General features: G+C 36.4%; 4 protein-coding genes and 1 pseudogene across 11 annotated transcripts; 4 read left to right on the top strand and 1 right to left on the bottom strand.

Annotated features, from left to right (window-relative positions):
• Window positions 1-21,074: 21,074 nt before the first annotated feature.
• On the bottom strand, window positions 21,075-22,553 carry LOC147292600 (uncharacterized). The gene is made up of 2 exons (XM_086230892.1): window positions 21,624-22,553; window positions 21,075-21,254 (listed from the first exon to the last, which is right to left on the bottom strand). Exons 1-2 carry the CDS (start codon window positions 22,551-22,553, stop codon window positions 21,075-21,077), a joined length of 1,110 nt encoding a protein of 369 aa, XP_086087018.1.
• A 13,588-nt stretch (window positions 22,554-36,141) lies between these two features.
• LOC147292599 (F-box/kelch-repeat protein At3g23880-like) lies at window positions 36,142-38,528 on the top strand (annotated as a pseudogene). Its single transcript, XR_015120604.1, has 2 exons — window positions 36,142-37,369; window positions 37,997-38,528. The product of XR_015120604.1 is annotated as an F-box/kelch-repeat protein At3g23880-like (transcript).
• Window positions 38,529-47,925: 9,397 nt separating this feature from the next.
• Window positions 47,926-51,166, top strand: LOC147292598 (F-box protein At3g07870-like). The gene is made up of 2 exons (XM_086233686.1): window positions 47,926-49,294; window positions 51,066-51,166. The coding sequence occupies exon 1, from the start codon at window positions 47,981-47,983 to the stop codon at window positions 49,283-49,285; it is 1,305 nt and encodes a 434-aa protein (XP_086089812.1). The 5' UTR covers window positions 47,926-47,980; the 3' UTR covers window positions 49,286-49,294; window positions 51,066-51,166.
• A 12,477-nt stretch (window positions 51,167-63,643) lies between these two features.
• On the top strand, window positions 63,644-66,170 carry LOC147292597 (xyloglucan endotransglucosylase/hydrolase 2-like). Its single transcript, XM_086234243.1, has 3 exons — window positions 63,644-64,064; window positions 64,712-64,905; window positions 65,510-66,170. Exons 1-3 carry the CDS (start codon window positions 63,780-63,782, stop codon window positions 65,880-65,882), a joined length of 852 nt encoding a protein of 283 aa, XP_086090369.1. The 5' UTR covers window positions 63,644-63,779; the 3' UTR covers window positions 65,883-66,170.
• A 798-nt stretch (window positions 66,171-66,968) lies between these two features.
• On the top strand, window positions 66,969-71,137 carry LOC147292596 (F-box protein At3g07870-like). Of its 7 annotated transcripts, none has more exons than XR_015120516.1 (2): window positions 66,969-67,538; window positions 70,920-71,137. XR_015120516.1 is itself a non-coding variant. In XM_086233005.1 (2 exons), the coding sequence occupies exon 1, from the start codon at window positions 67,079-67,081 to the stop codon at window positions 68,264-68,266; it is 1,188 nt and encodes a 395-aa protein (XP_086089131.1). In that variant the 5' UTR covers window positions 66,969-67,078; the 3' UTR covers window positions 68,267-68,279; window positions 70,920-71,117. The 7 variants fall into 7 exon arrangements, 6 of the variants coding, with proteins under 6 accessions (XP_086089131.1, XP_086089130.1, XP_086089133.1 ...); XM_086233005.1 differs by having other exon boundaries at window positions 66,969-68,279; window positions 70,920-71,117; XM_086233004.1 differs by having other exon boundaries at window positions 66,969-68,299; window positions 70,920-71,117.
• Window positions 71,138-72,089: the final 952 nt, after the last annotated feature.

The following is a 72,089-nucleotide window of genomic DNA, read 5'->3' as shown; positions in this document are numbered from 1 at the left end:
CACTAAACATCTACCAAACTTCCTATGGATTATGTTAAATTGCAAAACAACTAGCAAACACATTAAAACAATTACTTACCCAGAGTTATAAGGGACCAAGTAAAGCTGATCTACAACAGAACTTTTGAACCTATCTGCTAATACTCATGATCTCTCATTAACGGTTCCACAGCCAACCGCCCCAATTCGAGCATGGTCAATAAAACCAATCATGTCATTCATTTTAAATTTTTTAACCACATCAAATAAAAACCTATAAGAAATATACATAATTTAACACATCATAGTGGAAGAAAGCTTGCCAAACTTATTACTTAATTCACATGGAAAGACATAATTAAGCTACCTCATATACACAACAATGCAAGTGGTTGATATCTCCTCCATACGGCTAAATTGCTCTATATCTTCACTCAGTACGTGGGTTTTCCGAAGCTGACCAAAAACTTCAGGTACAATTACAAAGTGGATTGTCGCATCCTTCTTCATGCCAGTTTGTGCATACATGCATAACACCTTCAATGTAGGGGGCAATACTTTCAGGTCCAAAGGTTGTGGCTTGTTTACGCTCTTTTGATGCTTATCAGCTTTGGCCTTCAAGGGTTCCTAGGTTCAAAATTAAAAATATGTTAAATGTAGGATTTCATAAATAATAGAAAAAATTGCCAAAATCGACACGGTTGACCACAGTACCTTAATACATTTTTTTCTTCTCTTCCATAGACAGAACAAACTGTTTTAGCTAAGCTACAACACTACCTTTGGCTTGGCCCACAGTTTTAAGTTCGTCTGTCACAAGGATGGGAAGCAGTGCATCATTATTAAATGAAGCATAGATTGAAACCCTGTGGTTGTCCTCTCCCAAAGGAATGCCATGGACAGTCGAGTTGTCAACCTCTACCTCAATTAGTGTTGCATGTGCAACAATTTTTTGATCCTCACCTTCCACACTTGCATTGTTTCCCCTGTACACAAGACACAATTTTAAATTAACTGAAGACATTTTAACTAAGCATAACTGAAGGCATTTTAACTAAGCATAACTGAAGGCATTTTCACTAAGCATTTTAACTAAGTGTAACTGAAAGCATTGTTTAGATGCATATGAAATTTTATTGAATCACCTTAAATATTGATTCCCTCATAACTTCAGAATCCCAACACTTTCTTCGTAGCATTACAGCTGGCTTTGGGGAGTGGGAGAAGCAGGCTTTTGTACCGGGACTGGGATATTTGCAGCCGGACCTTGACATTAGCTAGTATTTCATCCAATGTAGTCATCTTGGCCTGCCAATCAGGGGCCCCTGCTGCTATTAACTTATCTCGCTCATCCATCACAAGTTTGGCCACAATATTTGCTTGCTCCTCCTCCAAAATTTGAGCCGAGATTTTTCTTTTCTCCTCTGCCATTATCTGTGCCTTGATTTTCTTTCACTCCTCTGCCACTATCTGCGCCACAATCTTCTCTCGCTTCTTCTCTACAATCGCTCTAATTGACTCTCTCACAATCTCTTTCACATTTCTCTTCCTTCGCTTAGGGAAGTGGAAGTATGAATTTGGTGTCATATAACTTCCAACTGCTCTAATCCTACCACTATGCTCAGGGGTCTCCAAGGCAAGTGTCAAAACATCATTGCTACCAGATGTACTTAATTTCCCCTCCTTCTCTTGTTGCTTCAACTCTTCCTAAAAATGCAATTAAAAAATTTAGTTACAAAAAACTTCGAAACAAGAAATGATGTGGCTGTTATAAACTGCAGGGTGCCATGAACTAAGTATAAAAATTTAACATGCAGACTCACAATCCAATTTGCTTTCTCAGCTGCCTTGGCATCTGTGATTTTACTCTCTTTATTTGCACGTGCTTTCATCCAGAGAGTAGCACGATCAACCTCTTCTTGGTCAGAATTCATGTCATTCAACTACCAAAAGCCATATGGTTTTAGAACTTATAGATGGTGTTGCATACCTAAACATCATAACACAAAATCAGCGAATTTAAAAACACATCACTAACCAGTTCGTTCTGACTCCAATCCAGCATACCCTTTACGCGACATTCGATGTTGGTACTCAGACTTTGCACGTCTCTCCTGCTGAACTTCATGAAGTTTCTACAATCCAAACAAGTAACAAATTACTTGCATTAAATAGGAAGCTGTGACAGTAATTTAAGGGGATATAATACGTAACAGTCATGAAATTACCAAAAAATTAGGTTCTAGTCTTGACTGCACAAACTGGTCCCAGTCAGCTTTCTCAAGGAAATTATACTTTGCAGGGGGTTTCTTAAGTTTCTCAGGATCATCTTTAAATGATAGTACAAAAGCGGTCGTGAGACAGTTCTTGAATTCCCTCCATTTAGCACCCGCTGATTTCATTACCAGATTTTTGCTTTCCAGTGCTATCTCAAATGCCAACTACATCCATAGATGTACAATATATTAGTTTGCTACATTATAAGAAGGGTTACAAAAATAGGTTGCTATAAGTATTTATATGAAAACAAAAAAAAGAGCATAATTAAATGTATGCTCACCTCTATTTCTTCCCAAATCTTGTTTTTGTATTAATCATCCACCTTCTTCCATTTAGCGATGGTAATAGGGATCTTTGTACGTGCTAACACCTCAATGTAAGATTGCATTTCCGTTGCCACCTTCCCACGAGGCTGACCCTTCTTATTATACTCAACCACCTTCTTAACGTTTAGGATCTTTCGCCTCACAATGTGAGGCATTGTAACGGGTCCTCGTTTGCTCTTCACGCTGCTTTCTGATGTAAGTGTCTCCTTAGCACCAGAACTTCATTCCTCAACAGCCTTAGATTGTGTTTGCTTAAAGGTCTTTGCTTTTGTAGGTGTCCTATTAGCTTTGGCTTTACACCTTTTCTTTTTACCAGCTGGAGATGCCCTCTGTGGAACCATGGTCTACAAAAATAAAAGCAATCAACTAAGTATAAACAAGGTTTGACAGATAAGCATAATAACCAATCAACTAAGTATAAACACAAGCAACACTCAGAAAAAGGTATAAACACAAACAACACATATAAAGGTATCAATACAAGTATAAACACTCATATAATACCTTTGGTGTAGATCAATACCTTTGACAGCAACCAAAGAAAAAGGCCTAAATACAACTAGCAAACACTTTATTACATATTAATATTTTAATCCAAATTGAAATAAGTATTAATTTACAATCTCAAATATGGTAAATATAAACTAATCAATCCATATGCCCTCGCCTCCAGGTCGCACATATCATGTTCCAGTTTCACCCACTATATCATCAAACGTCTCTACGGCCGGAAGACTAGTGGTGAATGGTTGAAGGTCAAATGTGGTATCTCCCAACTCATCTTCCCATCTAATGTCATCTCTATCTGGGGTTGATAGTACAACAGACCACCTAGCATCTGTAGGATCTTCCACATAAATTAAACACTTGTTTTACTTGTCTTCTCAAAACAAACTTGTCCGGCTTATGACTCAACCTACTCAAATTGACCAACGTAAATCCAAGTTCATCTATCTTAATGCCATTCTAATTCTCAACCCAATCACACTTGAAAATGAGTAGCCTAAACTTGTAATAGTCTAGTTCCCATATTTCTTGAATCACTCCTTAGAAGACCATATATGTGATGACGGGGTTTTTGTCCCTCGAACTAGCAACTTGCATCGCATCTGCCAGTAGGTAAACACCATTATTCTGAACATTTCTTACGTCATCACGACACTTGGTACTAAAATGAACCCCATTAATCTTGTAACCGTTAAATTTCGATACTTCAATACACGATCCATCAGCTATCCACCTCAAAGTTTCAGGTATGTTATTAGGTGTGACATATAGTGCATGATTCACCTGCAAAGATAACTGTCTATATCAAATAAGGTGGACTATGTATACAAAGAGTTTGCTTCATTTTTTTAAAATATGAACTAGTAAAAAAAGTCGAATATATCACCCGTTTTTTTATCCAAGGGATAAGGTTCAATTGTGCTTTTCTTGCAACCACCTCTTCTTTTTCTTATTTTTGGGATATTTCTCTTTCAAATATCTCATATGTTCACTATAATAAGAGACATGTATCAATGAACCAGCATGGAGAAAACAACGATTGAACAATTATAAAATTAATTTTAAAGGAAGAGGATTGCTCTTACTCAATAAAAGGTTCAACTTCAACTGTATTTTCTAGTACGTAAAGATGGGCCTGCTCTAATTGGTCACGATCAACTTGATGTACAGAAGCACCTGATAGGGGCTTAGTTTCATTGTTAGAGCCAGACTTTTGAGATGATGGGATACCAACTGTACTAACTTCATGCATATGCTTAGAGCAAACTCTACAGCTTCTTTTGCAATATAACCCTTCGCTATGCAACTCTCGGGACAATTACGATTTCGTACATACCCCTTTAACACCTTCATATATCTTTCGAAGGGGTACATCCATCTAAAGTAAACTGGTCCACATAACCTAACTTCTCTAACAAGGTGCACTGTTAAATGAACCGTAACATCAAAGAATGATGGTGGATACTTCTCAAGCAAACACAGCGTGACTACTTGATCTTCTTCAAGTTTATATATCTAGCATTGATACATCAACAACTTTGCTGCATATAGCATTAAAGAAAAAACAGAATCTCGTGATAGCATATCTCACAGACTTTTCGCGATTCCAATACAGAACGTATGGTCACATGAAGCAATTGTTGCATGAGGGTATGACAGTCATGAGACTTAAGGCTAAGAATCTTTAAATCCTCCATTGATACAAGACTTATAATATTTGAACAATAGCCTTCAGGGACCTTCATACCCATAAATGATTTGCACACAAATTGTTTCTCCTCTCTAGACAAATTCTAACTTGCAGCCGACAAGTGAGTTCGTTTTCCACAAGTGTTAGGTGCCAATTCAGTTCTAACCCCCATGTCCAACAAATCCAAATCAGCTGCAACCCCGTCTTTTGTTTTTCCAGGGATGTTCAATAGTGTGCCAATAATACTATCGCACACATTCTTCTCAACATGCATAACATCGAGAATATGCTAAACATGAAGAGATTTCCAATACTCAAGCTGAAAGAAAATTGACTTCTTCTTCCAACTAATTCTAGCTTCACCCTCAACCCCTTTACTCTTGACTTTCCTCTTGCCAAAAGGTGTGAAATTTTCCTTTTCAACCTTTTCAAGTACTTTCTCTCCTGTTAATGGTACAAGAGGTGGTGTTAATTCTTGCAAGTTATTGAAAGCTGCTCTTTTCCTTCGATAAGGATGATGGCGTGACAAGAATCTTCGATGCCCTATGTACGATAGTTTATTACCATGTACCAACCTATGAGGTCTTGTCTGTGATCCACATATTGGACAAGCATTATAACCTTTCACAGCCAGATAAGTTTCCATAGGCTGGAAAATCATTGATGGTCCATAGAAGTACAGCTTTAAGGGTGAAGTATTCACAGCTGAACGCATCATACACTCCTGGAACTCTTGCCCATAGATATTTTAAATCATCAACCAAATGTGTTAGTTACACATCTATATCATTTCCAGGTTGTTTAGGACCAGAAATTAATAAAGTCAGCATCATGAACTTCCTTTTCATACACAGCCATGGAGGAAGATTATACATAACTAGTATAACTGGCCAACAGCTGTATTTGCTACTTAAAGAACTGTGGGGATTGAAGCCATCAGCTGATATTGCTAGTCTAAGGTTTTTTGGATCTTTTGAGAAGCTTGGCCACTTAAAATCAACTAACTTCCATGATGGGGAATCAGCGGGATGCCGCATCTGTCCATCATTCAGTTTTTTATTAGCATGTCAAGTTAAACTCTTAGCTATTTCACTGCATTCGAACATCCTTTTAAAGCTTGGGAGAATGGGAAAATACCACAAGACCTTGGCAGGCACCCCCTCCTTTACCTTTGAATCCTTACCAATATTCCACCTTGGCACACTGCAAGTAGGACAACTGGTTTCATTCTCATGTTCATTTCTATACAGAATGCAATCATTAGGACATGCATGTATTTTCTCATAATCCATTCCCAATGCACACAGATCCTTCTTTGCTTCATACATGGATATGGGTAGCTTATTACCTTTTGGAAGCAAATCCCAAAAAGCAATAAGGTAATCAGAGAAACTTGCATCACTCAATCCATGCTTTGCCTTCAAATTATACAACCTCACTAGTGTAGATAGCTTAGTGTGTTTTGTACAACCAGGATACAAAGGTGTATCTCCATCCCCAATAACATTAAAAAAATCCTTAGCTGCGTCATCGAAAAGTAGTATGCCTTATCACCTTCCATCTCCATTGTTTCAGAGAGAAATGAACGTTCTACTTCAGTTTGCTCTTTCTTTCTAATTGTATTTGTAGCTGACCTAGAAGGTTCCCCATGCCATATCTATTGTTGGTAACTTTTATCAACACCATTATAATATAAATGATTCCTTACAACTCCAACACCAAACTGCTTCACATTGCCACACTTAGTGCAAGGACAATGAATGAGGTTTGGGTTTCTCGTATTTTTTAATGCAAACTTGAAGAATGCTTCCATTCCTAATTCATATGCCCTCGACCTTCTATCAGCAAACATCCATGACTTATCCATCTAACAATTTCAAATTTCACAAAAAATTAATGCAAACTTGTCATTCATTGCAAGTAAAATTCAATATATTCAGTTACCCTAATATTATCCAAACAATTTCAGTTAAAACAAGATCACAAGATCACACAAGGACAAGTGAGAATGTAGGCATGCAAGAGGAGTGTTGCTGTCAGATTTTCAGGTCTGACTTTAGTATTTCACCAAAACTACATTCGAGGTCGGAATATGGTGATTTTTGTCTTCAAATGACCATTAGGTTGTCAACTTGTGACTCACAAAAAATCAACTTATGACTCCTTATCAAATGATACAGTTTTCCAAATGATACATCCATGACTTATCCATCTAACAATTTCAAATTTCACAAAAAATTAAAGCAAACTTGTCATTCATTACAAGTAAAATTCAATATATTCAGTTACCCTAATATTATCCAAACAATTTTAGTTAAAACAAGATCACAAGATCACACAAGGACAAGTGAGAATGTTGGCATGCAAGAGGAGTGTTGATGTCTGATTTTCAGATTTTCAGGTCTGACTTGGGTATTTCACCAAAACTACATTCGAGGTCAGAATATGGTGATCTTTGTCTTCAAATGACCATTAGGATGTCAACTTGTGAGTCACAAAAAATCAGCTTATGACTCCTTACCAAATGATACAGTTTTCTAAAAAGGTCAAAGACTATCAAAATCAAACAAAAGTACATAGTAAGGTTAGAACCTTTAACATTCTTGCCAATGCCAAACATTCAAACATACTCAAATGCATTACCACAAGAGTTTCACAGGGTTCACAAATAAGTTCAAGTCCTCTTACATTGTTGTCAGCCTTGGTTTTGAAAGATAGTCAGTAGCGCTTTCCACGTACACTTGTAATGGATAAAAAACTAGATGATTTCTCACATCTACAAACACAAATGACTTAATGTTAGAAACAATAAACAAGAGAACTACTTCAAAATAAATACAAACTAAATTTAAAAATTAAATGAACTATGATATTAGTCCTATTAGTCTATTACCAGTCAAGATTTTCAGTATGCTTGGGAATTATCCAAACTAAGTGAATAGCATTCAGTCACATATACAAAGGAAACTAGAACAGTTCCAGCTAACCAATTAGAATTCCATTTTCTTTCATACCTAACGATCTAAGTTCAGTAAATAACCCATATTATAACCAATTTTTATATCTCAAATAAAAACGAAACTACAATCAGAAACTCACACCAAGAGACTCTATCACTCAAACTGCATCAACCCTATCGATGGAAACTTGATTTCAACCCAAAAATGCAAAATAAATATAAGCAATCTAGTGAGAAAATAAAGCATGCATTCAGTAAAATCCAAATTCTGACTTTTCCCCCTCCAATTCCGCAGCAACCAAACAACCTTTTACAGCCCATGAAAACTTATTTCTGAGCCTCATAAAAATATATGATGGACGCAACAGAGCAACTCATTTTCAAAAAGAAAACAAAAATAGTACATTATTAGTAAGCAACAATGACATACAAATAACTATGTTGAAAGTATAAAAGGATATGCTCTTTCTCTTATAAGGATGTCCTACCCACCCTTTAAGAAATGTATATCCTACCCACCCCAATAAAAGAAAGAAAGAAAGAAACTTTTTCTCAAATTATCCACTAGTTCAGAAGTCCAAGTTAAAAAACTGGCCTCATCTTATTGGAGTATGCATAAATCTCATGGGAAAGACTCCTTATTTGATCACATCAATGCCTAATTGATTTTTTATACTGATAAGCATTACATGATTACAACCATCTATCATAAAGTAACTTCGTAAAACTTGTCAACATGATTTTTCTATGGGGTCTCTTAAATTCTTCATGTGTCTCAGGCTTGCATGCTTCTTTATATTTTTTAATAACTTCTACTGTTTATTAAGAAAAAAATTAAAGTCAACAAATTTCTAATCCAAGTAGCAAAAAATGACAGTAAATATCAATAGACTCCTAAAACTAAAAAACAATTATAATGCATCAAGAACCAATATAGCTGATAACTTGCAAGCCAAAATATGTGTGCATGTGTTTAATGGGTACTAATTTATGAATGTAAATAGGGACACCCCAAATATATCAGCTGCAAAGATGCAAAAGCCAACAAGAACATTGATCAACTAATTATAAGCTTTTACAAAAGAATAATTCTAAAACCAAAAGAGTAATTATAAAACCAAAAGTAAAAGATATTGCTTAGAACATTCAGATAATTATAAGCTTTTACACTAAAAAGAAAAAAACATATCTATATATTTGTATTTGTGTGTTAGTTCCAGTGAGAGAGGAATGAGGCTGGCTCCATTTTCTAAAAGGGATGAATTAATCAAACAACTCTGTGAGTGTATGGTTATGAGTCTGACTGCATTCATTTATATTAGACACATCAAGAATATAATAAAGAACAACATATGTTGGAGCTTTATAGATTTAACTGGTATCATTTGACCCCTGCCTTATTCATTTGGCACTGTTATGGCTTTAAATTTAAAACCAATTGATTGTTTACTATGTTGGAAACTAAACAAATTTAAAACCTAAATACAGTGGACAAGAGCAGAATTCTCATCACTTGGATTAAGCCTTCCACGGTAGAAATAGTTCTTGCCATTTTCAAGCTTAGTAACTCTATTTGTCAAATGTTGGGATGAGAATAAATTAAGGTTGGCAAATAGGGTTTGAACCCTTAAAGAAAACATCTTCAATATGCAGAATCATTGACTTAGCTTCATTACTTTTAAGGTTTCTTGCAAAAACAATTTACTAGCAATGAATAGAAGTAGAAAAGGAAAACCAAAATGAAGATAACTATGGCTATAACCTAAGGTAAGAGAATATGAAAAACCTGTTGTGTAGCACTCTATGTAGGCCCTTTAAGAGCACCCTGATAACCACTGGCCGAGCTACCCTTGCACCCAGCCTAAACTTTCTACTCTGAATCCAGCTTGAGTTGGCGATGGTGAACTCGATATCTCCAATTGTGGCATACCTATCTCTCAGAGTGACATTCACATCCCCAGTGAGCAAGGGTCGCTTCCTAGTTCTCTCCTTCAAGACGGTGACACAAAGAAAGGGATGCGACAGTGAGACAGAGCGATTGGCGAGAGAGAGAGAGAGAGATAGTGGTTGGATCTAGATGAGGGACTGAGGGTTAGGTTTAGTGTCCCCATGCGACGGTGACTCGGTGGCGCGAAGGAAAGGATGCGACGAGAGAGATAGGGCAGCGAGAAAGAGAGAGTAAGAATTGAGGGTGAGGGTCGAGCTTCAATAATAAGGAAAGAAGAAGAAAGAGCAGATCGATGAGTGGCTTATCTTTCAGAGGGTCGGGCTTGTGAGGTTGCTTGGAGGTCAGGTGGGTGCGCTTAGAGCAGATGATGGCTTATCTCTCAGATCTCTTTTGGTTTTGGTAATAAACATTGCTGGGTTTATGACTTAAGGGTGAGAACAATGAACATTAAGAGGGAAAGTGAAAATATCGAAGGAGGGCAACAAGAGTGCACAATAAACTTTTTTAATGAAATTACTGTAGACTGGTTTTTTCTTTTGTTTCGCTTACACAATGGTCGCAACTTAAAACCATTGTGTAGGCAAAACCAAAAAATCTACCTCTCTCAAAACCATTGGATTTCATTCATAAATACAACAGTTTTTTTAAAACCGTTATCTATAAAAACTACACAACAGTTTAAAAACAACTGTTGTGTAGGTGGTGTCGTCTATTAGCATTATGGTAGTAGTGCTTGTTCCCAATTTCACCCACAAATCGTCGTAGGCAGTATCCATTCTTAAGACCCATTTCTTCCAGTTAGTCTTGACTGTAGGCCATAGTGATTGTGGTCGAGAAGTGTTCCATGCAGACCAGTTTGCATACTTGAAGAAGCAGGAATCATTCGGCCAGTGCCTAGCAAGAACGTCCTTCACACTTTCAGGGAGGCTCGCGGTGAAAATTGGGCCGAGACAACGTGTACGTTTTGCCTTTGCTGCCATCCTTCTAGCCATTATAGTGCTTGGTCAGAATGTTGTGGGTTTCACTTTCAGGCAAGGCGTCCACGGCGCGAGCAAGGGCTTCCTCAAACTTAATAGAACGAGCAGCGATGGTTTTCTGCAAATTCTAAGCATGTTGTCCATCACCACCATAGATCCTATCATTAGAGGGATAGGTGCATGCTGAGGAGCGGCAGTTCCAGTAAACGAAGGAGCATTGAGAGGGTTGTCAGCAACGGTGGCTTCCCGGACTCTCCGGTTTTTTGGCATAGGAATGGGTATTCCAGTACCAACGGCGATGGTGACATTGGTGGTAGCGGTGGCGATCGAGGATGAAGAAGCAGAGGTAGATGAAGAAGCCAATTGAAGGATTAGAGATGCGAAGTTTCTGGTTTCTGGAAATTTCAAAGAACACAAAGGAAAATTGCAGAGTTGCAGAGAGAGGAAGTTTGTAGGTTCTTGAAGATCTGAGAATTTGAAAGCGTAAATGAGTTATGCAAAGGAAATTGGTTTTTATATATTTCCAGAATGGGAAGAGTTGCGAGTGGGGTTTGGTGGGAGTTTTGAAATGTATGATTAATAAAAAATTTGTGATGATGAAATCGTGAAAATTAAGGCGTTTTTGGGGGCTGAAATGAGTTTGATGATTGAGACTGGCCTTGGACTTCGCAAAACGTGCGTCGTTATGTCATTTTTGTGATAGGGGTGGTTGAGAGCATTAAATGCTCAGATTCTAGTGCCATTGAAGATCTTATCCCATACGAAATTCTCAGCGTGGAAGTTTTAAAAAGGAAAAGGAAGATTCAGGCAAGTTATTACAAGTATTAGTTGGCCAATGGCGTCCCGCCGTAATTTATGAATGACTGAAGTGCAGATATACATTTCCTTAACCAACTCGGCAAAATGTTGCCGAAGATCAAGAAAATTGAGGGGCATATGTTTACACCATAAATTGGGAATAGGACGAAAGTCCGGCTAGCTCCATGTTTTGTTGAATAAAAACCCAATTTTTGATTAAATCCATGACTTTATAAGCCCGTGGCCCAAATCAAAATTAAAGAAAGGAAAGTTCAGCTGCTGCCGAGTCTTTGGCAGACTAGGATTTTAGACCAAATCAAGTAAAGATAGGTTGCTTTGACGTGAAGAAAGGAGGAGGAAGAGTCTGAAATCAATAAGGAAAGGGTTTCCTGTCACCCTAGGAGGTTGATCACTATATAAATAAGGCATTGGAGGCATAAAATCTCTCTCAACATATTTCACAAAATTAAGCACAAGCTTTTTAACAACTTTTCTCTAGAATTTTCAAAGATCTTTCACTTGTTCTTTGGTTTCTTTATTTCTCAAGACCTAGTTCTTTGTTTCGGCTCTGCTAAGACCACTTCTTAGTATCGATTTCTTTTAGTTGTTATTTCCTTTTGTTGATTATTTTTCTTCATGAGATTTGTCTTAAGAACTCGTATTGTCACTCAATTTAGAGATAATCAGATTATTCACACATTTTTCATTAAAATCCATTGTTTTTCAATTAATCCGATTACTTAAGCTACAATTTTATGTACTTACGAATTCGAGCACCAAGTCATTGAAACCAGTGATTAAAGTCCTTGAGAATCAAGGCGAATAGAACCTCGACGAGCTATTGTTCCTTGCTCATTTGCAACTATTTTAATTAGAAGTTAGTAGGCTCGCCGCGAATAACAATTCACATCTAGTTTTCTATTACGGTTTTTTAGCAGAGAATAGTGGCACGCCCAAAAATTAAAGTAGGACTGCAGTGTTTCAAGTTAGGGATCTGGCCAGGCTTGCCGTGATTTTTAGAGGTAACATAATGCTCATCACCTTTTTCTGGTGAGCAAAAATTGACTCTTAATATTTTAGTAAATTAGAACAATCCCCTTCAAACTTATATTTTCTACATTAAAACCCATGTCATTATTTTTTCATGTGTTAACCCCTTTTACCACATCTCAACTCATACTTCTTTTTATTTCCAGATTTTTAATCAATATTTCTTAAATTTTAAACTTTGTAAATTTCTCATATGCCCTCAATCCTATTTAAGATGTTTTTTCTTAGTTGACTTTTTAATTTATTTACTATTTACTTTTTTTGTGCTTTAAATGCTAACGATTCATTGTTGGACATATTTTCAAATGTCAATCATGAATGCCCATATAAGATTTTTTTTTTTTGAATTATATTAATAATTATAAACAAATAAAGGACCTATAAATAATTCTCATAAATATATAATGAACCTACAAAAACATTTCTACATAAATATAATGAACTTACACATAATTCTAATGAACTAAATCATTAACAAATAAATAACCTACAACAACTAAGGAACCTACATAAACTAAATCATCTACACTGACAAATAAATATAATGAACCTAAAGACATTTTTTAGGTGTAGGTTCCTTATTCGACTTTATTTGTTAACATTCTTTGATAGAGATTACATTGTCCACATATGAATTTACCTATTGAATTATAGTCTAGAGAAAATAACACAAAAAAAGTGTCATATATTAATTGTTTTAATGAATTCCTTAAGTTTTGGGAATTTTTTGATGGGAGAACTAATGTTATTAAATAATGGCATACTTGTAAATAAACTAATATAATATGGATTATAAAATATTCTATTTAACTTAAAATTTTAAATTGGGCCTTAGCTATTAATAAAACAGACGAGGTAGGGTTATACTCAATAAAAAATTAATATGAGGGGCTAATATCCCATTAATCCTTAATTTTTATATGAACTCTATGAACGTGTTGTATTCTTCTTATTTTTTTTAGGTTTTTAACAAATCACCCACCCGGACTATATCTTAATTTTCAAGTCACCACCTAAATAAAAGATTGAAGTAATCAGCCATTTGAATTTAAACAAAATTTGCAATCTCACGTCTCCATTCAATTCTGTCTCATTTTCCGTAAAAAATGACCACGTGCAAAGCACGTGCCCCCTTTTTCAGGGGTGCCCAAAACCCCATTGACCCAGCACGGGTGCCAACTCCCACCCTTAACCCCATTGACTTATTTCCCTCTAAACCCAACCATCCTCCTTCTATAAATCCACAGACTTAGATCTAAAAAACCCAGACTTGTGTAAATCATTTTCTACTAGCAAATTGTTAAGCATTAAGCCATGAGTATGAATGCAACAGAGGATGAATCTGTCGAGCGTCGCTGCTTCTGTGGGAAGGCTGCTGTTCGGCTAACATCATGGACAAATTCAAACCCAAAAATAAGGTTTGATAGATGTTATGTAACCAGAGTAAGTTGTACGTGGGTTATTTCATTATTCGGTTTCTAGTTAATTTGGCAAGATTATTTGTGGGCTTTTGCTTAATTAATTTTGGGATTCTGTCTTGCAGAAAAATAGAGGCTGCAATTTTTTCCTATGGTATGATCCTAAAATTTGCATTTGTGGGAAGCAAATAATCCCTGGATTATTGAAAAAGGTTAACAATTTGGAAAGAAAAAAAAAAAAAAAAAAAAAGGAGAGTGGGAAGCCTCACACCAGGGAGCTATTGTAAACTTGTAATGGGTTGGGTAGGTTTTTGGAATTTAACTAGAATTTATGGTTTGGGTAGGTGGGTTTGTGGAATTTTTGGTTTTGGCGAATTTAAATTTCATGTAATTGACCAAAAGATGTATTTTGATGGTTTTGAGAAATTTAAATTCCACAAACTTTGCCTTTGTAATTTGGATGTAATATGATATGAAATGGAATGAAGAGGTTGCTTTTGGAAACTTGTAAAATGAGAATTGAATTATTATTGTATTTGGATAGCATGGGAATTGATTTGCATGTTATTGTAAAATGACAAAATTGGCTTGTAATGGCAATCTCATGCCTAAAGTGTCCTGAAAAATTGTATTGTAACTAAATCAACAATCATGCAAGTCTTATGGCATGTCCTATAAAATGCACCTCAATTTGGACAAAAAATTGGCAGAAATGAGAAGACAAATATTGCATACAATAATGGTACTCTCAAATATCTCAAAATGTAATGCTATTTCATAAAAAATACATCCACAACATCAAAGCTATAAAACGAATCAGCATTTGGGTGTGATATGCTTCAAAGGCTACAACAATAACATAAAAACCAGGCAACAAAAAACATCAAAAAATCTTCTTTCCATGTCTTCAACTTCAAAACATCAAAACGTGGCAACAAAAACATCAAATTAAATATCTGCCTTCCATGTCTTCAACTTCAAAACATGAAAACCAGCCAACAAAAACATCAAAATATCTGCCTTCCATGTGTTCAACTTCAAAACATCAAAACCAGCCAATAAAAACATCAAAATATCCTACTCTCATGTCTTCAACATCAAAACAGCCAACAACCAAACATAATCAATGGGACTGTTCAAGACAAGTGGTGGGCCTTTTCTGAGTTGTCTGCCTTGTTCTTTTTGGCACTTGCCTATGTGCAGGAGATTTGTACCTTTTGTTATGGCTCAATGGGACTTCAAACTGAGCTTGAACAAGTTGAGACTGAGCTTTTGCAGGTTAAGACCCAACTTCAACAGGTTGAGACTGAGCTTCTGCAAGTTGAGACTGAAATTGTGCAGGTTGAGACTGAGCTTATGCAGTTTGAGACCCAACAGGTTGAGATGCACTTTGAGCTGAGTTATGAACCTGTGATGAGCTTGCAGTTTGTTGAGGCAGAGGTTGGCTTGAGCTATATTGAACCTGCCATGAGCAAATGCAAACCACTTAGATAAGTCAATTGATTAATGAGATCAATTCAGTTTTTTAATAAAACTAAAACCACAAAACTTTACCTGTGATGCAGATGAAGAGGCTTGTCCCTTGTTCTTGCCACAACTCCTGACATTGTGGCATTCTTGTCCACATTTCTTACATTTCTCTCTATCTCATCCTGGATTCTCTCTTTTTCTCTGTCCTCTTCTCTCTTTACTGAAATTAGGGTTTTCTTCAAATTAGGGATTTCTTAGGTTTGTATGCTTCATGAAATTAGGAATATGGTGCATTTGTTTCTTCAAATTAGGGTTTTCATGAAATTAGGGGTTAATTTTCTATGAATTTAATGCTTCATTTGCTTCTTTAAATTGCTTCTTTAATTCTTTGTCCTCATTCCCACAAGGCCACCCGATCCTCTTTCTACAAGCTCACCATTTTTAGCGACCTCACAAGCTGCCCAGGTATGTATTTTTAGTTTATTCAAGTTTTTGTTTCAAATATTTCTTCTATTTTCCTTATTATTGAAGTTTTTGTTTCAAATTATGCGTACAAAACATTATTTTGTCTTGGTGTTATTTTCCCCAGGTGTTTGAAAGTTTGAAACTAATGTATTGGCCGGTCTTAATTTTTATTTTCTTTGCCATTTTCTGAAGATTGATAATTAGGTAGCTACACCTTTAATTCCTTGATCTGACTCATGGATCCTTATTTTCAATCTATCATGATAAAAAATTGTTGTTGAGTCGTTGGTCTGTTACATCGTAATGTTTACTTACAGATTAGGTAACTTTATAATAGGTTTAGTTGGGGTCATTGAATTTGTAGACCATGCGATGACAGGACCGCCCCCGGATTCCACCCTGAAACCCGGATAGGTCCTGCGGGAATCCAAATTCAAGGAAAATCCTACCGAAAATTCGGCAGAACCTCCCCTGAAAATGGACTAACCCAGAAATTTCAAACCTGTTAAAAAAAAACTTCTAAACAGCAACCACCTCTATCACAACCAAATAGGGTCTCAGACCCAACAATTTCACAGAGAATCCAACTTAAAATTGTAGATGATTATCAGAGCTGCTATCCTAATACAAGGAATTTTTACAAGAATATTAACTGGCGCCTACACGGTCTAACTTGAGAGATGGATGTAACTGCCTCAACGTGTTTGGCTCGACCTCCACCAAAGCTACTACCTGGGGGGGACAATTTAAGACCAAACAAGAAAACGGTGAGACAAACTCAGTGAGTGGACAATTTAATAGAAACGAAAATAAAAATACTTTCTGTTTCAGAAAATCCTTCAAAACCACATTTAACACCAAGACCTCGCGTCACTCTCTGAAATCCCCCAGTTTTAAAATCCTTTCCAAACTTTAAGAGAGTTATAAAACTAATGAGACTCAAAGCAAAAATAAATCAAAACTCATTTCTCAAAAGCCACCCATCTAAATAACAAAGTCATAGTAATAATAAAATCGAAATCATTCTAAAACTCAAAAAGTAGTTCTCACTTAAAATCCATATTTAAACTCTTGAAAATACCAATTTCATTTTCCACCATGCTATATACCCTGCATAATCCTGGCCATACACCTGTGCGGAATTGCTGCATCGCACAGGCAGGCAATATCCTGGCCATACACACGCGTGGAGTAAATCCAACACGTGCAGGCAATATCCTGGCCATACGCACGTGTGAATAAAATCAGCACGTGCAGGCAATCCTGGTCATACGTGCACGCAGAGTAGCCCCCAAAGGGCGAAGCATCCCGACACACGGCCCAAAGCCTATATGTGTGCCGTGATGGGTCCCAAAGACCTATTTATCTGATAACCTGGAGGGTACTGCAAAGGGTGGTTTTGAAAACCATTTTTTTCCATAACCCAAATAAATCCTTTTTCCACCAAGAATAAAATAATCGTACTTTTCCAAGAAAAACTTTAAATCCATAAACGTAAATTCATAGCTCAATTTAAATTCAATAGGCATAAATCTAATCCATTCTTTTCGAACAAAACCCAAAGTAATAAATGAGCCATATTGGTTTAGTAGGAAGCTAAAGTTCTTTCCAAAAAGGTCCATAAATTTAAACAAACCATCAAATAAAATTATGTTTTAAAACTTATATGCGAGAGCATTTGAAAACCCGAAATTCAACTCCGTCCACCAAACCCCACATCAAAATCAAGATTTATCAACAACAGTTAATTCAAAGGAAAATTCATAAATACATTTAAAAACCAAGAATTCACCCACATTCATTATATCTCAATCAAAACTCAAATAATCAATAAATAAATTCACAGATTTTATAAAATGCTTCTAAAAACAAATGTCCACTCACAGTGATAGCCCTAGCTTCGATCCTCCGCCAGTTCGTCACGAACCACGGTCGTCTCGCCTAAATTCGAGTTGATTAGTGCAGAGGATTGATCGAAATTGATGGAGGAAGGTGCGGCAATTTCTGGGTGTTTCTCCAAACCGGACTTGCGTGCAGAGGCTAGGCTAGGCTGGCTGGAGGAGGCGTCGGGGAAGGTGGCCGGCGCCGGGGGAATGGGTCAGTGCCTGAGACGTTGGCTGGTGGCCTTGGGCCGCCGAGAAGCTGGTCGGGAAAGCAGCACGGCCTGCTGGAGTCGCGCGCAGAGAAGAGAGAAGAGGGTCGAGGAGAAGGAGAAAACTGAGGGGGGGGTCTGTGGGGTCAGCGACGACGAGAGGGACTCGTCGCCGACCTCTGGTCGCCGGGGAGTAGGCCGGAGCTGGCCGCGCCGGTGAGAGCAGAGAGGGGGAGGTGAGTGAGCTCGGGGAGAGAGAGGGAGAAATAAAAAGGGATAGAGAAAGTTCTAGAGAGAGAGAGAAGGTTCTAAAAAAATCAGATTTTTAAACCAAATTTGTCCATTTTACGAAATTGCCCCTCGCTTCAAACACCCATATCTTTCAAACCATAACTCGGATCAACGCGTGCTACGTGTCTATGAAATCGTGGGCTCGAAACCTTTCCAACGGACCCGAAGTCAAAATCGAAATCGCATTTATTTTAAAAGTCAATTTTGGGTCAAACCTCAAATTAAAACAAAAAGGAAAATTTTAAATCCAAGCCCTTTTTATTTTCCAAATAAACCTCAAAATCTTTGAAATGCAATTCCACACCTAAAAAAGATCTCTTAAAAAAAAAACATAGTTAAATAAAAATTTAAATTTCTAGTGAAAATTTGGGTCGGGTCGTTACATGCGAGTATGGCATTGTAGAATTAATATTGTTCTCTGTTCAACTAAGCTTGATGAAAACGTACTCTTGGAAAAAAAAAAAAAAAGCTTGAGGAAAACTAATTGTGTTTGTTGTTCAACTAAGTTTATAAATGGAATATGCTGAGTCTTTATTTTCTCATTTATGTCTTTTATGATGATATATGTTATATTTAAGTCTGTTTTAAGATAAGTAAAGGGTATTAAAAAGATGTCAATATTGTAACTTGTATATTTGTTTATTAATTTGTTTATTGTAACTTGTATATTTCAAAGTTTTATATATTTGTTTATTAATTAGTTCATGCTTGAAAACAAAAGTTTCATCTGGGAAAAACAAATTGGAGTATTACACTACAAATCAATAAACCTTAAAATTTGTTTATTCATTGAGTTTCTGCCATGTAAATAAGTAAAAACAGTCGAAGGAAGTATTACACTACAAATTCTTCCAGGTACCCAAGCTGGCACATTCTTGTCCTGGCAAAAAAAGGAGTACCAAACCTGAACTATCAATACTTGGTGATCATGTATTGACAATTAAAGTAACCATACCAAATCTAATCAGGTACACAATTATCTCTTTTTCTTTTTAATAGTCATTGTAATTGGGTAACTGATAGTGTCAGTAATCCATTTTTCTCTCCCTGTCTTGTTGTGACTTTGGTGCACTGTTACAAACCTCAGATATGTTAATGTTTGGTGTATGCTTTGAAGCATAAGCAAGTAAAAACACACTTACGTGACTAAACCTTAGGTTTTAAAAGAAATAGAATTGTAGATGCAAATTCATGTAGACAATTTAAACAAGTATTTTTCATAATGTGTGGACACCTCACAAATAATGTACATTGAAGAGGTCTCTAAGTTTCTCGTTTCTTGGAAAGTTGTAATCTGCAAATAGTGGACATTAGGTTTTCGCTTGTATGTTCTCTCCGTTTTGCTGGATCTGAAGTAAGGCCTTTGGCTAGCTTCACAATGGTTTTCTGTTGCAAGTCTTGCTTTGAGGATTGTCGTTTCAAGCTTTTATAGTATATGATAGAGTATTCTTTACATGGAGCTGAATGTTTTATGGTAGAAATGTGGATGCTTGTTATTTTTGTTCGGTGCTCATGTGCTTATTGGGTTTTATATGCTGTTACACATGTGGAAGCGGCGGCTCAACGACACTGCTATTAAGGATTTTCGGCTGCAAGGGTCACAGCTGTGGTTTTGTTTGGTCATTTCTTGGGTGTTATTTGTGTTGGTCTTATTGAAAGGCAAGGTTGGGGGTTATTTTTGTTTGGTCCAGCAATGTAGGTTGCGGGTTCTTAATGTATTGGGGTTGGTTCTTTAAGGCTTAGAATAAAATAGACAAAGGCTAGTCCTGTTTTGGCTTTTTGTTAGTGTCTAGAATGACATGGAAGGCTCGATCTCTTATATTGTAATTGCAATATTGTTGGTTATTTTGGAATTTTGGTTTAATGAATGGTTATTTTGGCATTTTGGTTCAATGAATTCTGGATTGTTTCGAATTGTCAATTGTGGCAGTGGCATTTTTCTCTACTTGCACATGCATAATTAATAATTTCCAGTTGCACTAGTTTATATCTCATCTCCAATTGCAGTTTAATATGGGAAAATTGACCATTTATTTTGGACAAGTTGTATTTTTAGGCCAAATTACAATTTTTAACCAAATTGCATTCCCTTGTATTTTTATACCAAATTCAGTTTTATGGACATGTTCATCATGTAAATAGGGATTTTACATAGAAAATATACCAAGAGACTCATTTGCATAGAAAATATTACATTTCAAATTTCCCTTTAACATACTTTGGATTCAAAGAGAACAAACTTTTCTGTCATTTAATTTATAAACTTCAATATTTAACTATAAAGGGTACAGTCGAAAGAACAAAAGTCAGTCACTTGGCACTACTACTCTACAAAACACTGCAAGACAAAACTGCAAAGATTGAAAGAAATGAGTTTTCTTTCATTGTCAACAATCAATTTTAAAAAAGTCACAATTTCCTGCCAAATCACCAAAACATGATTACAAAAATAGTTAAAGGCACTACTAATTTCCCTATCTCCAAAACATAGTCATATTTCTTTATCTCCCAAAAATAGTCACATTTCACCATAACCTACACAAAAACATTAACATGCATTGCACCATCACCATAAGCTGCACAAAAACAATAACCTGCACATTTTCACCATAACCTGCACAAAATTAGTCACATTTCCTTCTCTCCCAACTACATTTCATGGATGCAACAAAACAAAGCAGTCTTCACATCAAGGGAACCTCCGAGGGACTCTCTTCTTGGCAGGTGACTTGAATCTTGTATTTGGGACCTTAGTGTCAGTCACATTTGATGGAGAAGGCTGTGATAAGGATTGGGGTCTTACTTGTGGATATATGAATGTTGGCTAGGATAATGAGGATGGTCCCACATAAACTGGAGGCTGAGATGACACATCTCTCACTGGTGGGTTGGATGAAGATGAAGGTTGAGAAGACCCTATAACAATTGCTTGTCTCAGTGAAGCCTTTCTTGATTGACATGAATGTCTAGACTTCAATCTGCTCACTTGGGGCTTCCTTTTGACCTGCAATTAAATTAGGAGATGTTAATGTTGTGCCATGAACTGCAATCAAATAAGGAACACAATAAACTGCCCTTGAAAAATAGTCACCTTCTTAGCTGGTTCATTGTGGGTTTGGTTTTATCCCTCTTCTTGCATCTGTCCATTTCTCTACAATTAGAAAGACAAATCACACTAAATTATTTGAATCTCATATCAACTAGTACATACATTTCCAGATAGTTAGTCTTACATTTTTTTTGTTTTTTTTTTCCATCCCCTTGCATTGTGCCCCTCCTTCCCACATGTCTTGCACGTAATGGTAATATTATACCTTCTCAATTTTGTTGGGTTTGATGGGGGTCGAGGTTCACTTGAATCTCTAGCCCTTACCTTTTTGGGCCTTCCAGGTTGCTTTTTATAGCCTGGGGGCTTTAGTCCTGCCTTCCTTGTTTTAACCCACTGATCTTGGCCAGGTAGTGGGTTAATTATGTGGGCATATGTTATCATATAGGCAGAAACTTTGTACTTATCATCCACATACTCTTCAATTGCAACCCCACCAAGCTTCCGAATGCAGGAGATTGCATGACAACATGGTATTCCACTTACATCCCATTGCCTACAAGAGCAGGTCTTACCATCCAAATCAACTGAAAATTGATAACCATCTGCTGTCATTACTTGATACTTCTTTGCACCAGACCAATATGCCCTGCACACATTGTATTCCTTCATTCTTTTGTCAATTATCCCCCTGATCCTTGGCCCTAGCTCATACTTCCATTTTTGAGCTTGCTCTCTTCTTCTTGCAAACAATAACATAATATACATTCTCAACCTCTCAAGCAATGTCAAAATTGGTTGGTCCCTAGCCTTTAGAATTGCAGCATTAAAAGACTCACATAAATTATTCAAAATCAAATCACACTTGAAGTCAGTCCTAAAAAAAGCTTTGCACCAATGATGAGGAGGCTTATCATTAAACCACTTGTAGGCCTCACCATCTATTGCCTTCATCTTGTCCATTTGTGCCTCCCATTGTGCTTCATAAGTACACTTTGCAGCATTCTGAAATATCTGCTTCAACAATAGACTAGGAAACTTCTTTCTAAAATTATCTCTCAAATGCTTGACACAATGCCTATGTTCAGCATTGGGAAGCAAATCCTTAACTGCATCAGCTAGTCCTTTTTGCTTGTCACTAATTATTACATATCCATGTGAATTCTCCATCTGCAAGTCGTGCATCAATAGCTCTATAAACCAGCCCAATGTGTCCCTATTTTCAATTTCTACTACTGCATATGCTATTGGCACCATGCCATTGTTGGCATCCACCCCTATGGCACTCAAAAGTTGTCCCTTATGTGGGCCTTTAAGGAAACACCCATATCCATACCTATCACAGGTCTGCATCCTTCTAAAAAAGCCTTCTTGCATGCACCAAAGCATGTATAAATTCTTTGAAACTGGCATTGATCTCCAGGAAGAAGGTTTGATTTAATCTTCACAGTGGTATTTTCATTTCTTCTCTGTAACTCCTTAGCGTAGTCCCATAGCTTCCCATATTGCTCATCAATCTGACCATGGATCTCCTTTATAGCAAGCCTTCTAGCTGTATAGCAAACTGTTCTGGTTATCTCTGTATTCCATTGTTTCATGATCTGTTCTTGGAAAGCACCAACATCCCACTTTGGGTTGGTCCTAAAATCATCTCCATATCTATTAGCCAACCATTTGGCATTGATATGGATATTGTAGGGAGGAGCTGTACAAGTGTGCTCATCCAAGAATTTCCTAACAATCACATTGTTAGTCTTCCTATCCTTGGTTGCATGGATATGCCAGGGACAAAATGGTGCACACACTACTCTGCACCATTGAGCATGATTCTTCTTAAAGCATATCTCTTTTCCATTCAAAATGGAATATTCCTTCACAGCTTCCTTAAAGACTTCCATGGATGGAAAAAATTGTCCCAATACGAACTTGGGGTCTCATATCAACATCCCTCCTAAAAATTGTAAGCTTAGGAGGCTTGAACCTGGGTTTCTTCCTTGGCTCCTCAGCTTCTTCATCATCCTCTGATTCACTCTGTACACTCCCAATCTCATCAGAATCAGCCATATCCTCAGAGTCAAACTCACCAAAACCCCCACCATCTTCATCACTGTAAACTTCAGGGTCCACATACACATCCCAATTAGATTCATCTGCACTCTGCTCATAATCACTATCCATATAATCAAAGTCATCATCATCTGTGTCACCATCACCTGCATCTATGTCAACTTCACCACCATCTGTAGCTGGTACCTCTCCAGCTTCGCCACCACCTGTGTCATCCTCATTATGCTCTTCTCCAGCTGGTACCTCTCCAAAATCTGTAGCTAGTACCTCTACATTATGTCCTTCATTAGCAGGTTGCTCATTAGCATTCACCTCTGGTTCATCATCTTTAATCTCTATTGGTTCTTCATTAACAGGCTAGATTTCAATTTGTGGATGCGATAAATACACTACAGCTACCCTCTGAGGTGTTTGAAATCCACAGTCTCAATATACATGCATCACTAAAGGCAGCTACCCACCCCCTGTGCTCTGGATGTCCAGGCTCCTTATAATAATATACTATATTCTCATTGTATCCTAATAGCTTAGCAAGCCCATCCATCTCCAGTAAAGACATAAAATCAATGTTGGCATAATCCCCCCAAGTGACCTTCCCTCCCACATAGGTCTTTTCACTGCCATGATCATTTAAGTCCACCAACTTACCACCATGGTGAAATTCCAAAGTGAAGTGGTCTAGATTAACTGCCCAAAAAAACAAAGAAAACTACTTTAATAACAGTACAATGCTATTAAGGAAAATTAGATTATGAGGTTAATAGTTGAGTATCCTTTAATAAATATCCCCCACTCATGACAATTAGCATGATCAAAATAATGGTACTTAAAAAAACAAAGCATATATATTTCCAAAACAAAAGGGAAAAGATAAATGAACATTAGCACTCCTAAAAATTACTATTTTTCTGTACATTCTAATTCACATAGCCAACAACAATTTCATGTACACTCTATTATTGTAATTCCCATCACCCTTAATTATTATTTATTTATACATTGTATTGTTCTATTATTCTATACACTCCAAAAAGTCAAAAACCCACCAGTATTGGTTCTTTTTGTATAATCTATTTTCCAATTTCACTCATCGGCCTAAAAGTCACCACAACTCCAAGATTCTCATTTACTCTACACCTTCCAATTCCCAACTGCACACAACACCATCAATAATTTATTCAACTTCTTTGGTCTCATCTACCCATCAAAGCACTAGTAAAGCAGAAAAGGCCAAAAGCTTTTGAGCATATGGGTCACACGACAAAACAATTCTAATAAAAAATGGGACACAAAACACATATTGTACAGCCGACAATGACAAAAAATTTCATATACAGACAACCAATTTCAAACTGTATAGAACACAACACCTACACTCATCCAACAAAAAAGTAAAAAGAAAACCACACAGAGAATCTTCAAGCAGTCTAGGGGACCACTTACTGTATTCGGGTGGATCTCCTTCTTCTCTCAGAAACTCCATGTCGAATCTCAATCTCAATTGCAGCAGAGAATCTCACTTTTGGAAAGCCAAATCCCCTTTACACCTTTACTAGAAGATCAGATCGATCTCCAAAAAGACGAAAAACCTAATAAGATATTCAGTTTGTAAATTGTAAAAATAAAATATCTTTCCTTAAAGTATAATAGTCATCGGGTTCACTGATTCCATATAGGAGAATGACTATTATACCCCTGAAAATAGATCATGTGCATGGCACATGGTTTATTTTAGACGGTTATGTTGACGGAAGTAACAAATTGTCCTTCATTGGCACAAACTGTAAGTATGTGTCCTTCATTAACACGAATCAAAATTAATGTCTTAAAATGAAACAACTATCAAAGTATATGTCCTGTTTGTAAATTTTTCCCTTATATTTATGTGCATTTGTCATATTCCATTAGGTTACACTACATGGAAGACTACGAAGCGATGGTCCCATTTCAAGCATTGCAGGCTTATGGAGTCTTCGTCGATGCCGCCTGTCCTGGAAAGAAGTATGGTGAGATCTGCCGCACTGCCATTCATCAGTTTTCTCCTTCTCACCAGGTGAGCTCACCTTTGCTTCTTTTGGTAATAATTTATTTATTTTTTCCTATACTTCGTAATTGATTTGTTTATTCAATTCACAAGTTCACAACCAAAAAGATTGGGTGCTACTTCACTTGAATTTGGTGAATTCCTGACAAGAAATTTCGTCCAAAATAATGAAATGCTTACAAATTCTCATATATGGGTTTGCGTCAATTTTTGTAAAATTTATGATCTATTAAGACTGAAAATAAGTTTTTCAATAAACATTATGCTGTTCAAATTTAGCTTTGACTTTAGAGATTGCATCAGTCATTATAGTTGCTAATGCATGATTTGAACTTATAGACGGAGATGAATAATTTTTATTAAATAGAGACTATATGTTAGATTGGAAAAATTTCAATATTTAGTGTTTATATTAGCTTTGCGCAAGTTGATATAGTTGTAATATATTATATGTGCATAATTTGAAAGTATTTGAAGGTGCTTGTAGGAAACCACACTTAATTAGTGGGTGTATCTATTAGATACCATTAACCCATGATCTCATGACCCTAAGTGGTGCTTCATGCAAGCTTCAGGAACTCCCTAGTGACCAACTCATTATGGAATATGGATACAATGTAACAGGGAAAAACAAAGGGAGACCTCTTCATTTGATTTGAGTACAATACTTCTATCCTTCATATAGTACATATGGTTTTAATTTTGGAACGGCTATAAAGATATATTTTAATGAAAATCAACAACATAATTGTCACTTTCTGTAAAAGAAAAATGAAATCGCAAAGTAATATAGAAACCTTGAGTGAAAATAATGATAATACATATTTATGAGCTTCTTCATCTCACCTCGACCCCAAAGATAGATTCTTGGCAATGCCACTGCCTACACACATGTATCCGTACCATTAAAAAGAGAACCCTCTTTGTTAATTGACATATGAGTATTAGTTTGTCAATTATGAGCATTTCTCCACTTTATGTTGCAAGATGTGGCTAGTTATAATATACAGTCTATTTTTTTTTTCTTTTTAATTTTTAGTATGGGATCCTATGGTGAGGTATATATATATATATAAAGAAAAAAAACCAATGAATTAGGACCATTCATGTGGGTTTGAGGAAATGTCATTACTATTTTATTGGTTTGCTTCCTGTACAATTGTGACTGAAAGCATAGTGTACCAGTAATTAATACTAAATATCCCACATAACAAAATGACTGAAATGTCATTTTTTTCTTTCACTTTCCCTTAGTGGTTGGATGTAGATTTGTTTCAAAACTAAAACAAGTGGCTGGATTTCTCTTGTTGTGTTTGGCTCACCGAAATTTTTCTGGAAAGTGGACAAAACAGGTAAGTTGCAGCTAGTTCCAGGAAAAGGGTACAGACCTAGGAAGACTAAGATGACCTGCACAAGGTTTTCCTAGTTTAGAAAGGTAGTTCTAAGGGTTTCCTAAGTGTACAAGGTTTAAAATTAGCTAGGTAATTAGGCTGATTCCCTAATTCTAGTAGGAATAGGTTTTCTAGTTGTATTTTTACTTGTAAGCTGGAGCCTATACCTTATAAATAGGTTGCAGCAAGCCTTGTTAAGGGTGTATAGAAAAAACACTAAAGGGTAACAAGAAGGGAAAAGCCAAGGGTAGAAAGAGAAGTTTCTCAAGTCTTCATAAGTTCTAAAGAAAGGCAGAAAATCAAGAGTGATAGGGAGAGAAACAAGAAGCTGCGGGTAGAGGGTTAGTTTTAGGGTTTCAATAAGTTCTTGTAATCTATTTCTAATCTTCATAGTGTAGCTGTGATTCTCTAAGGATCACACGGGGACGTAGGCAAAGTTAGCCGAACCTCGATAACAAATCTTGGTGTTCTTGTGTGTGTTTGCTTTTGCTGGTATTTATGTGTAGTTTGCTAAATCTATCTAATTCTAGAATACATCAAAGATCACTACATCTCTCTCATTTTGGCTATTATAAATCATTATGGCATGCACAAGCTGTGTAATGTTCAAGGAAAGCAACTCAAGTCAATAGCTCTGTTTTGAAAGTTTATAGTATGACTTGGAAGCGTTCTACATTTGGCAATATGCAATCTCATTGTTGGCTGCAATATATCCCTCCATGGATGCTATACAATGTTTTTCTATTTAATTATATGTTTATTTTTATATCAAATTGGATACCTTATGTTCTTTATATCAATTCAGTTTTTCATTGTTTTGGATAGTCCTAATAAGTTAGCAAAACACATTGTGTTTATTTAATCATTTTATCTTGATTTCTCTTTTTGATTTCTTTTAGTTGCTATATGCTAATGATTATACAGCTTAATTTATAGGAAACTTGGATATGGTTGTGTCAATCTTTAAATTTGAAACTGGTTTTGGATTGATAAGAAACTAGGATATGGTTTTGGTTGTTGTATGGTAAATTGGACTTTAAAGCTTGCTGGACCATCACATGCAACTTTGCCTTTTGGATTTTGGGATTGCTATTAGCTGTCTTCTTTATTTGAATAATTGCATGTCTAGGCTTTGATAGCATGCAGCTAGCCATTTAATATTTGCACTCTGCCATGTCTAGGTTAAGAGATCACTACAACAAAACAGTCAATAGATATCGACCTTTTTATATCAGATTTGAAATCAACTAATATTGTAAAAATTATAATATCAGATAATTTTTTAGCTGATTTCTAAACTCCATTAGAAATCACATGATTTTTATCAACTGATATATAATATTTTCTTTTTCTTTTTTTTCTAAGAATTTATAAAGACATCAGTCTAAACTGTCAACTGATATCTTAACACACCATTTATAATTTTTTTGTCCTAACACCCAAACACACCTAATATGTAATGTTTTTTTTTCCCACTTAAATTTTTTCTCTCTCCTAACTCTCACATTTCTCTCTTCTCAATCTAGCTTTCTTCGTGATCTCTCTCTCCTTCTCCCTACGCCGATCATCTTCTCTAGTGAGAACTCTCTCATTCGGCGGCTGATGGCGATGGGACCACTCCCAAAAGCTTCCTATCTCCCTCCTCTCTCTCTCCTCATCACAGCATATATGAGTTTATATGCAAATGTCCATTAAGGGAACAATGAAAGCTGTGTTGGCTATTTAAAAAAATAACCACTAACACTGGATATTTCCATATCCAAGTCTTGATACTAGGTGCTGCAGCACGTGGCACACTAGGTGTTGCAACACCTTGCACACTTCGTGCAACAACACGAAATAGTTGGAAAAGTCCCACCATGAATTACATTGTGTTATAGCACATTCTTTTGTAAACACAGCTTCAACTGGGGGGGAGGTTCATCGCATCTGCTCTCCACAATATCGTCATCAATAGCCCCAAAATTCCAAACATTAAATCTTATCCTAGGTTATGTACGTCAACAATCAAGATTACTCTACCCACTCCTAATTAATTTCTAAATAAGGGGAGGTTAGGGTTATTCAATTCTGAACAAAATTCTCCCATAAACCCAAAAAATTCCAAATAATTAATTTATAATCAGGGACGTTATTTATGAACAAACCAGTGAACGCAAACCTAATTCATTTCCAGAAAATTTCCCTCATTCATTTCCAGACGAGTTTGTACCTTGGTCACCAAATGATTTAAGCTCTAACACCCAACGACGAGAATACCTCTGTCGATGACCACCATGATCGGCTGCTCTGCGAATCCTAGGGCTTGGATATTGCAACTTCAATGATATACATATGCGACACTTAGGGATGCCTGTGTGCAGGGTTTTTGGCTGATAAGAGACTTATGGACTCCTCCACAATATGGTGATGGCCGAAATTTCAATGCCGGAACCAAGGGGAGTGTTAGGTGGATGTTGATTGGAGATTGGGATGCTTTTAGGAGCAAAAGGTTGATTTTTTTGTCGCCACATCGACACACTGTGTAGATAGGATTAATATTTCAGGGGCATTTTTGTCCGAAAATAAGCAAAAGAGTATATATAAAAAAAAAAAAAAAAAAAAGATAAATTACATTTTAATACCTCAGTTATACTTCATTTTTTAAGTTGATACCTCATGTTCAAAACGTGACCGGTTGGCAAAAAAGACATGGGAAAGCACTTTCTCATGTTAGGATTAGCGTTCCAGACCTATTGAACCACATTTGGTATTAAGAACGCACAAAAAATGATTTTTTTTGTGCTTACATGGTCAAATTTCGTCCAAATTGCACCAAACCATTCCTGACTGACATGAAAGACATGTGGAAGCACTTTCTCATGTTAGGATTATCGTGCTAGACCTATTGAACCACATTTGGTGTTGAAAACTCACAAAAACGTCATTTCGGTGCATACTTGGTCTAATTTTGTCCAAATTGCACCAAAAGTGACCGGCTGGCAAGAAAGACTTGTATAAACACTTTCTCATGTTAGGATTAGCGTTCTAAACCTTTCTTTGTCTCTCTCTCTCTTTCTCCTCTTTTTTCTGAAAATTCACCAAATTCAAAAGTATATAGCAGGCGTCTCAAATAGAAAAAGATGTTCCTTAATGAGTGGTGACGCTAATGACAACGACGACGACGAAGTGATTCGCGAATCGATCGATCAGGCAAGGTTTGGGGTTTTTGTAACTTTAAGGTTTCAGGGTCATCTTTCTTTCTTCCTCTGTCTCCTATTTGCTAAAAGGATCGCAAGATTGGACTGGTTGGCATCAAATTCCTTTTTCAAGATCTGTGAGTCGTGGTTTCAAATCTTTGATTTGGTGAATTTGGTTGAGGGATAAGGGGGATGCTTAGGGTTGGGTGGGTTGCTAGGTTGCTTTATATATAATTATTTTCATTTTATTGTTCATTGGGTTGTGACCTGAATCTTAAATTTATGTCTCATGGTCTGTTATGTGTAAATTTTGCAATGAATTAATGACATTTGTTCATATGAGAGAAGATATGCAGGGGTGGTGGCAGTGTGTGTGGTGAAGAAGAAGAAGGAGCTGCTAGGTTTCTACAAATGGGGAAGATATGTATAGGAAGAAGAAGAAAGAGGGTGGGTCAAGAAGAAGAAAAGACGAAAGAGAGTGCTTTTGTAAATTATATGATTTTTATTAAACAAATATTTGGTTTACATCAGGTATTTATAGAGTACAAAGGTAAGGGATTGACTTAATTTCCAAGTAATACAAAGGCAGTAATAGTAAGTATAACAAGACTAGGAACCTAGTGCTACAAGACTACGTTCATTAACATTCCCCCACAAACTTGGCAGATGTCGGCATACAATTAAGTTTGGAACGTAGCAGTAGGTGCCGAGATTTGAACAAGCCTTTGGTGAGCAGGTCAGCCGTTTGATCAACAGAGGGCACAAAGAGAACCTTATGACTGCCGAGCGCAACGCGCTCACGAACAAAGTGATAGTCGAGTTCAATATGACGAGTGCGAGCATGAAATACTGAATTAGTAGCCATATAAGTGGTGCTAATATTGTCACAAAATAAGTGAATTGGAAAAGAGATGGAATAACTGAGCTCATGAAGAAGATAGGAAATCCAGACCGTCTCAGCACAGGCATGAGAAAGAGAGCGGTACTCAGATTCAGCACTGGAGAGCGAGACCGTGGGTTGTTTCTTAGAACACCAAGAGACCAAATTAGACCCCAAAAAAATAAGATAACCTGTTGTGTAACGCTGAGAGGCAGGGCAACTTGCCCAGTCGGCATCAGAATAGGCACTAAGAGTGAGGGTGCCAGGAAGCCGAGAGATGGGCAAGCCAAAATCAAGAGAGCCCTTGAGATACCGTAAGATCCATTTTCCTGCAACAAGATGAGGAGACCGTGGAGCACTCATAAACTGAGCAACATTGTTTACCACGAAGGCAATATCTGAACGAGTAAGAGTGAGATACTGCAACCAACCCACTAGTTGCCGAAATTCAGTCGGATAGAAGAGAGCACAAGTTTTGCAACAATAGGAGTGGAGCATGGCTTGCATTCCAACATGTTATAGCGCTTGAGAAGATCAAGAGTATATTTAAGTTGAGAAACATGTATACCTATTGATGAGGATGTGACCTCAAGACCAAGAAAGTAGCTCAAATTGCCCAAGTCAGTGATATCAAATTCTTTGCTCAAGCGATCAATGAAACTGAACAATAGAGAATCAGTTCTCCCAGTGAGCACAATATCGTCCACGTACAATAGAAGGATAAGAGCCTGGTAGTGATACCGAAAAATAAAGAGAGAAGTGTCAGCCTTGGACTGAACAAACCCAAAACAAAGCAAGAAAGAGCTAAAACGATGAAACCATGCTCATGGTGCCTGTTTAAGACCATAGAGAGCCTTATGCAACTTGCAAAGATAATGAGGTCAGTGAGAATCAAGAAACCCCAGGGGTTGGACCATATACACATCCTCATGAAGATAACCTTAGAGAAAGCATTTTTGACATCGAGTTGACGCATGGACCATCCCATAGAGACAGCAAAAGAGAGAATCGTACAGATGGTGGCCGGTTTAACAACCGGGCTGAAAGTGTCATCAAAATCAATGACGGGCTGTTGATGAAAGCCTTTAGCAACAAGCCGAGCCTTATACCGCTCGATAGAACCATCCGACTTACGCTTAATACGAAAAACCCACTTGCAACGAACAACATTATGGGAACGAGAGGGAGGAACTAAAGACGAAGTGTTGTTTTTGATAAGAGCATTAAATTCGTCACTCATTGCACGACGCCATTCTGGGAATTTGATTGCCTGAGAAAAACAAGTAGGTTCCACAGGAGAAGTAAGGAAACATGAGCCTGAATTAAAGGGTACCGAATGGTGCCATCCGTACGAATTTTGGGTGTCACAATGCCATCCTTGGACCGAGTTGTCATAGGGTGAGTAGGAATGAGCGCGAGAGGAGGAGCAGGCAGGACAGCAGGTTGCGGAGCAGGAGGCGAAGTGGGTGGCGGAGTAGGTGGTGTAGGATCAGGTGCAGCAGGTTGATCAAAATTCTGAATGGGTGGCTCAGCAGTAGGTGGCGGCAGTGGAGAGCCAAGTAGACTGAGTTCAAGCTCCACAGTGGGAGAGACTGGAGCTGTAGCAGGCCGAGCAAAGGGAAAACTAGCCTCATCAAAAACAACATGTCGTGAGATGTAGACACGTTGAGTAACCGGGTCAAGACACCTGTAGCCTTTATGCTGCACACTGTAACCCAAAAAGACACATTCTAAAAAGCGGGGCATTAGTTTGTCAGACACATAATCACCAAGATACGAAAAACATGCACAATCGAAGGTTCTAAGATGAGAATAAACAGGGGGTTGTTGAAACAAAACAGAATAAGGACAAGACCAATCCAACACCGGGGTAGAGAGAAGATTAATAATGTGAACAACAGTCAAAGCAGCTTCAGCCCAAAGAGTGAGCGGAGCATGACATGCAGTCAAGAGTGTGCGGGTCATATCGGCAATATGTCGATGCTTCCGCTCAGCCAAGCCATTTTGCTGCGGGGTATGAGGACAAGAAAGCCGATGTTGAATGCCTAAATGGAGATATAATGATTTAAAATGATAGTTAACATACTCGGTACCACCATCAGTTTGAATAAATTTAATAGAAGAATTAAAGATATTACGAACCATATCAATGAAAGTTTGAAAATGAGTAAAGACCTCGGATTTGTGTTTCATTGGATAAATCCAAGAAAAGCGTGAAAAATCATTAGTAAACAGCAAATAATACTTGTAACCAGAGGAAGAGGCAATTGTAGACATCCAATCATCCGAATGTACTAAATAAAAGGAATACAAGGCACGTTTATTATTAAGAGTAAGTGGAAGCCTAATAGACTTGCTAAGAGCACAGCTCTTACAAAATAAGTCTTTATTACATAACGAAGATCCTAAACTAGGGCCTAAACGTCGAAGAACCGAAGGAGATGGGTGACCAAGACGATTGTGCCAAACGGAGGAAGATAGAGATGCAGACAAAGCTTGAGGAGAGGAGGCGAAGAGAGAGTATAAGCCATCTCTACAGGGGGCCTGGAAAAGAGTTAAACCAGAGTGGATGTCAACATTGCGAAAACCAAACGGATCAAAAATAAAACGCACAGAATTATCCTTAGTAAATTGGGCAACAGAAAGTAAATTTTTACGCAAGGATGGGACATGAAAGACATGTTGAAGAGAATAGATCTTACAACCCAAGGTTAATGGAAGTTTACCAATATGATGGATGCTCATAGTGTCACCATTACCCAATAAAACATTGTTGTTACCATTATAGGGTGTCGAATTGGGTACAGGAGAACCAGTCATATGATGAGTGGCACCAGTATCAGGAATCCATGGCATCTCAGGAAAGAGAGGAGTTGAAAAAGCAACTTGATAACCCGCAAAGGGAGGGGAGATAGAATCCGGCCAGACATAATGATGAGGGCACATGTGAGCAGCATGTTGATGGGTGGAACAAGTGGGACACCAGTGAGAAGGAGCAGCACCCAAAACGCCAGAACCAGAAGACCATGAACCACGACCCTGCGAGCCGTGCCAGGAGGGCGGTGCAAAAGAAGTCGGACTATAAGAGGAAGCAGTAGAGTGAAAGTGACCACCACCACCCCGACCACGCCCACGGCCATAGCCCTAACGACCACCGCCACGATAGCCACCACCGCGGAGAGAAGAGAAGGACTGCTGTGACTGTGAATAAGGGGGCGGCAGAGGATGAGGTTTCTGCTACGCAATAAGAGCATGGGAGGAGGCCTCAACAGTAGAAGAAGAAGTCCGAACAGCATGGGACTCAAAGGAAAGAAGCTGAGAGCAGAGGTCCGAAAAGCAAAGAAGCGGATCAGTATTGAGGATGGCAGTGACAAGCATATCAAAGGCAAAGTCAAGACCACGAAGCGTAGCAGTAACAAGATCAGGATCAGAAATGGGCTGCTCAATGGCTGCAAGAGAATTCGCAAGAGTTTTAACCTGCTGAAGGTACTCAGTAATAGACTTTGTGCCTTTCTTGATGCCAAGAAGTTGAAACCAAGTGGTGGCAGCATTGGCGATGGACCGCTGAGAAAAGTGACGTTGAAGGCAATCCCAGACAGCCTTCGAAGAATCTTGACCAACAGCCATAGCAAGGATAGGTTCAGTGAGACTGGAGGTGAGATAACTCATAACAAGTTGGTCTTTTTGAAACCATGGTGTATAGGCCGGATTAGCCAAAGATTCAGTAGAAGGAGGAACAGGAGGAAGAGTCCTGCTGGGAGCCGGAGATGAGCCGAAGATGTACTTCCATAAATCATGACTGATAAGAAAGGGTCGCATTTGAGTCGACCAAAGGAGATAGTTGGAGTCTGTGAGTTTAAGGAACGTGGCGACATTGGGACCAGAGGGGGAGGAAGAATCGGAGGTCGACATGAAGGAAGATGGAAGAAGAAGGCAATAAGGGCAGCAAAAACTAGGGTTTGCGGGTGAGAAAGAAAAAGAAAAGACTTAGGAAGAGAGACCTAAACGTCTGATACCATGTAAATTATATGATTCTTATTAAACAAATATTTGGTTTACATCAGGTATTTATAGAGTACAAAGGTAAGGGATTGACTTAATCCCTAAGTAATACAAAGGCAGTAAATGGTAAGTATAACAAGACTAGGAACCTAGTGCTACAAGACTACGTTCATTAACAGCTTTTTCAGTTGTTTTTGTCTTTATGTTCCTTTTTCTTTCATTTAGTTGTTTATTAATCTTTTTCTATTTGTTTTTTTTTTCTCTTGTTTTTAAAGGTTTTAATGTTGTTTTGAAAAAAGAAATTAATAGTTTTAATTATTTTTTGTCCATGTGGCTCATTAATTCACGTTGCATTTATTGAGAAGCCATGTTGATATTTGGTTGTAGGGTTTGCTTGGGCCACGTAAGCGGATAAAAGACTAGTACGAATAACGGAGGTATCAAGTCGACACGAAATTGAAGTTGGGGTATAAAAATGTAATTTTTTAAACATGAAATATCAACTTAAAAAACGAAGTATAGTGTGTAATTTATCAAAAACAAATTAAGTTGGGAGCTGATGATTGAAAAAGTTAATTTTGTATTAAAAAGGGTTATTTAATATAATTTTCAACCCAAATGTTTTTTTTTTTTTTTTTTCTTTCCCCAAATTTTCCAATCAAATGTTATAAGCTAAAAAAGTGTTTTAAGAAGTGCGGCGGGACCTAACATTAAAAACACGGTTCCAAAAATGGGTCAAAACGAAACAGGATATTTTACATATTTTTCCTTCACTTGCAAATTTGCAATGCATTATGCAACAGTGCAAGCTAGAGAAATCGGAGTGTAGGAATACCCAATCACAATTCACAGTAGACCCTGCATTCTTCTTCTCTCTTAAAGGACAGCAAAAACAAAAACGCTTCCTCAGCTCCATTTCTCGGCATATCAGGTACTGTGAGTACTTCCTAAAGTTTCTTTTTCTTTTTTGTTTTTTCTCTGGGTTTTTTTATTGCTCATTTTCTGATAAGAATGGAAGGTTTGGATTTAGGGTTTTTCGTCATGGGTTTCGATTTCTCTTTCTGAAGTGGAGATTGGGTTTCCTCTGAAAAACCTGACGATTTAGGGTTTTTTTTGCTTATTGTTGGCGCTTTTTCCCATTTTGTTGCTGATTGTTCGTTCTTTCTTTTCTTTCTGGGTGGGTATTACTCTTGAATGTGCGTTGGTTTGAGTTTAAACTCTCTCTCTCTCTCTCTCTCTCTCTCTCTCTCTCTCTCTCTCTCTTGAAATTGCAGCAAGGAAATTGAAATTTGAAGCAATGACCGACTCTTTTCCTCAGGGAATCATACAAGATATCCTAATCAGACTACCCATAAAGTGTTTGATCAAATACACCTTGGTGTGCAAGTCATGGAAGTCCATGATAAAAAAACCCAGGCTTTGTTTGTGCCCACCTCAGGCGTTGTACTAACTAGCCTGACCCTCACCTCCTCCTACTCCACAGTGTTTCTGCTAGTGTCACTGATAACAGGCTTTCCGCCAGATTGCACAGAAGTAAGAGGACAAAGCCAGTTATGGAAGAGCTTTATACTGTGCATTATGATAACCAGGCTTTTGATGAGTACTGCAAGATAGAATTTCCAGTTACCCACAAGAATATATTGGGCAATGCATGTTTCTGTGTGGTCGGTATGTGTAACGGGCTGATATGCCTTGCAGATGACTTATCCTATTATTGTTACAACTTCATAGTATGGAACCCATTTGTAAGAAAGTCGGTCATCCTTCCCAAGCCTGGTGTTACCTTTGAGACGCATGGTAGGTGTGATGCTACTATTGGGTTCGGTTATGATGCTATAACCAATGACTATAAGGTTGTGAGACTTGTCACACTTTTGGATGAAAGGGATATGCCAACTACAATTGAGGTTTATTCACTAGCCATGGGTCTTGTGGAGCAGTCCTAGTTATGCTGTTTCTCCATGTCAAATCGATGGTGCTGTACTCCAGGCTTTTGTTAATGGGGCTCTTCATTGGCCTGCAACCCATTGGACAAATGGTGCTCTTTACTTTTTCATTTTGGCATTTGATGTGGGCAGTGAGTTGTTTCGTGAGATAATGATGCCAAAGAGTTTCAAATGGGAGGATGAATCCTTGGCATTGCGATTGTCTGTTTTAGGAGATGGGAAATCCATTGCTTTGTTCATGATGAATTATAGTTGTATCGATTCTTTTCTTGATATATGGGTTGTGAAAGAGTATTGCATAGAGGGGTCATGGACCAAATTGATAACTCTCAGTCCACAAGGTCCAGAAAGAAGTTTACCCAAAGCATTGTGTTTTAGGAAGAGTGGCGAAGTAGTGTTGGTACTTGATGAATCTAAGCATGCTTTGGTTTCACTAGATCTTGGGACCCAACAATTTAGAAATCTTGGAATTTGTGGATATCAGTATTACTTTATTGGTTCTTATGAGGAGAGCCTCGTCTTACTTGACAAGACCGGAGCAGTTTCTTACTAAGGAGCAAACAGGTAAGGTTATTATAGTGATGAGGAAAGAACATTGCATCTCAAGAACATTTTTTATTCTTTGCTTGCCAGATTCTTATGTTCATTAAGAACCTGTTTGGTTGACGAGGGAATGATGGAAAATAGAATTTCAATGTTATTTGTTCTTGTTGTTATCTGGTTTCAACTGAACTAAATAATTTTAACTTTTCTGTGGAGTTAGTTCTGCTCTAAGCTTTTCTGGTATGTGTTTTTTTGTCCAATTGCTATGGGGTTGGTGTGTTTAGCTTTTTAGGCTTGTTCTAGCTTTCTGGGAGTTTTCCTGTCAAATTGTTTTTCTTTTCCTGTTTTAGCGGATTTTTGTTCTTGCTTCTGTTGCCATAGAACATAACTTTGTATATGATTTGACTCTGCTTTGGTGCAGCTGTTGCTGCTACTATAGTGAAATCTGTGTATTTATATATAATGGTCTTACTTGCTTCTGTAATAGAATTGTACAATTCCAATTTAGCTTTCATTTATACAATAGTTCACTTTCAAATTTAGCTGTAATTTATGTAAAACATGAAGAGGAAGTTGCGTTCACACTCCTGAGTTAGTAATAGGAAGTTACATTGACTAACATAGTGTTCTTTTTTATAAATGTTGCAGATTTGTAATGCCTAAAGTGCAGGTGTATTTTCTTGGTATGAAACCTCTCATCTGAAGTGCTGATGTATTTTCTTGCCTGAAGTGCTGGTTTCAACCAATATTCAAACCAATTAACGCGTGTCATCCTTGTGCAGGGGCCCTGCACAAGGATGGCACCCATAGTTCAAGAAATGGAGTATTCCTTTGACTATTGAAAACTTAAGTTTTTGAAAAATTTAAATAGAATTATGGAAGTATCTAGTTACAAATTTCTATTTGTTTTGCAGTTTGAAACTATGCACCTGTTTCTATCAAATACTTTTTGCAACTTCTTTCTTGAAATTTTTTTAAAATAAATTTCCCTGAGATCAACACTGTGCAGTATTGGCAATGGATATTTACATTAACCTAACATGATCATTGAACTGTTGTTATGAATAGAATGTCTATTTGCAATTTATATTTTTTGGTACAAATTTGCCATGGCAATTAACCTAATGTACCCTTGCTGATTAATGTTAATGAATAGCTATTTGCAATGAGCCCATGTGGGTTTTTGCAGTTGGATGTGTGGATTGTAGAGGCAAATAGAGTTCTCTTGACATTTAGGCAATTTTCATCTGTTGCTTTAATTAATCAATGCTATTTGGTTCAGTTGAAACCAAAAAAGTCATAAAAATAAATTCTTAGTATGTTCATTTAATTAATCATACTAAAAAAAATCTTTAAAAGAAGTAATCTATTTTCCATCTTTCTTTCAGCAAACCTACCTAATGCTAATGCAATGTGTACCAGCTAAAACTGGAATTTTCGGTCTAACAAAAAGCTCTTCTTCTCAGACCATAATATCCAACAAACTCCATCTACTTGCTCACCAAAACAAAATCCATAGATCTTTGTTTTAATCTATCCTTAAGGGATGGTTCTATTTGAATTTTTGTTGTTTTTTTTTTAATGGAAACGATAGAAAGATTGATAGAAACTCAAATTACAAGATCTTCAAGTAAAACGTCCGATATAAAACCAGGAGGCACATCAATCAGACCAAGAACAAAAATCACTAGCTAATATGTGAGCCACACTATTGGCTTCCCTGTTAACATGACAAAAGGTTGCACTAGGACATGAAGAGAGCAATACATCCTCAATAATAGGACCCAGCCAAGATAGATCATCACCAGAGCTATTGACTGCTTGTACAAGCTGCAGGGAGTCACTCTCAAACATCAGCTATGAGGTCACAAAACTACCATCACAAATTAAGATAAGAATAAAATTAATTAGATATGAATGAAAACATAATATATATATATATATAGTACGTTGGTCGGTGTACCATTTTCTTATTTGGGGCTATAGCTACTTAGCCAGTTCTTGTTAGATACACCTGGGCATGCACTAGGAGAGCTAGAATTTTTTTTTGAACAAGGGCGTCTTTGAATAATAAAATAATATATAAAAATTCAACAATGTATATATGGTACATATAATATTTAGCTTATTATAGTATAAGAAATAAGTGCAAAATATTTATATTATAATCAGACGTTGATATATAATGTAGATCGTATCAGAAAGTGTAAGTGGGTTAGAGTACTGGGGCTAGTCACGATTTATGCGAGTAATATAGCATGTATTTTCTAAGCCAAAAACCAAATTGATCGAGTGGGGGCATACGCCTCCAGTAAGCACTAGCTGGCTCCGTCTTTGTATGGGCACAGAGAAAGTAAGTTATTGTAGGGATAGTTGTCACAGGAGGATGACACAAGCACAAGATATTGAAACGCATAATATGTTTATACCAGAGCTTGTGCCATCTCTCCTGCGACAACAATCCCCCAATCTCTTTTATGTATGCTCCTCGATCCTAAACAATTTCTCTAGCTCTTCATGGCTTCAAGACCTCATACATTATTCACATATTTATAGCTAGCTAGGCCCTCTCTCTCCCTCTCTCTCTCTCTAGTATTATTTCTACAATATTATTGCGAGGAAATTGCCTATACAATACCAGGAAGTTACTGGCTTTAATTACCTTGCATGAAGTGAGAAGTGGGAATATATAGTCGGTAGTGTGTAATGACGATCAATGTTCAATGTTCGATCTCACCTAACAATAGAAACTTACTTTCTTGTTTTTTTTCAGAAACTTACTTGTAATTTACATGTATATATATGCTCCTTTTCTTCGTGGAAATTGGTAGAAACTATTCATCAGAAAGAAAATTTCCTCGAGACCTCATTCACAAATTCCACGATTTCGTTCAGTATAATATACTAATATACATGTCCCTTAGTCAAAAGCAAAAAGGGCTGTTAGGTTAAACCCTAGCTAATTAATCATGCACCCTGGACTGGATGTATGCATGAATTGGAAGTCATTGATAATGGAATTTTAAATATGAAAGTTTCCAGGAAATTGTCTTATGGAAGAAATGAGCCATTTAAGTTAGTAAGTAATTTCTAGTTAATGTATGCTGAAGGTGATGAGAAAGATGCTTGAACTTTGGACATTAATTATTCCCCAATATCTCACTCTATGCATTCTTTGACAGTAGCTAGGGAAAGACCTCGCAATTACATTAAAACTTTAAAAGCAACTTCATGGTATTGTATAGGTAATTTCCCCTTGTGGAAAAACCTAACATTCTCCCAATACAGAGACAAACCTTGGCCTGCCTAGCTATTATAAATAGGTGGTATGTATGACGCCTTCAAGCCATGAAGAGAGAAGTAATTAAGATCCAAAGAAGAGATCCATATATTAAAGAGGTTGGGAGATTAATGTCGCAGGAGAGAGGGTATGAGCTGGCTCATAGCTGTGGTATATATACATATAGCTAACTAGGGCCAGCATGTTCCATCTCTTACTGTGACATAAAACGCCCTATTTCTTCTGCAATTAAGTCTCAGATAGTCAGATATATTCTGGAAAAACCTGAGAAAGAGATAAAAAATGAAAGGTTGGTGGATTTGTGTTCACAGGAAAGATGACACTTGCTGTGTGCAATTGCCCGCCTGCAGCTTGTGTCATCTCTCCTCTGACATAAATCCTTACATGCCTTTCTTGATCGACCTGCATCACTGCATGTGTATCTAGTTAGCTAATTAACAAGAGGCTAAACAGAAGAAAATGGTATACCAACTCTACCTTAATTCAATAATTGCATATATATGCATATATACTTCAAATATATATCTGTCGATCAATTATTCATCCATCTTCTGAATTAATTTTTCTATTTGTATTCTTCGATGTACTTGGAGATATCACCATTTCCTAATACCCATTTTAGGTACCGGTGCGACCTAGTTACTGGTCAAAAGGTATCTTTGATCATAGCATCGGCATCTTTATCAAGAGATATTTTTGTGAGTTTTGGGTGGTCAGGTCTAGTTTCAACTCTAACTTTTCAACGATCAACCTAGTCAGACATGACTCTCCACATCATCGTGCCAGCTCATCAACATACACTATTCAGACTGGATTTGCTCACCCTCATGGTTCACTCGGATCGAATCCGATCCGAACTGACTTTGGGGTATTTTAAGAGGAGGAGTTCATCTTTCCTTAAAGATCTCAGATCGACTCGGCTTGCCATTTGATGATCATCTTCTCAAAGGTTCAATTACAGTTGATAAACACCTAAGACGATCGTTACACCATTCATCGGATCTACCCTGACCGGTTCACCTATGTCCAATCCGATTACATTTGGATTTCATGACTGACTTTGGGGTATTTTAAGAGGAGGAGTTCATCTTTCCTTAAAGATCTCAGATCAGCTCGGCTTGCCATTTGATGATCATCTTCTCAAAGGTTCAATTACAGTTGATAAACACCTAAGACGATCATTACACCATTCATCGGATCTACCCTGACCGGTTCACCTATGTCCAATCCGATCACATTTGGATTTCATGACTGACTTTGGGGTATTTTAAGAGGAGGAGTTCATCTTTCCTTAAAGATCTCAGATCAGCTCGGCTTTCCATTTGATGATCATCTTCTCAAAGGTTCAATTACAGTTGATAAACACCTAAGACGATCGTTACACCATTCATCGGATCTACCCCGACCGGTTCACCTATGTCCAATCCGATCACATTTGGATTTCATGATTACACATACACAATGTATGTGATCGGTTCGACTCGGGCTCCACCACCATTCACGAATATCAAAGTCAGGACGAACCGCCATACTCGAATATCTCTGAGATAACTCTCTGACAGATGGGACATCCTAGCTCACAACTATAACTATTAGGGCATCCCACTTGATCTTCCATGCTTGCATTCAATGCATCATTGAATGCAAAGGAGATGGGTAGCTGTGCATGTTACTATTCACGGCCGAATGCGTGGCCTCCTCTCAACCATCCATCTTCATGCAGGTAACCTAACACTCACTACTTCATTTGCCTATATATACTCAACTATGTGCACAAAGGAAGACAGACACACATTTTACATACAAAAGACCACTCAAAAGAATACACAACCAGCTAAGAATATCTACTCAAACACCTTCAAATACACTTCACTGACTTCATCATCAGAGTGTATTTGGCTGGTACCACACCGGTCCTTCTCCTTTGATCTTTTGTTCGTGCAGGAAGATCTCATCAGCTTCAACCAGCAATTCAACAAATCTTGATCATCTCAAATCAACATCCAACTTATCATCCAATAAGGTTTCTAATCAGCCAGATCATCCACCTTAAGTTGTTGCATCTCTCTTACTGATTTTTGCATCAACATTTGGTTCGATCATAAACCTGTTTAATTAGTTCCTCATTTTTGTTTGTGATTTGTTCTGAAGTACTTTCTGTGTTAACGTTTATGGATTTTCAATTGGGTAGAACCACTATGACACTGACCTTTTTGGTTTATCTGAATGATGTTTGACAAGGAATTTTGGGTTGCATGCATGCCTACTCTTACTGTTACAGATTGTTTAAAAAATTTGGAAATACTTTTATTTTTTTCTACTTGGCTACCTGATTATGAGAGTTTTTTTATTTTTATTTTTTAAATAATTGTTAATTTGATGCGGCAATACGTACATGTTTTGGAAGAAGGGGGTTTCGTTTAACATGGCTTGTTTGTTCTTATTGATTATCTGTAAGGGTGAGATGTTAAAAAAACTTACTAGTTTTCAATTGTGTGTGCATGGGATCAAATTACCTTAAGCATGTGGCGTATATGTTGGTTTTTTAGATGTATGGACACAGAGGCTGATGTATAATAATGTAAATGGAATGTGAACTGTGCTTGTAAGTTAGTAGGTATGTACCGGTGTTGATGCAAAAACCAGTGAGGCGATGCAACAACTTCAAACAGTGAATCAAGTCTTTTGTTTGGTCTTTTCTAGGAATGATCTCAAAGATTTGGATGAGCTATCTTGCTGAGAGCTTCGATATGGGTTACATGCATAATCATGAATAAAATTATAGATAATTCATAAAATCCCCTTGAAACTTATTATTTTCTAACTTAAACCCATATCTTTGTTTTTTTTTTTCAAGGGTTAACCCCTTAGACTAGCTGTCAGTTCATCCTTTTTCCTTATCTAAATTTCCAAATCAGCATTTTAAAAATTTAAGATTTTGTTAATGACTTTTTTGCCCTTTCCTCATGTCTGGCGGTGTTTTATAGTGTTTGACTTTAATATTTTGTAACGGCTGTGCTACTACTTGCTCCCTCAATTTTGGGTCCTTTAATGCTTGTTACTCATTTCCTTGGATGCGTTGGACTAATTCCAAGCATGAAGTCCAGTTTTGTCTCCACATACATCCATTTGATAAAATAAGAAACCTACAAAACTTGAAATAAGGAACCTACAAAAAAACACCTACATCCACTTGATAAAAGCACCTACATAGGCTACATATATCCACTTAATTCATAAAAGCACCAACATTCAATTTTGAAACAAGGATCCTGCAAAAAAGCACTTACATTCACTTGATAAAAGCACTTACATTCAAATTTGAAATAAGGAACCTACAAAAAATCAGATGTTGAAATAAAGAACCTAAACAACTTGTAGGTTCTAAAACAAACTTTATCAATATACATAGCCAAAAGTAATTGATGAAGTACGTCAAATATTTAACCAACAAAATATGAATGAACCTAAACTCAACACTAAAGGATAGCTAATGAATCCTAAATCAAAAGTTTTAAAAACATAAAAATCACACATACCAATTCAGGCAAATGTTGTATTAAATTATTAAAATATAAGACTTTTAAGACACAGAGTAAATTTTGTATTAATTCTATTATTAACGGCATAGAAAAATGTTTACTTTCAGACACTAAATGAATCCTTAAATTGATGGGATCTGATTGAGAGGGGAATTTGTAGAAAACGCAAATTTGGAAAATGGCACAATTGGTAAATAATGGGACTTTGATATCTAGTTGATATCCTATGTGGACTAGGTTTTTAAATCTGGGTTTTATCTATTAAAAAAATATTAATAGTGCTAGACTCTATAAAATATGAATCAAAGGGGTTAAAATCCAAATCACCCATAAAATTATAAAGGTCACTAAAAATTGTACTGATGTGGTACCAACCAACTATACTCGATCATATGATAAACTCAGGCAAGAGCAAGCAGGAACAAGCAAAAACATATAAGAACTTATGGGAATTATTTTGTGTGAAGTGTTTAGGGTTGTGAACCCTTCTCATGTGTTGAGAGGGTTCAATATATAAGCTAAGAAGAGGTAAAAAAGATATTTACCTGCATGTCGGTGAGTGGTGGGGATAAGGACATGTCACTAGTTTGGAATAGTAACATGCACAACTACCCAGCAAAGTAACATTCAATGCAAGCATGCTTATGTAGGAGTTGGTGGTGTCAAACGTCCCAATGAGGCTAGAGTGTCAGGTGGTGTAGAATACCAGGTCATGGGCACTTGAGTGTATTACAAAATAATATCTGGGCATTCTAGAATGGCGGTTTACTTAGTACAACATCCAGGTCCTGTTCGAGCCGAACCAAGTATCACTTACCATAGAACATTAGAACATCATAATGGAATGAAGTCTCAACTGAACGGGTCACAGAGATGCTTTGTGCAGCCGAACCGAACCAAACAAAATCGAAAGATACGAGTCTAATGATGCCTGTTTGGAGTCTAATGGGAAAGAGAAAGAGAAAAAAGATGGAGGAAGCCATTGGAGGAAAAGAGAAAGAAGATGAAGGAAGCTGTTGGAGGAAAAGAGAAAGAAGACAGAGGAAGCCAACCCTTGCTGGGATCCGATCAAGGTTCAGCTTTTTTTTTTTGTTGGGAGGTGGGGTTGGGGGTGAGGTGTGTCTTGGGTGTGTAGTGAGAAATTTGGTGAGATGAATAAGATATATAGGATTATTTTGGTAATGAAAGGGGTGTGTTATGAGAAATTTCTAATTTAAGAAGAGTGTGGGGGGTGTGTAGTGAGAAAAAGGTGTTCAATGAGAGGAAATGAAGTGTGCAAATAGCAGCACTCATAATTTAATATGTTTTTATTTTTTAAATCATAATTTAAGAGGCAATAACTTACTAAAATCATAAATGTTAATTGCTTAACATAAGGCATTAATTGATCCTAAAAGAAACTTACCTTTGGTCAATTGGGTGGTGTTCGTATGACTAATCATCTGGGCATAACGACAAGTCACATAAGGCTTAACATCATGTCGTTTGGGCCTAGGCCCAAAGGATAAGCCCCTCCTAAGTTCCTGGGCTCCTGGGCACCGACTTCTTAGGCCCAAAGACTAAGCCCTTCTTGGGCTCCTAGGCTCCTAGCCCCTGACCTCTTAAGCTCCGGCCCCCTAGGCTCCGGCCTCCCAGGCTCCGGCCTCATAGGCTCTGGCCTCCTAGGTCCTGACCTCCTAGGTTCCGGCCTCCCGAGCTCCAGCCTCCTAGGCCTCGACCCGTGTCAACTCATTCGGATCCACGAGACAGGTGACACGTAGCGCTCCTACAGTGCGAGTCATTACAAGGGACACGTGTCATCACCGGATTGGTTGACACTCTTCCGAAAGTACTATAAAAGAGGTACTTTCTTGTCACAAAAGGACAATTCAATCAATATTATACTATTCACTCACTCTGCTCACAGATTCTCTGAACACTGACTTGAGCGTTGGAGGAAGTTCGGCCGGTACCACACCAGTGCCCTTCCCACTCACTTTTGTGTATTTGCGCAGGGTGCTTTGAATATTACTCTTTCTCCACTATTCACTAGTCGGACCCAGCTACCTGTTCTTACCCCACTTCGACGTGTCATCCACTCAGTGGTAGGTCAACGGGTCCACGTGGTTCGACTCGACGTTGACTGCTTCACCATTTTTTAGCATCAACAGGTGGCAAAATAAGCAGCTTAAAAAGTGACATTCTATACAAGATAAAGAATTTTACGAGACAATTTTCAAAATAAGTGCATGTAAATCTAATTAGACAAAAAAAAAAGGATTATACCTAAAATGGGGCTTACAAAATGGAAATTATGTCTAAAAAATCTGTTATTCTTCTCTTTGTAACTTTCTTATAGAACGTACAATTTTCTTAATTTATCCTCCAAAATTCCCAATGTACTTTCTGTGTACTAATATGAGTGGGGGTTTGTGTGTGACATGAGATCAGAGAAAAATTGTGTTTATAGATAATAGATACTTCTAACAAATTCAAAATGATTAGTCATTTTCTTTCTGTTGTAAAGTGAACAATTTATGAGAGAAATGTTATAGAGAGAATTCAAAGGAGAGCTGCTATTTGCACACTATGTTTTTTCTTTTTGCACACTCCGATTAAAAAAAAATACACCCAAGAAAAAAGACCACACAGCCCCTCTCCTCTCTCTCTCTCTCTCTCTCTCTCTCTCTCTCTCTCTCTCTCTCTTCTCTTTTTTCTCTCGTTCACACCCCCTCCCCCTTTTTTTTTTTCTTCTTCTTCTTCCCCCTACCCGAGCCACCACCTTCTTCCTTCTCTCTTTCTCTGCATGCACCACCACCACGGCACCACCAAAACAGCCACCACCGGCCACCACCTTCTTCTTCCCCCTACCTGAGCCAAAATAGCCACCACCACCACCACCACCTTCTACTTTCCTTTCTCTCTCTCTCTCTCTCTCTCTCTCTCTCTCTCTCTCTCTCTCTCTCTCTCTCTCTCTCTCTCTCTCTCTCTCCTTTCCTCTTTCCTTTCGCCCAAGCAAACAACAACAAAAAATTGGGCGCAGGTGGTTCGGCACTGGTCTGCCGAACCACCTGCGCCCAATTTTTGTGGTGGGGGTGGATGTGCGCCATTCAGAGAAGAGGAGAGAGAGAAAGAAAAAGAGAGAGAGAGAGAGAGAGAGAGAGAGAGAGAGAAAGGGAGGTGCGGGGTGGTGTTGCGTGCCATGCTGAGAAGATGAGAGAGAGAGGGAAAAGAGAGTGGTGCAAGGTGGTGTTGCCTGGTGCGGGGTGGTGTTGCCTGGTGCAAGGTGGTGGTGGGTGATGGTGGTGCGCTTCATGCAGAGAAGAGGAGAGAGAGAAAGGGAGAACTTGTGAGAGATGATCGCGGGTGTGTGTGTGTTGTGTGTGTTTAAAAATGGGATGTGTAATGAAATGAGGGTATTTTGGTAATGGGATGAGTGTGTGTTGAGAGGTTTTGAATTTGAGGTAAGTGTGTGGGGTGGGTATGAGAAAAATGGTGTACAAAAAGAAAAAAAATAAAAATAAAAAAGTGTGCAAATAGCAGCTCTTATTCAAAGTAGATAACTTGAGATAAACCCTCAAAATCACCTATTTTACATCAAATAAAACTGCTTTCAATTATCTAAACAATATCACTATATATAAATACATGAGATAAATACCTATAATTATCTACAAGACTACAACACTATCCTCTTTTATATGCCTAAAATTTTCCCCCACTAATCAGTTTGGTTATGTGGAAGTTAAATGGCACCTAAACTCTTGTTAGTGGGAGTTACAACTTGCAACGTGTTGGCTCCTAAACGAAATGAATATCACAACCGTAGAGGTGCCATTTTCCTATTTTAACAAAACTGTTTCGCCATTTCTCTTCAATTTTCAGCCTTTTCACACTTCCTGCTCTGCCATGAAGAAAACCAAACTCAGCCACAGCCACCCACCAACTATCACTGAAAAACCCCAACAACAAGAAGATGAAGAAGAAACAAAAGAAGAAGAGCATGATAATGAGAAGCCCTACATTCTGCAACTTCCAAACCACGTAATAGTGGAGATCCTCTGCAAAATCCCAATCAAAACTCTCATCCAATGCCGGTGTGTGTGCAAGTCTTGGCGTTGTTCCCTCTCAGACCCCCAATTCACCAATTACCTATTTTCACGAACACCCACTTGCGTTTTGCTCCAAAACAGCAGCTCCAGAAACCCCAAATCGACTGGCCTCTTCTTGCTCGACCTCGACAAGGCCTGTAGCCGAAACGACGTCGTAATCAAGCTTCCTAAAGATCCAAATGTGCCAACTCTTGGCGTACAAATTCTAGGCTCCTGCAACGGCTTCCTCTGCGTATATGATAGGCTCAACTATGGCCGTTTTTACATGTCAAATCCCGTTATCGGTGAGTCTTTAAATCTTCCAACACCTAAGAAGGAAATTGATTATCCATTTGTATGTGGGTTTGGGTTTAGTCCCATTAGTGATGTCTATAAAGTAGTTGTGATTACGTCTACAAGTGAAGGATCTGATGCAGGGGAGGCAATGGTTTTGACTGTTGGCTCTGGGATTTGGAGAAGCATTGGCAATTCTGGATACCCTTTTGTGTATCAATCATATGGGATTTATCTTAATGGGTTTCTTCATTGGGTTGTTCGTAGTAAAAGTTGTTTTTTGATTTGTGCTTTTGATGTTGAAAATGAAAGTTTCCAAGAGTTACCAATGCCGCCTGGTTCTTCGAAAAAATGTATTATTAATGTGGGAGTTCTGAAAGGTTGGTTCTCCCTATTTGTTCGTTCCAATGGCAATATCAACGTTTGGGTGATGAAGGATTATGGCATTGAGGAGTCTTGGACCAAAGATCTTGTCATTAGAAAGGCGATCCCATTTACAATTGGATCTAGTAGTTCTGAATTTGGGTACTCTACGAGTTCTTCTTCTACTCAAGTATTGAAATTTACAAAGAAGGGGCAAGTCCTGTTGTTACAGAAGTTTCAACTGAAGGTTTATACTCCTGGAAAAAAGGGCATTGGCAGGCTTGAGGTTGATGGGATACCATTAATGGTTGAAGCATTTGTTTATATTCCCAGCTTTGTTTCTATTCAAGATGTTGTTAGGGGTTAGAGCTCGAAGGTAGTGTAAGCATTGTAGTTACTTTCTACATGCACTTCCAATGCCTTTTTTTTATTAGTGATAGGATGCTTATTTACTGTAATTATTTTGTTTACTTTTTGCCAATTAGTCGCAAATAATCCTTGATGTTAATATGGTAATTTGTCTCTGTTCAATTTCGATTTCTTCATTTTCCTACATATTTTTATTCCAGATATAATGGAAGCCCCCTCTTAGCATACTGCAAGAGGGAGGCCTCCAGTTGGTTAAGACAAGCTCTTCATTTCTACTTTTCGGATTTTGGTTAATAATTGGGGAATTCAGGTTACAAATCTCTCTTTTTCCTTTTTTAAATTCATGGGATAATTTTAATCCCCTAATCTATTTCGGTGATTGTTTTTGTCTTCTGATACTAATTGATATTTATATGGCTTCTCAAGCAATGAAATTTCTTTAAAATAGTGATATTATCTGTTGTGACTCTATTCCAAAGTTAACTCAATCAGTATGTCTTCACTTTGCTAGTTTCTTGGGAAATATCATCATTTCCATCACTAACAATAAATACTTAAGTTAAAAGAGAATCATTTATATGCCATTACTAGCACTATGGACTTGTCACATATTCTATATCATGTCTGTAATTTGTAGGATTAGTTTGAGTTTCTAAATCGACAAAGAAGGTGAGTTTCTTTTAGTTGGAGGTTGCTTTAGTTTTTGGAGGCCTTGATACCTTTTTTGTGATTTTTGAGTACTATGATTTGAGGGTGGTTGTATGCTTACAAAGATTTTAGAGTTTGGGGTTTAGGCCTTACAAAGATTTCGCGTTTAACTACACTGAGATGGTCTTTTGAGTACTATGGTGCAATGTTTAAGGTCTAAAACTAGGAGTCTTGAGCCAGAACGAACCATTAGGAGCATTGTATTCTTTGTTCTGATGGATGATGGGAATGCATCATATGAGAATTCTACACAACTTCAAGGGGCAGACCCAAATTCAGTGATGCTTATGCATATTGAGCCTCATGAGTTCTTCTTAGTTTGTACTCTGGTGCATCATTGAACTCGCCTATAGATTCCTACATGCTTTGTAGATCTTCTTGGTTGGTTCCATTTTCTGCTGCATATTGAGTGGGGCTATGCCAACCACCACCTTTACTGACCCAAACCTCTGTTTAATAAAACTTTTATTACAAGTTTTTCCTTTTGTAAAATTACCAAATCGGACAAACATTAAAGAAAAAGAAAATTGGGTCAACCTAAGCATGGTGGCCATGGCTGCTACCCAAGCATGGAGCTGCCTTGACGGCCACCCAAGCATGGGGCTGTCATGGAAACACCCTAAAGTGCTTTGGTGGATGCCACCATTTAATTTTGGTATTCTTTTTTTGCCCAAAGATATTATCAGGGGTTAGAAGTGGAAGGTAATATATATCAAACCTTAATAAAGCATGTGTATTTCTTGCTATGTGCAATTTCAAATTCATTTTTATTAGTGATTGGATGCTTAATTAGTGCACTTATGTTTACTTATTCCAATTAGTTGCAGAGAATTCTTGGTGTTAATTTGTTTCCAAGCAATTTTGATTACTACAGTTTCCTACATATTTGTGTTTCAGGCAATTAGTTTTCTCACCTTTAGAAAACTACATTTTCTGTAGTTTGGCATGTTGGATTCTATCTTCTGCTGCATATTCTATTGAGTGGAGCTATTGCCAACCAACCACCTCTTTACTCACAACATCTGTTTAATAAAACTAATACTTACAAGTTTGTCCCTTTGTAAAATTAGGGAAGAGTACAAACATTAAAGAAAAAGAAAAGCTGGCTGTCGACCTAAGATATTATCAGCGTGTAGAGCTGGAAGGTAATATATGTCAAACCTAGTTAAGGTATGTGGTCTTTCTTGCAATGTGCAATTTCAAATTCATTTTTATTAGTGATAGGATGCTTTATTAGTGTAGTTATGTTTACTTTTGCCAATTAGTTGCAGATAATTCTTTGTGTTAATTTGTTTAGATGCAATTTTGTTTACTTCAGTTTCCTACATATTTGTATTCCAGAGATTTGGTAAGCCAAAGATTTTTTGCAGACGGAGGATTCCAGTTGATTAAGATAAACCCCTTCTTGTTTCAACTTATGTGATATGTCAGATGATGTGTTAACTAATGGGTAATTCGAACTATGCTATAATCCCTTTAGTAAATTCAGGGTCTAAAGTCTAATATCAGTAACCTAATCTATTTCATTGATTATTTTTCTAATACTATCATTGTTGTGTCTGTATTATAGAAGTTGACTCAGTCAGCAGGGTTGTAGGTTTCCATAGATTTTTGTGTTTAGTACACTGAGATGGCCTTTTCAGTGCTATCATGTGATGTTAGATTAGGTCCAAATCTAGTACCTTTTAGCCTGTTTATGTGCACTTGTTGGATTGTATTCTTTGTTTTTAATGAGTGATAGGAATACATTATATAAAAATTGTACATAGCTTCAAGGGAGACCGTGATTCAGTGATGCTAGAACTTAGCATCATTGATTAAATGTTGCATCTACCTATGCGAGTTTGTGATTTGCACATAGCCAACCTCTTAGTTCCCCGGTTGATATCATGTCTATTGCATATAATTCTTTTTTCCTTGTTGAAGTAGTGAATTTTACTTTAAATTCCATATTATGTGAGTGGATGATGGCTTTTAGCTATGGTCAGCACCCCTTTGGCTTTTAAATGTGACTCCCCAATAGGCATTGACATCAAATTCTATGGTTTTTGATGCATCGATCATTGTTAATTCAGTAATGGCTTGGTTGTTCTGAAGCTGTGATACAATGGATATGAAAACTTCATTAGGCTTAGAGCATAAGTTGCAAACCTTTTCCTTTTGGGTATTTTACATATGTTTTTAAGCTGCTACATAGAATCAATACTTGAAAAATAAAAGGGCTGCTGCATAGAACAACATTAAATCGACGTTAATTCATTGGTTACAAAATGAATATAATTTAACCAAGAGAAAATTTCTTTTAAGCATGAGAAAAATTAGCATACATAAGCATGAGAAAGGTGAGGCATTGGATTACAAAGTTGCTATCAAAAGTTTGCAATCCAATGACTCACCTCTCTCATACTTATATATGCTCACCTTTCTCATTCTCATAAGAGAATACCTCCAATGTTGATGTTACTAGTTTTGAACTCTTTTCAACACATGTATTGGGTGCTCAACAAAAGGTTACTAACTTGTGAGTTGGCAAGCTTTTAGCAGAAACCTTGCAAAACATGCAATTCTATCGCACACAAATCTTGAATTTGCTCATTAGCCTCATTTTTATTTTTTTGGTCAAAACTCCTTAGCCTCATTTTGGGTTACAGAAACTTGAACATCGACGCCCCTTTTGAGTAAAAGATGCTGCGTACAAGTCAAGCATAGAAGAAGCGGCACCTCTTCTAGATGAAAGAGGCAGAGCCTCTACAATGGTGGATAGTGGCCATGGCCATTTTTATTTTATTTTTTTTTTTTACTAGTATTTTTTATTTATAAGTTTGATAAGTTTAAAAGAAATTTATTTGGAATAGAAAATTGAAAGAGGCTAAAATATACTGTTAGTAGCAAAAAAAAAAACATGTAGGGTAAGATGAGCAAAATTAGGGCATTCAAAATATAGCCACCTTTGTTTTCAAGTTTTTGCAATATTTGTACCTAAATTTTGATCCAGTTATTATTTTAATAGTTGAACTTAAGATGTTTTGATTTGAGTACCTAAACTTTTAGTTATCTGTCTAGTAAGATCTGAAAGATTAATTAAAACGATTATGCTAATCATGTAACCACTTATGTAGGTGTCATTTGTCACTTTAGATTAAAACGCAAATCCTAACCCTTTTCAATCTGTTCCCTCTCCCTCTCCAGCCATTGTGTCTCTTTCACCTGATTGTTGGCACTCGTAGATAAAATGATAATTAAAGTTTTTTATTTTATTTTTATCAAAGACAATTAAAGTTATATAAGGTGTAAAGTGAGACACAGATCCTAATTAAGCCTTATATATAATGCAAGTTATTCAATAATTTTTATGATTATGATTAGTTTGTTGAGGGAGCATATCTTTCATTATTGTTATTGGACAACAATAAGGGTTTGAAAGTTGTCGTCAAACGTTAGAAAGTGGTCTGGTTAGTGTATTTGATGGAGTGATGGTGATGTGTGTTGGGGTGTTGAGATTTCAAATCATTGAAGTCACGCGTCTAATGGGAGATTCCCAATTGGCAATGAGATAGGAATCTCTCTTTATTTTCTTTAACAAACAAATATTCATGCATATATTGAGGCATGCAGCTGCAGAAGCAGGGGAATCATATGCACCGCCGCTCCTGCTTTGTTAATTTGGTTTTTTTTTTTTTTTTTTTTTTTTTTTTTTTTTTTTTTTTTTTTTTTTTTTTTTTGGGTATGTAATTGGGTTGGTGGAGTCCGTGGCTCTACCTCTTCTCACCATTAACCATTTCATTCCATCATCAGCTTCTCATGCAATTCATGTCCTAGCTACAATCTACAAATACATAGATCTCATGTAATGCATCTTCTCACCCACCAAAACATAAAAGAAATTAAAGAGCACCCTTATAGTTACTAAATTATGTTCACCAAATGGTGAACATAATTTGACAGTTTCATTTAATCAAATATGGATTCACTCTAAGCCTTACATGTATACCGACACATTTTTTTTTTATTTGAAAAAGGGGAAACTCCAACTTGAGATCTCTCCAAACAAACATTGGGGAGAAAAATATTATTAAATTAAGGCTTATTCACGCCAATGTCTCTTGAAAGTAACTTCGATTTTCAATTTGCCTCTTGAAACTTCATTACTCCCACTTTACCCCCCGAATTTTATAAAATATCATATTTCGTCAAGTCCGTTACAAGCTCCGTCAAATAAGCTGACGTGGCAGTTTATTGCCCCTTCAACATAAGCGCCACATGGGCTTTTTTGACGGACTCATAGATAGACTTAACGGAATATGATATTTTGTAAAGTTTGGGGGGCAAAGTGGGAGGAATGAAGTCTCAGGGGGCAAATTGAAAATTGAAGTTACTTTCAGAGGGTATTGATGCGAATAAACCTTAAATTAACAGCTAGTTGGTGTATATATAGACACATATAATATTATTGAAGAAAAAAAAGTCCCCAGCCCTACCAGCCTCTTAGCAAATATACTAACAAGCAAGCACTAGCCACTATGGAGAATAACGAGTTCAATAATTTTGAAGTGGGTACTCATTCCTTAATTAAAGTGTTATTTGTCCCATTTTTAAAAGGGGCACTATGCATATTCTACCAAAAAAGTGTTATTTAATTTGTCCCCATTTTTAAGAATTTGCTTATGGGTTCTTAACAAAGGTACAATAAATCTCCAATATAGCAGTCACCAAGAATGAAACATGCATCCCAAAATTGTATGACTCTAGCGAAGTGATTTAAAAAAAAAAAGACTAAGGAAGTGAGAGAGAATAATCAGAGAATAAATTGAATTATTAGAATTTTTTGTTATATTGGAGGGAATTGAACCATATACTTAGTCTAATCCTAACTTTCGATCACCTTACTCACCTTGACCACTTGAACTAAATCCGGGGGATAAATTATTAGAATTTTGAATCTAATTACTTTACCTATACTATAACAAAGAGAATATTTTTGTCAGCTAGGTACAATTTTTGGAGCTATAAATTCTTACGCAAAATTGACATACAATTACGTATTTATGCTATGTCATGTCAGCATGTGCAGTGGGTGGGGAGGGAGGGGTTTGGTTTTTGTTTTTTTAATTTAATTGAATTTTAAAGATTTTATTTTTTAAATATTATTTTAATTTAAAGTTTTATTATTTTATTAATTAAATATTGTTTTAAATATATTTTATGACTGGAATGACAAAATTACCCTTCTATGTCAGCATTTCTAACGGTGGTGTAGACGGAATTGGCAGAATTGGACAATGTGGAAAACGGCATAAAAGTTCAGGGAGTTATATGAGACAAATAAATGTGAGGGGGTAAAGTGAGAAAAAAACCTAACAATTAAGAGGCAAATATGCTAATAAGCCTTTAAATAATATATATTTGCAGATTTCATAGTCTTCTAGTAACTTTTGAAGGCTGCAAGAATTTAAGTGATAGACTTACATAATTTTATATTAAACTAAATGGGAGTTTTTAACTTTTTATATATTTCATAGATTTATTATAAGAACTATATACACTTAGTTATGTATACTGGCCACTTTTGTTGAGGTATATATTATCTTAACATGATGAAGTATGACTTATGAGACACACTCCGCATTATAATTTGATGATCGAAGCTGTCTATTTTCTAAGTCCCTACACAAAGATCATCCTTGCAAAAAATTAGGTAAATCGAAAATCATTAAAACATCTAATTGTGATGGTAAATAGATGAACATAGTGATTCCATAAATATTTGAAATGATGACACTTAATCAAATGGTTAAACAATTTTCGATTTGTCTAATTTTTTGCAAAAATGATCCTTATATAGACTTATAAAATAGACAGCTTTGATCATCGAATTATAATGTTGAATATGTCTCACAAGACATACCTCATCATATTTAAGATGAAATATACCTCAATAAAAGGGTTCACGTTATGTATAATAAACCTTGTATCAAGTACAAGCTACTAACTTCTCTTATGCAGCAGATAAAGAGCTTATCATGGATATAAAAGAGCTTCTTGGTTCCTTTGAGGTGGCTTGCTGTCAGTTCGAAAAACAGAAGCAAATTTAGCTGCTCATTGTTTAGCAAAGTTTGTTTTGTTCAACCATAGTTCTCATGTATGGTTAGATGTGGAGTGCAGAGAGTCTTGACTTGGACTATTTTATATAAAGATTCGATTCATTAATAAAAGCGAGATTTAGAGTGCAGTTCATTTTATAAGTCTTTCTTAGATTAAGATCTGTAGTAATTTAGGGTTTTTAATCAAGTCCTTTTATTTTTCTTTTTTGACGGCTTTATGTTAGATTTTAACTCTAGCACTACACCCTAGTAGGGAAAATACATTTCAAATCGGAGAAGAACTTTATTATGAATTAAAAAGATTTTCTTATAAATTAAAATAATTTTATTATGAATAAAATTTTTTTTTAAATTAAAGGGTTTTATTATGAATTAAAAAGATTTTCTTATAAATTTTAAAACACTTCAGTCTCCATCTAAAAAATTGTTTTTCTACAAGACCCAAGTCTAATTATCTCTTAATAAAATGACTAGTTTCACATTTCAAAAAAAAATTGTAACTGAAATAGATCTTACTCTTTTTCATTTGTCAAGTGGTTTAGCCAATTTGTTAAGGTACTTACATTTTGTCAAATTTTTAGTATTGAACAAATGATGTGGCAGCTGAAGGGTATTTATTACTAAAAAAAGTGTATTAATTAAATTAATTATTGTAACTATCTGCTAATTAGTACATCACTATATGATGATAATTAATGTGATTTTTTTTTTTTGTAGAAAATAATTAATGTGATTTAAAAATATAATAAATCTAGCATTACTCAATACTCACCGTGCAGCTCGGTCATGTTAAGAATAAGAAATCATACAGATTAGGAAATGATTACGCATCTTTATGTTGGGAACCCCTCTCGGCCTCCTTTTCTAACTGTTTGTACAGGTTGCAATTAGTGAGGAAAGCAGGTTTAATAAATTAAATAAGCATCTTTCACAGCAATCAGTACCCAAAACATTATTGCATCCAGCAATTGTGCAATTATAGAGGTCTATACTAAATGCTTGACAAATTTCAATATAATGAATTGTGGGACCATAATGTAAAAAAAAAAAAATCTGCATAATATACTTGCAGAAAAATCAAATACTTAGCTAATATGAGAGTTGGAGTGCATGTTTTTTTGCAGGTACAACCACCGGCCACCGCAGTGGTAAATGTGTGAAGACGAAGGTTGTTAGAGTTATTTTGATTCCTTATTGAAGAAGAATATTTTGGACAAACTTCTTGGAAGAAATTTTGCTCTAAGAATAAGGATTTGGTTCTTCTTCTTCTTTTTTTTGGCATTTAAATATGTTCATGATGATAATTATAGTGTCATAAGAAACCATTTAGCCATCTAAATATGAGCACATAATATATATATGACCAAATAATATATGTACGAACATAGTGTTTCTAAAAACAGTGAAATGTCTATGGGGAAAAGCAAATGCTCAAGAGTACCACTAGGGATCCCAAACACATGTGACATTGTTCCATAGAATATGTTTGGGTCCATTTTAAACTCATTTATGTACCACAAGTAAGACACTAACACATACATTGTCATATCATTTGAGATGTAAATTTGGGATTCATAGCATTATTCAATGCTCAAAGGATTTCTAAATTTACTCATTTTGTTTAGAGATCATTCTTCAATAGGTTCGAAAATTAAACTGTTTGAATATTGGACTATATTGTGGACTGACTCAACAATGTGATCTCTTTTACTTCTTATTGAAAGGGATCATTTTAAAAGATTTAAATATTTTATATTTTCCAAACTTAAAGTTAAAAGGAAATGGACCATGGTGTGGCTTGCCAAAGGGAAGGAGAGGAGGGTTTGTGTTTTTTTTTTTTGTCATAAAATTTTAAAAATTATATATGAATAAGGGTAAAATCGGATTATTTATAAAGATATGAAAGAATTGAAGATTTAGAGAGCAAAACTTTTCTCTTTTTTTTTTTGGCCACTAGAGAGCAAAAGTTATTGGCACCTAATAGAGAGCAAAAGCTTAGGTGCCAATAAATCCACCCTTTCCAAGAAGATGGTCCAGCATTAATTGGCATGGAAAATCTCCCAAAGGCTCGGGAGAGCGGGGGCTTTGCAGTTATCATGCTGTTTTTTTTTTTTTTTTTTCTTCGTTTGGGTACTAATGTACTATCACATGTTCAAACGAAAAACCCACGGAAACTTCACCATATATATAAAACTTAAAATTTTTCATCCATAAGCTCTACTTGAGATTATAAGTTTATAACATTTGCTTGTGATAAATTATATATTGTATATAACGTCCTATATATTTGCCTTCTTAAGAAGATCCTTGTTATTAATAATCAAATAGGATTTTGAGTCATTCTACAATGTAGTTCAATGATCCGAGTAATTTATTTTTTAGAATTTAAGAATCATTCATACAAAAAACAGAACAATCGAAAATCGTTTAACCATTTTATTATCGTCATGAAAATTTCAATGTTTATAGAAACTATTGTGTTTTCCTATTTATTTGTTCATATTTTTATTTATGACTAAATAGTTTTAGATTTGATTGATTTTTTTGTAAGGATTATCCTCAAATGATTGTTGGAATTAATTAAATATTTCATAATTAAGTTTCCCAATGAGTGTGGTCCATATAAATATGATGATCTGTTAAGGATTAAAATTGTTATAGTCACACTAATAAAGATTGTGGGTTAATTTCATAGTCCATACCTACTATGATGGAAGGTAGAGTTTTAATGTAATTGAAATAGGAAATTCAGTCCCCTCTCTTCCTATAAATATGTAGGTTATTCCATCTTAAACATATGTACATACACACAAAATACACTTTAAGAGATTGATTTATAGGATAAGGGAGAGAAACACGACTTTTAGTTCTTAGGGTTTTCAGAGCAACTCGTCGTCAATCATTATTCCGCATTTAAATACCGAGTTTCATGGATCAAGGTATGTATTTATGGTTAATTGAATTTCTGCCTTAAGTAATTGTGAGAATTATGAAGTTCTAGGTCTTGGGTTTATGGATTGATCAAGTCTAATGATTTACTCAATATAAAATTTACAATGATGACCTAACAATTTGGCAATTCATATCATTAGACAGCCTTAAGGGTTACGCCCACATATAATCCCTTCTAGTTCTTATAAAAAAAGATCCCACTTTAATAAGCTTTATCTATATCTTAATTATATTTTGGCCAAATTTCACTTTGGTCCTGTCGTTTGAGTCAAGTTCTACTTTGGTACTTGTAGTTTCAATTGTTATGATTTTGATCTTGTAGTTTACAAATCGTTGCAATTTAAGGACATGTTAGCATTTTTGTTCATTAAATCGTCAAATTTGTTGTGTTTTTGGTCATATACTTTACAAACCATTTCGATTTTGATTATGTACTTTACATACCGTTTGTGATTCACTGAGCAATTTAACTAATTAATGAACCAAAATGCTAACGTGTCCTTGAATTACTACGATTTGTAAATTACAGGACCAAAATCATAACAATTGAAACTACAAGATGATTTATTGATGAGAAGCATTATAAGCATTACTAAATTTGTTTCTTCTTTTTTTGTTAGGACTAAATTTGTTTTTTTAGTACACTAAATTTATTTATTAAATGATGTGATAATATTTCATTTATTAAAATCTCAACTTCAAACTAAAGTCTTATTTAGTTTAGTAAATTTGACAAAACCACTTCAAACTCATTTTTCTTCAATAAAAACGCATGTGACTTTCTTTTCATGGATTTACCCCTTTGACTATTTGCCAACTCACCCAATTTCCATTAGGTACATTGAGTTAAGATACCAATTCACAATAATATTTCATTTTAACTACTAAAATTTGTTGATATTTAAGTTTAACTACTAGTTGAAAAGTCAAATGACTACATAAAATAAATGATATCGGCTATTACTATATTAGCCAATATTACCAAGCACCTATACGGGAAAACGTTGCCAGTGTTACAGATCTGGCAGAGACTACCCCGACTCATAGTGATCAGCTTTGCGTCCTCATCTTCGTTGAAAAACGTTGCAGATCTCATCGAGAGTCGCTGAAAGCAAGACACAAAACAGCCTTTGAAATGCATACACTCTTACGTACGGAGCCTCGAACCACTGTCTATGGTGGTATGATGAATTCGATATTTGTCGCAGAGATGACGCGACTGAGAATATTAAACACCAAAATGAAATTTTCAGACATAATTTGCAAACTTGAGTAGTAATTGTTGAGTTTGGGTGTGTCTGCAGAGAGTGACAATACCAGTATTCTCTCCCTCCTCTCACAGCTCAACAGCCTGCAGAGAGAAAATGGAGTCACATACGTACATGACGGCAATCAATGTGTTTGATGAAGCGTCCAACCCCACATGCCCAATTACAAAGAGCTACCGTTGGGGTCCCTGTCCAAATGTATAATGTTATGTGACCGGCCAATTACTCCACCCCCTTCCTTAACCTATGCAACCAATCCCACCTTCCTTTTTTCCTAAATATATAATACATATAATCCCTCTCCTTAGCCAACAATTAAAGATGAAGAGAGAGAGAAACAGAGACAAAAACAAAGAGAGATGGCCATTAATTAATTATATCATGCAATTGCTGCCTCAATCCAAAATCGAAAGCACCCTCCTTCATCAATTAATCCTTTCAAACACAGATCAAGTACTTGCATGGCATCTAACCAAACCCAACTTTCAAGCCTCATGTATGCACATGTTTTTCTACTGACCCAGTTGCAAATTATGTCTGAAAATTCATTTTGATGTTTCATTTGTTAATTCAGTCACAATTATATTATAATTGTGTGACACACAACTGTAAATGTGTGATAGTCACAACTGTGACTGTCACAACTGTGACTGTCATGTAGTCACTAATGTGGTGACTTAGTCAAAATTGTGACTGTCATTTAGTCACGATTGTAATAGTCACACTATGTAGCAATCACAATTGTGACTGACATGCAGTCACCAATGTGGCTAAGTCACAGTTATATCAATACAGATCAGTCAAAATTATATTAATATTTATACATACACTAAATAATTTTACCTATTTATTTTACTTAGGATCTCGTTTTCACTTAGTGTTTAGGATATAACGTACTCCCGAAGCACAAAACTCGAGAGCTAAATCATAAAAGCATAAACTATTAACTCTAAAATTTGTTTTTAAATCCTAAATTAGCAACTTGAAACGTTAAGCCCTAAACTATATTAAATCATAATCTAATAAACCTGCCAAGAAACTCAATAATAAACATTTGAACTAATTATCCAAAAATAAAATTAAAGAATGATACAAATGTTGATCTAGTGGTATGTTGGGCAACATATGCAGTGGCCCGTTCATGGGTGTAGTTTAGTCATTGTGAACCACAATTGTATATTTCAATGAATGATACAAGAGTATTGAAGCTCTCGCATAAACTTCATTAGACGTGGGCGGGCAAATCTGTCAACTAATAAGGCTCAAAAGAAAGGGGTTATTAGTTTGTGACCTAATCTGAAAATCAACTCTATTAATTAGTAGCCCAACCAAAAAATGATAGGGTCTTATTGATTTTCTAAAAGATTATTGGAAATAGGTATATAATCCTAATTTTCTAATTTCCATTTCAAGCCTCATGAGTTAGCATCATTAAAAAACAGTCATGGACAACAGTACGTAACCGAGCTGAGCATGATCGACCACCATTGGACCATCCCACCAAGCTTGATAAGACGTATGTTTTGGCTTGAGTCAAGTTCAGTTAGGTTGCACAAAGCCTCTCTCCGACCCGATCACCTGAGACTTGGTTCCATCTTGACTTTCTAATGTTCTACAGTGAATACTTAGTTCAGCTCGGATAAATCCCTGGTGTGCTGGACTAAGTAAACCGCCATTCTTGAACGCCTATATATTATTCCTAAATACACTCAAGTGCCTATGACCTGACACTCTATATCACCTTACACTCTAGCCTCAGATGAGACGTTTGGCATCACCAACTCTACATAGGCCTGCTTGCATTCAATGCCACTTTGTTGGGTTATTGTGCATGTTACTGTTTCGAGATAGTGATGTGTCCTTATCTCTACCGCTCATTAACATGCAGGTATATATCTCTTTTACCTCTTCCTAGCCTATATATTGACCTTCTCAACATATGAGAAGGGTTCACAGCCCTAAACACTTTACACAATATCATAGAGAATTCCCAAAAGTTCTTACTTGTTCTTACATGTTCTTGTTTGTTACTTTTGCTTGTTCTTGCCTGATTTTATCATCGGAGCATAGTTGGCTAGTACTACACCGGTGCTATTTTTAGTCATCTTTTGTTCATATGGTAACCCTCACCAAAGCTTCCAACAAGACAACCCATCCAAACCCTTGAGATCATCCACAAAGAAGACCAAACAGAAGGTATTGACTCACCGATTTTTGCATCAACACTAACCAATATAGGTAAATTGATACATTAGATGATTAGAGGGACAAATGAAATAAATTTTGAATTAATAGGGATGAGATTGTCTACCAAATTTAAACGTTGTTTTAAATCAAATAGAATTAGGTTTATAGCATTTTATTATAGCAGTCAACCAAATTCCTATAATTTAGGAAATGAATTAAATTTCTTTTTAAAAAAAATGGCATGTTTTGTAATTATGTGAGAAATTTAGGTGAGTTTTAATTCTAGGTGGCATGTAAATTTGAATATGGGTCTAATCCAAGAAATAAAAAGTTAATGGGTTGCAAGCTATAAAAAAATGAGTTGGAGGGGCTAAGTTTCAGTTGACCCTATTTAGTTCTAACAAAATTCTGATACCTGTTTATGAAAATATTTGATATATGAATTGGTTGAACTTGATTAATTGATGAGTAAGCTGTTAGGCCTGAGTTCATTTTCAAGCACCTAATAACAACAAAGCATTCAAAAAAATAATGGAGGTCATAAAACAAAAACCTATGCTGGTAAAACAGCCAAAGACAATTGGATTCTTAATTTCTTAACTACATGACATTAATAGTAGGTCTTGTGAGTCATCCTATCTCATCCACAAAAACAAGTACTAGAACCACTTGAATTAAAAACATTAGGTCAAATCCAAAATGAAGCCGTATCCTTAAATGTTCATGACGTGGAAGGTAGTGACACTCAGATGTCATTCAGCCAACTGTCAAATTCCGAATGGAAATCCCCCCACAATACATGATTGATGGTCCCAAAACATTAGGGAAGCTTTATTCTCTCCCATACCGCACCAAGTTGTCATCCACCACAAAATTTAAATCATACCAAAGGAGATGAGGTCCTACCAATAAACTATCATGCATCTGGGGACAAAATCATTTTGATAGGGCTAGCTTGCAATTATATATCTCTCTACAAACAACCAAAAATAAACCCATAAACCTAAACCCTCCCTATATGCCCAAACAAAAGCTTCCAGCTTTCATTGTGTGCCCAGCTGGCATCTCCCTTTGGCTCCCTACAGTTGTTGCTCATGCGTCCTCCCACCCTACCATTACTACCTCTCTCTCTCTCTCTCTCTCTCTCTCTCACACACACACACACACACACAAGCAGTTCCTCCCTATAAATACACACTTCTTTCTGAAACCCTATCACACCCTCACAACAATCATAAACTCTCTCTCCCTCTCTGTCTCTTTCTCTCTTTCAAAAATGGGGATTTCCTCAAATGGGTTTAGTGTGGTATGTTTGTTGGTTGGGTTAGCTATGAGCCCTTTAATAGTGGGGTGTTATGGAGGCAACTTTTATCAAGACTTTGACATAACATGGGGTGGTGAGCGTCCCAAAATATTCAAGGGAGGTCAGCTTCTGTCTCTGTCTTTGGACAGGGTCTCTGGCTCTGGATTTCAGTCCAAGAAAGAGTACCTCTTTGGCAGGATTGATATGCAGCTTAAGCTTGTTCCTGGAAACTCTGCTGGCACCGTCACTGCCTACTACGTATGTCTTAATTAACGAACTTATAAGTATATAACTCACACACACACACACACACTTTTGTTTTTTTCGACAAAACTTTAATTACAACCCAACTTTTTTCCTAACTCTTTATATATACGGGGTTGATGATATTATACAACCCATTTAGAACACATCCCATATGAGAGATTGGGAAAAAAGAAGTTAAATTTAGCAATTTTTTGGGATGAAAAAAAATTATTTGTAACCACATTTTTGATACATCTAATAATACTCTAAATGGAAATCCTAATTTAGCTTCTTTCATTTTGCTAAGAAAAGGACTAGGATGCATTTGAAGGAAACTTGTTATACTTCATAAAGAATTGAATTCTAATATATGGCCCACTAGAATTAAAAATGCTTGTCTTTATTAAAAATATCTTTAAAGTGAGACGTAAAAAACAAAAGAAAAAAGGTCCAAGTTTGTGGACTTTTATGGGTTGCAACAAATGTGGAAAGTCACTATACATTCACAAGTGAACCATGGGCACATTAATTAATAAGTCAAAATTCACTCGAGGTTAAAAATGTCTTTTGCAACGAATATATTCCATGCATGTCTGTTTAACTTTAGACAAGAATTTAACTTTAACCTTAACTGTTTTATTTACATGTTTGTCTTGTAGATGTCCTCTCAAGGTCCTACTCATGATGAAATCGACTTCGAGTTCTTGGGAAATCTTAGTGGTGACCCATACATATTGCATACCAATGTTTTCACTCAGGGCAAGGGAAACAGAGAGCAGCAGTTCTATCTCTGGTTTGATCCCTCAAGAAACTTCCACACTTACTCCATCATCTGGAAGCCCCAACACATCATGTAAGAATTAATATTTACTATTAATCCATGCATATATGCATTTCTTGGTAATTAATTAGGCCTAGATATACTTTTTATACTAAATTACAGTTTTAGTCCCTATAATTTAGACTATGTTTCACTTTGGTTGTATGGTTTCCATTTTATCAATTAACAAAATTTTCTAATCAAAGACAAATCTACAACTTTGTCTAAATTCATAGATGAAATGACCACGTGCGTGTATATATGTGGAGGGATGTTTTTTTCTTTCTATATTATTTTAATTAAGACCAAATTATGTGTTTTGTTCATATAGTTCGGATTGCATTCCACTTTAATTTTTATAGTTGATCCTTTTTTAACTTTGATGATTTCTTGATTAGAAAATTTTGAAATACAATTGAGAAATTGAAAGTAAAGGGATCAAAATCATAACTTAGACTAACTTTTAGCATATATATGGTGAATACTTCTATCTCCAATGTGCAAATTTTATATCTTCCACACTTACAAGAGTTTGATTCTTGTTGTTTCACTCTCCCAAATAAATTTTCTTCATTGTTTTTTTTACATCTAATTAATATAGTTTTTGGGTAGTTAATTGGGTTGCTTTTGTTTTCAGCTTCTTGGTTGACAACACTCCCATCAGAGTATTCAAGAATGCAGAGTCACTTGGTGTTCCCTTTCCCAAGAAGCAACCCATGAGGATTTACTCAAGCCTTTGGAATGCTGATGACTGGGCCACCAGAGGAGGATTGGTCAAAACTGATTGGTCAAAGGCCCCCTTTACAGCATTCTACAGAAATTTCAATGTCATCGATTCCAGAACATCCAATTCCTTCTCAACTGAATCTGATGCCACGTGGCAAACCAATGAGCTTGATGCTCCTAGCCGACGTCGTTTAAGATGGGTCCAGAAATATTTCATGATTTACAACTACTGCACTGATTTAAAACGCTTCCCACACGGTCCTCCTCCTGAGTGCAAACACTGATCATCTTTCTAGTCTTTGTTTTTTTTCGTCATAATTATCTTTCTAGTTCATCTCTATGTTTCAACTTGTGATATTCAGACAAAAAAAGAAAAAAAAGAAAAGAAGGGGGATCGTGATATAAATATTATGCTGCTTACATTTTCTATATTATATGTATACCACATCTCTAGTAAATGTCAAACCATCTATATAATCTTTTGTATTAAAGTTGTGATATACATATGATATTAAAAATGGGTTATATCTAGTATTTCTCATTTTTTATCAAAGCATGTATGTATGGAATTGGCTTACTTAGCTCTCTGTCAAATAAATAAATATTTTCCTTTCTTTGTTTCTTTTGTGGGGATGTGATAATAATGAGTTAATTACACATACACCCCATGAGATTTTAAAACTATTGCATATAACCCTCTACAAGAGAAAAAAATTAAAAAAATAAAAAAGAAAATAATTGTAATGAGGTTGGACCTTACACTTTGAGTAATCTTATCAGATTATTTAATCCCTTAGCATGCTTTTTTGCATAATTTCTCATCATTTTTCGTCTTACTATAGGGGGTTATATATTAATTATATGCAACAGTTTTGAAACCTCAAAGGATGTATGTGTAATTATTGAAACCCCATGAGATATATGTGAAAAGACGATAAACTTTAGGGGGTGTAAGTGTAATTAACTCGATAATAATAACTTAATTTCTTCATTAAAGCTTGTAAGAACAATATTAGAGATTTTAAATTTATATCTTAAATGATGTAGTAGTGTATGTGAAAGAGTGAGTGGTGATATGGGTCTATGAGAGTCTATCACGTGTATTTAAGATCCAAAGTTTAAGATACATATTTAAAATTTCTAACACGTAATTACGTAAAATAGAATTTTTTGTTGAGTTTCTTAATTAATTGGATGGAACAGCGACTAGAGGGAGGAATGGAGGATTGGCTTTTCTTATTGGGCTTTACACTTTGTGTATGAGACTCGATCAAGACCCATTTCTGTTTTCCAGGAAAGCTCTATATGAACCCACCCAAAGGAAAGCACTATACATACCCAAACTACTACATTTGAATGGTCTAGCCCACTCCATTGTTGACTAAAGGACGCTTCTTCTCCTTCAAATTTACATCTTCCTCCGAGAGACTCCCCTCTGATGTAGCTTGTATCCTCGCAGCAAAACGACAGCGCTTCATCCATGAAGAAAACCAAACTGTGCCAAAACCACCCACCAACCACCACTGCCAGACAGCCAATCGAAGAAGACGAAGAGGAAGAAGAGCTTGATACGAAGAAACCCTACGTTGTGCAATTGCCAGACCACATAATAGTTGACATCTTGTGCAAAATCCCAATCAGAACGCTGATCCAATGCAGGTGTGTGTGCAAGTCTTGGCGTTGTTTGCTCTCAGACCCCCATTTCACCCAATCCCTATTTTCACGAACACCCTCTTGGCTTTTGGTCTCTGGGTTCAGTCCGAATGGCCACTTCTTGGTCGACCTCGACAGCGCCTTCAGACCAAACGACGTCGCACTCAAACTTTCTAAAGATCTTCTAGCGCCTCATGTGGATATTGTGGGTTCATGCAACGGCTTCCTCTGCGCACTGGATTGCCATAGCTATCGCCGGTTTTACGTCATATCGAATCCTATTACTGGTGAGTCTTTGTCTCTTCCGAGACTTATTAATCCTAAGAAAATTGTCAATCCATTTGTTTCTGGGTTTGGGTTTAGTCCCATCAGTAATGTCTATAAAGTAGTTATGTTTATGAATGAACATATTCGACGGAGAGAAGGATCTGATGAATGGAGTGAAGAACCTGAGGAAATGGAGGTAATGGTTATGACTGTTGGCTCTGGGATTTGGAGAAGCACTGGAAATTTTGAATACCCTGTTGGGATTCAAAGATTTGGGGTTTATCTTAATGGTTTTCTTCATTGGATTGGTCAGTGTAGCAAGCGTTCTACTTTCCTATGTGCCTTTGACATTGAAAACGAGTGCTTCCAACAGTTACCACTGCCGCCTTTCTCTTTGGAAGAATCTTTTGATAGATGTAACCTTTCCCTTAGAGTCTTTAGAGGTTGTCTCTCCCTAATTGAGCATTCGGGTAATGATGTCAATGTTTGGTTGATGAAGGATTATGGAATTAAGGAGTCTTGGACCAAGGAGTATGACTTTGGAGGTGGATTTCCGGAAATGGCTCAAGTAGTGAAATTTACAGAAGAGGGGCAATTCTTGTTATTACATAGATTACAATTGCAGGCTTATACTCCTGGAAGAACAGGGTTTGTGAGAGTTGAGGTTAATGGAATACCACCAATAATTAGAAAAACAATTGTCCATATTCCAAGCTTTGCTTCTCTTGAAGATGTCATCAGGGGTTAGAGCGAGCTGGAAGGTAATATATGTCAAACCCAGGTAAGTATTTGGTCTTTCATGGCATATATGTAAAATTTCAAAGTCATTTTTTTTTTACTAAATACTAATAGGATGCTTAGTTAGTGTAAGTATAGTTACTTTTGCACTAATATGATCTCCATTTCAGTTTTGGTCACTTTATCATTCCTATGCATTTTTATTCCAGAGATAAGGTGTCCCTTCTCAAATGCACGTTGAAAGGGGAAGGCTCCAATTGATTAAATATACAAAGTTGGCTATTTTTTAATAGAAAATTCAGGAGCTAATATCAATCTTTTAAGCTTTTTTGCTAATTATTGTTTTTACCTTCAATCAATGGTATTATGGAAGTTGACACAGCATGATATTGCATATGCCAGTTTCTTGGGAAATATTATCATTCCCATGAGTAACAATGATCATTAGGTCAAAGATAACCATTCACTATTAGCACAATGTCTCATAAAAAAATAAATTAGCACAATAGACTTGTCACATATTTTATCTTATGAAAGCATTTTTCTTTCTAATATGCTTGCAATTTGTCGGATTATTTTGACTTTCCAAATCTCTAAAAAAGATGACTTATGTAGTTATGTTTTCTGGTGACAAATGGTAGTTAGTAGGATTTTCTTGCATGCATGCAGATGGTTTTTGAGTGTTATGTGATGGTAGATTAGATCTAACGCTAGTAGTTCTGATCCAGACTTGAGCATTGTTTTCTATGGATGATAGGAATGCATTATATAGAAATTATATGTAGCTTCAAGGGATAGACCTGCTAGGAATTGTGGATCAAATGGTTAGTCCCACGTTGAATAAGTAATCTTCTATCATTTTGAATACTAGGTGGGTTATCTCCTCAAGTTGCACCGAAACCTTTTTGACCCCACACATGGTTAAGTTGGATACGATATTGGTGCAAGGTGGAGGGCCGGACCATGTGGGCCCCAACAAGACCTTGATTCAGTTATCTTTCATTTGACCTCATTGATTAATTAGCATGCTTGGTAGTTTTCCATGGTTGTTGCTCATAATAATTTCCTTCTGCATTAAATATTTCTGGGGAGGTTTATATATATACATATATGTATCTCTATTCTATTTCTTCTGTTGATTTGGTGTACATAAGCTATGGCAAAAAATTTCATAGATTTTGTTGATTTCAATTATGTTTGAACTGCTGACTGTTTGAGGTTGGATTAATTATGAGAATAATTTTTTATTCACAGTTTAGGATGTTCAATCTTCATTGCAATATTCTTCCCTTTATATGGATATATATGTATATAGTTGACTACTTTGGAATTGTGGAACAAAGTTCTGTTTTGAAGAAAAGTTATAGTGAAATGGGTTGTTGGAAAGTTAAATGGAGAAAAAGGTAATGATGCTGTAGTGGTTGTGAATAGGTTAGGTTTAGAAAATCAACTAAGTAGGGATTGCATCACCCTTGGGCGAAAGAGGAAAACCTGATCAGGGTCCTGTACAGGTGACTCAATGGCCAAAATCCGAGGTGGTTTCTGTGACTGGTGATTAGAGCTCATATATACTGCATTGGGCACGAACCAAAGAAAGAAAGATAATATTGAAAAAGTAGTTAACACAAGGGTTACAAGTTAAATCTCTTTGTGGAACAGATTATATTGTTTTGGGAAATGACCATTTTGCTCCCCGGTGTTTTCCCAATTGGTTCACTCGTGCCCCTGATGCTTCCTTTTTTTGAATCATGTATTCATGTCCTTGTTGTTAGTTATTTGTTACAATTGAGTTGAAAATTGAAATCCCGTCAATTTTTTAAGTTAGAGAAAACATAAGATAAGGTCGAAAAACAAAACCAATAAAAAACTCAGTCAGTGACATTTGCATCTGGACAAAACTAGATAAAATTGAATTCAATCTGGTTTATCTCTCCCAATCAAGAGAAAAAAAAAAAAAAACAGTTTCTCTCTGCTTGTGTGATTTATATAATGGATTTGTGTAACAATAAGAAAAGCGATTGGAGGACCCCATCACTGTGAGAGCTGTGCTACCAAGATCATCAAATGCCTATATCAAAGATTTCTCTTATTTCCGGATTTTTACTTTGTATATATTTGAGCCAAGAGAAGAGAGGGAATTGAAGGAAGGTGGTGCTGCTTTTGTTGGTAGTTAAAGAAAAGAGGCAACTAAGAATTTTGGGAAAAAGTTGTACAAAGAACAGTTTGCAGAAATTGAAGGTTATAATCCTGAAAATTTGAGATTTTATTATGTTTGTGCTTTGAAAATATGTGATAGAAATAATAAGTTGGATTGGGTGTTGGAAATTAGACTTAATCTGTGTTAGGTTTGCAAATTTGGGTGACGGAGGAGGTTAGGCGGTGCCCCGGTGGGATGATATCCAGACTCTGCAGATTGGAGATGGAACTCCATCCATGGAGTTGAAACATTCTACATTTTCTTTATCATATATTTTTCTAATTAAATTGAATTTTCAGTATTATATCCTAAACTTTGTTCCCCTAAAATCACTAATTTATGCATGTGAGTATATATGTTAATATTTCTGCATTCTAGGTGCTTGCTATATTAGAATCTGAGTTATAATACAAAACTTTGTTATACATACTGAGTGTGTGGAGCACATGTCGTTTTATTATTTCAGGATAAGAGCCCATAGGTGGGGATAGTGATATCCTTGAGCTGTCATGAGGAGATGAGCTACCAATTCTTAATTTCTTTGCCATGCCTATGTGATATTTCATAGGCATGGCAACTCATATTTGTGAATATTGTAAATATAAAGTGCTAGCTTGTTTTGCAACTCATATATGTAGAGCCGGCTACTACTGATGTGTCAACTTAGTGAGACTTTGGTTCTCCTTTTGGTGGATGAAATTGGAATCATGAAGTTCTGTTAATGTTGATGTTGATTATTTTACAGGTTATAAATATTGGGATTATTGGAAAAACAAATAGAATCCTGCCAGATTAGAATAATAATAATATAAGTATAAATATACAAATATGGACAATGTTTTCTTTCAAACCAATTCAATTCACCCCTTAAGTCATGTCTTGAGGTGAATTGAGGTTGGCCTATGTCACACCTTGAACCCCGGGTGCGACAGAGGCACCCTCCCCGACTATCCCGAGAGATTAATATCAACAAAATCGACTTTAATCTCCCAAGACGTTCAGGAAGGGTTGAGCCTTTTTAATTGAAATGGATCGGGTTAGATCAGAGTAATCATTACGCAACATGATCTTTTAAAGAAATAATAATATCAAAATAAATACATAAGTATACAATAACCAACTTGCTAGGGTGAAATAGTTAAATTAACACCCCAGAAAGAAAGTTATCAAAATATAAGTAAAATCCACATAAGTTTACAAAATAATTAAATCAAAATATTATTATTCAAAAGGAAATATTTACAAACATGACACATACTTTGATGGTTGTTTAATTTCAGGACATTAATTTTGATTCATGTTAATGAAAGACATATTTTTATTTTATGTCAATTAAGGACCCTGTTTTATCTCAACTTTGGCCCGACATTGGACCCATCAAAACTCTACCAAACTTAGCAAACTTTTATTTGGTTTAAAACTATGCATCTCCTCTTTACAACCATATAAAGATTACTCAAATCGGACATGTACAACTCTAGATAATTGGCCCAAAAGTAAGGTATCCGAAACTGTCCAATCGGACCTCTGGAAAAAAAAATTTGGAAAATCGAACAATTTCGGGTACCCTACTTTGGGACCGATTATCTAGAGTTGTAGAGATTCAATTTGGGTAATCTTTATATGGTTGTAAAGA

The sequence above is a fragment of the Dryas octopetala genome, chromosome 2 (assembly GCF_963921425.1).
Source record: "Dryas octopetala chromosome 2, drDryOcto1.1, whole genome shotgun sequence".
NCBI lineage: Eukaryota > Viridiplantae > Streptophyta > Magnoliopsida > Rosales > Rosaceae > Dryas > Dryas octopetala.
The sequence above is the reverse complement of the archived record's forward strand: the minus strand, read 5'-3'. Positions and strand labels throughout refer to the sequence as shown.

Bases quoted from the DNA above. Each gene is read 5' to 3' on its own strand.
- LOC147292600 (XM_086230892.1), bottom strand. From the start codon at position 22,553: ATGGTGCCAATAGCATATGCAGTAGTAGAAATTGAAAATAGGGACACA. The intron at 21,255-21,623 runs GTAAGGGCTAGA...ATTTAATTGCAG, and splicing joins AACCTGGAAGGCCCAAAAAG to GTCAAAAGGAAGCCCCAAGT.
- LOC147292598 (XM_086233686.1), top strand. From the start codon at position 47,981: ATGAATATCACAACCGTAGAGGTGCCATTTTCCTATTTTAACAAAACT.
- LOC147292597 (XM_086234243.1), top strand. From the start codon at position 63,780: ATGGGGATTTCCTCAAATGGGTTTAGTGTGGTATGTTTGTTGGTTGGG. The intron at 64,065-64,711 runs GTATGTCTTAAT...TTTGTCTTGTAG, and splicing joins GCACCGTCACTGCCTACTAC to ATGTCCTCTCAAGGTCCTAC. The intron at 64,906-65,509 runs GTAAGAATTAAT...TTTTGTTTTCAG, and splicing joins TGGAAGCCCCAACACATCAT to CTTCTTGGTTGACAACACTC.
- LOC147292596 (XM_086233005.1), top strand. From the start codon at position 67,079: ATGAAGAAAACCAAACTGTGCCAAAACCACCCACCAACCACCACTGCC.